The 67,446-nt window shown below is 39.1% G+C and overlaps 1 protein-coding gene across 1 annotated transcript; it reads right to left on the reverse strand.

Annotated features, from left to right (window-relative positions):
- Positions 1-2,407: 2,407 nt before the first annotated feature.
- Positions 2,408-35,913, reverse strand: EHF (ETS homologous factor). The gene is made up of 9 exons (XM_008919946.2): positions 35,802-35,913; positions 17,760-17,859; positions 15,040-15,285; positions 14,660-14,719; positions 12,257-12,325; positions 12,102-12,170; positions 9,205-9,264; positions 6,631-6,826; positions 2,408-5,777 (listed from the first exon to the last, which is right to left on the reverse strand). Exons 2-9 carry the CDS (start codon positions 17,854-17,856, stop codon positions 5,678-5,680), a joined length of 897 nt encoding a protein of 298 aa, XP_008918194.1. The 5' UTR covers positions 17,857-17,859; positions 35,802-35,913; the 3' UTR covers positions 2,408-5,677.
- Between the last annotated feature and the right edge of the window lie 31,533 nt (positions 35,914-67,446).

Genomic DNA, 67,446 nt, shown 5'->3' on the forward strand with positions numbered 1-67,446 from the left:
CACTGACACTGAAATTTATCCCCAGCTTCACACCTTGTTCCTAGGGACAGTAAAAATGCTAAAATAAGGAACCAAAAAGCTTAGGAAGAAGAAGCTACAGTTTGCCTATTTGTTTTGCGATACCTGCTTCAACATTACAGGTCATCCATTTCCCTCTTCATTCCCTGTGTTGAGACTGAATCTTTTTTTTGAATTTCAAACCAAGATGAAAGCAAAGAGAATATCACACCATATTGAATACAGAGGGAGGAAATTCTTCAGCAGAAATAGTATTTCAGTCATTTTTCATAATTTTTTGAGGCACACAAGATGATACAGTGTACATAGATATATTGCTATAGTTTCTTCCTTAAGTTACAATTAGACTTGTAAACACTAATTTATGTTTAATTTTTGCAACCAGCCTCTGATGGAAAGACTAGAAATAGAGTGACTTGGATGTCATTGGCTTTTTTTGCACATACGGCCTTTGTATTTCCACACAGAACTGTTGGGTGCATTAAGACCTGGCCTTCTACTCAGTCTCTTCCTCCTACTTTATTTTTTATTTTCCCTATTGTTTTCTCTAACATTTAGGTGAACTGAAGGAGCTAAATATCTGAGGAAAGGGTAGTGGTTGAGGGAAATTCTTGGCTTGCACAAATTTTAAGACTTAGACTACACTGTGCAAAGCCCCATCAGCAAGGGAGCATATGCTGAAAATCTAGATAGCTAATCTGTCTTTCAGGTTATTATAATTAACCCACTTATACTTCTTGGAAGCTATTAGTATTGGTAACTCTTAATTGCTCATCTCTCTGCAGTACCAGATTTCACTTACCTGAATCAATTCTCACTTTTCCTTGATGCAGACCTGCACACAAATTTGTATCATGTTTAGATGTAGGTTGACTCTATTTACAGTACTCCTATTACTTATTCTCAATTTACATATGATTTGCAAACTCTGAATTTTGCCTTGAATTTTTATTTCCCATGGCCTTAGATTCCAGCTGAAAGATTAAGTTTTCCTTGATTTTAAGTGGCAACCAAAGAAGCATTTTGGTTTGCTTGGGGATTTTTGTGTTTTTTTGGTTTGTAATTTTTTGTTTGTTTGTTTTAATTTATTTATTAAGTGTGCATTTGTTTGTCTGTTTCCAAACAATATTCTCATTTGCCTCAAATATTGGCCTCAGCTTCCTTGAAGCAAAAACTCCAGTGTTTACTGGAAAAACAGCTGTGTGCTTATTCAAAACTCAGTCTGAACTTGCCTGAAATCCAGTTCCAATTCCTTTTGAAACCTGGCTTGGGACTCTGAAGTTCTCAAAATATGATCACCCTTTTAGGACATGGGCCTCATTTTGCATTTTAAACATGGGGTTTGTGCCTGTGTTTAAAATTCAAACCTATTCTTCTATTAATGTGGGCATAATGTTGGAGCCCCTTGAAATTCTGCGTTCAAACACAGGCTAATTCAATATAGACTGAACACTTTTAGAACAGCCATCCTCAAACATCCATATACATAATTCCAAATGCAGCAGAATCACTCGCTTAAAATTAAGCACATTTGCAGATTAAAGAGTACGATGGTGTGATTTGCCCCATTGCAGTGAAGCTCTTGATTTGAGGTTCAAGCCCAACTCCAGATCTGCTGGCACAGCAACAAGTACAGGTCGCTGGGGCAGGCATGCCACACTCCACCACGTCATGCTGCCAGCCCGGGATACCAAACGCAGCAACCACAGGGGCTACAGGCTGGCTCATTGCAGAACTACACTCTACACTCTCACAGCCTACTGACACAGCCACGGTCCCACACAGAGTGCAAATACAATCCGCATGGGTCTACTTTGACTTTCTTTTTATTATAAGGATTTTCACTTTTTGTACCTCAGGCTGCAGACCAAATCAGGATAGATGTTCCTTTTCTGTAGCCACCACTTAGATGGAAAAATAACATGAAGGACAGGATTTCATAGCTTTAGCTGCTTTGATTCAGTAAAGGAAATGCTTAATGTGAGTAACAGCATCCATAATCAGCCCAGCCCTTGCACTCAGTTCAAAATACCTTGAAGTAAAATCAGTGATGAAGTAAGGCCTTTGTCAAGTTTAGCAGCCAAACAAGAAAGGCAATCTAGCTGTGTTGACATAATCCATTATTTCAGTGAGGACTGTGAGACATAAAACAGGTTTGGAAATCCAGTATCTTCACAATAGATGAGCTATTCAACATATTAGTAAATTTAAGCTATTGGATTTTGTGGTAGTTACATCAGTCCTTTTGTCAATATTGAAATATTCTTCAGTACTGAAAGAATTCATTCTGGTCGCTTCCAATCTCAAGACACAAAAAAGGAAAGATAAACATTAATCAAAACATTTCTTTCATGAGTGTTTTATTTGAATTTATATAATATCCACAAAAATAGAAACAGTCTCTAGAACCATTTTGTGAATATATAATCTCCAAGCCGAGATTTACAATGGCAATAGTGAAATATCTAGCTTGGGTTTGTTGCCACACGTAGACATTGAAGATGATGCTGTGAGAAGCAAGCAGGAATTATGCAATGTGCTGCAGAAGGACGAAAATTTAACTAAACATTTTAATGTCTATGTAGTTCAACAACCTACATACAGTTTATCAGGATGTTTTTTGTGCAGAAAATATTGAGAGTGCTCATGCCAACACCTTTGACATTGTGATTTGCATGTAACTGTATAAATACAATATATTTTCCTATCTAGAGCTTTATACATATGAAAAATTATGGTACAATAAAAATCTATACACATGGTGCTACCAGTTCAGCAGCAGCTAACTTAAAGGAGACATCTGAAAATATGATTGCTCAGCCTCTGAAATATAAAATATAAGAGCAATCAGAAATGCTTTTTGTCTAAATAGCAATTTACATTAAAATTCATCTCTTCATTTTCTCCATTTGCTTAGGTCTGATAAAAAGAATCTGTTTGGCTGGTTGCATCTGTCCTTGGCAAGAACTGTAATTTTAGACAGTCCTTTGTGTTTGTCTTAGGCAAAGGCTAATATATTTGTAAAACAGAGTAAATGTTGGCTGTCTTCTATTCCAACTTTGTGCTATTGTAATGCTGAATGACAAGTACCTAGTCTGAAAAGTTCTGCAGAGTGGAAACAGAAACTTGCATGATTTCCACGTGCTGAAAGATGGGACAGTAGAAGACACATTTATACTGCACCCCAGCATAAATCACTCTCTACATTTGTACAGTATGCTTCTAAATAAAGCTTTATATTTCAAAACCTTTAAAAGCAGGTTTAGCTACAGCTCAACAACCAAATGGTGACACTCATGTATCACTGGTTCATTTTATCTCCCAAGAAATTTCATGAGAGATCAGGTAAAAAGCAGGTTTGTGAAGGTATTATAGTCAGTTGCTGTAGGATATATGTTAACCTATAAGGTACAACTATATTGCAGATCTGTGATGGTATCACTGATTTCAGATTTTAACCCAAGGTTTGGACTGGGATGTGGTGTGAAGAGCATGGAGCAAAGGGCTACAAATAATCAGGTGGGGGGAAGAAATGATCTTAGAAGCAAAGTGCTCTCCTCATCTGGAGGCCTGATTCTTGTTATATGAACTACAAAATTATGGTAAAGGAAGTGGAATGTAGCAAATTAAGCTAAAAAAGGAAATTAATTGAGTTGCGTGAAAGCAAGCAAGGCTGGCACAGTCAGTCAAAAAAAAAAATAGACTGAAAGAAAAAAACGCTTTGAAGTACACAGGCTTATTATTTGATTTGTAAATAAGATGAACCTCTCTCCACCCAGGTTATGAAAAGTAAAAATTGTCATGTATGGGTAATTGATGGTGACGGCTCTGGCATACACAGTGTAGGAGGCGGTGTTACTGTTTAACATGCCCTACATGTGTAGATAACAAGTTAGGCTCTCATGTTTGCCTACAAATTGTTGCTAAGCACATTTTATAACCTTTATATTGATACTTCTGTTGTCTCTTGGTTTCATCTCTATTTCCTTTCAAGACAAACAAAAAATGGAATATCCTGCAACCTCCAGCTGTACCCTGCTGAATTTCAAGCTAATACAGATTCAAACCCAAGGGACTCCTGAGAAAACGGATATTGGACGGATTTAATGTTCTTAATCCCAATTTTTTTTCTTTCTTTTTTTATCATGGACTTCTCAGCCCTTGTTATTGTTTTCCAAAGTCCCCATCCCTGAAAAAGTGAGTTGGTATTGATCTTGGTTTCACCTCTGTTAACATCACCAAGAAAATCCTGTTTCTCAACTCCCACATCTCATGTACTCAGTGACCTGGTGAAGAGCTGCCTCCTCTAGTTTTTATTTCCCCATGTCCTGGATGTGGTTGGTGACAGCAGGACACATTTGTGGAGAGAGAAAGAAAAAGCTGCCAATGAACATACAGTATCTGCACAGCACTGCTAGAAATGAGCCCAAAATACCGACCCAGATCTGAATGTCCCCAAAATCTCAATGTCATTAAGTTGACGGGTTTTTCTCCAACCAAGAATTCCAAACACAACTGACAAATACAAATACAATACAGAGTTAGACTTGAGAAAAGCAAAGGGAAAACTAATATTTTACACAAAGGGGTTTTTTGCATTTCTCAAAGGTTTCTTGAAAGTATCTGTCCAAGTGAGACTTTGACCTGCCAGGAGGATCATACAACTTGAAGAAACTGCAGACCACTTCCTCATGTCATGGGACTAACATATGTTCTGCTTGCCCATCTCCTCCCAGTTCTACATGGTATGGATTTGAATGCTTTAATTAGGAGTGCAAGAGCATGAGAGGACTATAAATATTCCTACTGGGAAACCAGTGCCTTTTGGTAGGTTTGCATAGTCAGAAAACAATCATCTTCCTTCAATATCTTTTGGTCCCCAAGACTGACTCCCTTCCTGCAGTCCACCTCCAAGATATTAGTTAAAACAAATAGCCCTTTTCCTGGGATGAGCTGGATGCTCTTTGGAGATTAGGATACTCTGTATCAGATAAGGTCTGGTCCTAAACTTCTGCCTGCAAAAGAAGGTCACAGTGCTGGAGGTAGTATGGGTTCTCCACATAAATGCTGACAGCCACCTTGCTGAGCCACTGCTTTCTGTGGCTGCGATAAACCAACTGAAGAGGAACCCACTGTCTAATTCAACAGGCAGCTGAAAGCCAGCAAAGCATTAAAACACTCAGAAATCAGAGAAGGGAAGGAACAAGTAGTATTGGCCAATGAAAGCTATAAACCAGCTGACTATGGAAGAAGGCTACTTGGCTCAGAGATGCTTTACTGTTTCCTCCACTTGTAGTTGCCTTCCAAAGTGGATTATCATACTCCCTAAATGCCCTAATATTTAGCTCCTTCCCTTTCTTTTCACGACTCATAAATCACATTATGCCTGTATGATTTAAAAAAAAAAGAGGAAAACTTCACAAGAAGGGAAAAATAATCATAATTCTATAATGTTAACTTATATCACAGAAAACTGTGTACATTTTTTCCCCATACAGGACTTACTTCAAATAAAATAATTTTAACACCAATAATGATAATGTTCTTTCTTCCCGACAGAAGTAGAATTGTTTTTTCACCCCAGTTTGGTACATAAATATAAGAAAATAGTCTTTGAATATTTACATCCACGTGTTTTAAATGTTATTTCTTGATATATTTAATTCTCATTTTCTCTCCAACCACGGGCATTCTTTCCAAATTTATATACTAATCTCCGACCATCCACACGCTCCAGGATTTCTCTTTTATAGTAGTATCTGTTAAAATAAAAACATACAACAAAAATTTAAGAGTAAATTCACCTATGGTGCTAAAAGGCCACTGCCAACTAGACAATTCCTCGGCTGGCTTAAGAAGTCTTTATTTTCTGTTGAGAGATATATATAATACCTAAGATCATTGTCACTGAATGACAGAGAAGGAAAAATGGAAGTCTTCTTTTTACTTTATATTGATTAGCTTCTGAGTTTGAAGTTTACTATATGTAAGGTAAAAGCATATTGCTATATTTATCACACACTCTTATTCCATGGGGATTTGTTTCCAAATAAGCCAGGATCTGAAATCAGACCAGGAAAAAACCTCAGCTTCCATTTAAAAGTACGTTTTCAACTTCCAGAGATTATGGAAAAATGCTCAAAATGTTAAATCAAACAGGAAAGAAAGTCCTAACATAGAATTTGTAAACCTATTTTAGGATAATGGGTCTGGGATATGACTAGTTTCTAAACATTGCTGAAAATAACAAGGTCTCTGGCCATTACTGGGCCATTTAAGCCTCTCCAGTTCAGTAGTAGGTGAACTTTTATCTTTCTGCAATAAAGTTTCCTTCCTACTTTTGTTGTTCGGGTGGAGAGCAATAGAATGTATATACATATATATATATATAAACAACTGTTTATGTTATATATACTATAGTATATAGAAACAGGAGAGGAAGAAAAGACAAAGAAGAATATAATCCTACAATGTCAGAATTAGTGGGAGAGATTTAGCTGTCAAAGAAAGCAACTGATGCTGTTGACAAATCACTTTTAAACGTCAAACAGATTCTCCAATCAGCTAGTGTGTTTGTGTGCTGCAGCCTTCCTCAGCAGCATTTCAGCTCACCTCATAGCCCGGCTGAGTTTCTCGTAAGTCATGCTGCTGTTGTTTTTCTTCTTTCCCCAGAGCTGAGCCACAGCTTCAGATTTTAAAAATCTGAAGACACCTTCTGACCGGTCTTCCCACTTGATTAATCCTGGGTTTTTCTCAGGATTGAGAAGAATATCTCGAATAAATTCCCAAAGATGAGTTCCTCGAGGGTCTGAAAGAGGAAAGGAGGCAGGAAGAAGGAGTGTCTCAGGAGCTTTCTGGGCTATAATTGCCATTTTTATGTCATCTGCAGAGGGTGAACACTCAGTAGGGACAGGCCATAGTTCTGGAGTGCAGGACCCCTGTCTCAGAGATATAAAGGCAAAAAGCACTGGCAGGCCTTACACTGAGGCTGGAGGTAAGTGTCAGCCTCAGGCAGTCTGAGCCCTTTGGCAGGCAGGTAGGAGCCCTGGCAAGCAGAGGAAACAGAGTCCAAACCACCCACTGCTTCCTTCTGCCTTTGGCACTCTTTCTGCCTTGAAGAGAACATGTTTAAGCCTTCCCCTCATCTCATTTACCCATTTTTCCTGATACTCTTCTACAGCACAACATCTAACCTGATATTATTGTGTGGTACATGAAACAGCCAAGCTTACTGTGAAGCAGGCACTGAACCTCTGTGCACTTAAAAGACAGACAGAAGGCACAGGAGGTAAAATGCTATTCCACAAGAATGAGTAAGTAAGAAGGTGTAGAGTGGATAGGGGGACAGTAACAAAACTGGCCAGCCAAAATTGTATGTGAAAAGCATATTAAAAAGCTTGACAACGGTATAGAAAAGGCAAAAACAGATCTGCAAGTTCAGCAGATAGACCTCCCAGTTTAAACACAAATACATCCCACAGTTACTATAGAGATGGCACCGGAAAGCCCAGGTCAAAAACAAAAAAAAAGATTAAAAAAATGCAACAATTCAGATGAAGTAGTTTATGAATGAAGAATAACAAACAAACTGACAAGGTTAGCCAGAAAGACAGCAGTCCTTTGGTCTGACTTCAAAAGTATGCAATTAGACCAAATTAAGAAGGAAAGAAGCTAGTCAAAGATGTGAAGATAACTCAAAAATGGTATACAGTGCAACATAAGTAGAAATGGATTTCAGTCAACTAATGCAATATTTTTCCTTGTTCTTGTAATTGTTTTCTAGAACCAGTAACTAGCCTATCTGGACATCAGAAACATACTTAATGGTCATGATACAGAGCAGTACTGAAGAAACTGGAAATGTAGGGGGTTAGCCCAGACTGCCAATGTAACCTGTTCTGTATGCCAAGGCTGTGATTGAGTTCTTAGAATAGTAGAATATCTCTAGTTTGAAGGCACCTATAAAGATCACTGAGTCCTACTCCCTGCTCTTCGCAGGACTTCTAAAACTGAGCCATATGACTAAGAGCATTTTCCAGATACTCCCTGAGCTCTATCAAGCTTGCTGCTGTGCCCACATCCCTGGAGAGCCTGTTCTGATGACTGACCACCCTCTGGGTGAAGAACCTTTCTTTGTTGTCTAATCTGAACTTTCCCTGTCACAGCTTCATTCCATTTCCTCATGTCCTACAGCTGGTCATCAGAGAGAAGAGATCAACCCTTTTGAGAAAGATGTAGACTATGAGGAGGGAACCCCTCAGCCCTCTCTTCTCCAAGCTGAACAAGTCAGGAGACTTCAGTTCTTCACAGGTCTGTCTTCAGATCAGTCCTATCTAATCCTTTCATTAACAACTTTATGATACACACAAATAAAGAAACGAGATATCTGTGTGCAGATATAAAGTTCTAGAGTTCTGTTTGGGCAAAATGACAGAACAGTGTAAGAAGAGGAGTCAGGAAGAGACATAATCTTGAGGCCATATCAAAACAAGATGAAACTGAATACCATGAAATGCAGTGATGGACTAATATTAAGCTTTTCTGTTATAAAGAGGGAATTACACAGGACCCATAAAAATGTCAGTAAAGTACATTAATGGAACTATGTACAGAAATCACAATTATGCTAACCTGTCTTCAGAGTCAGGTTAAATAAACACTACAGAAAACACAGGTGAGAGGAGTGGAAAGAAAGTCATATCAGAGGAGAAGAAGGTGGCAAGATTGAGGGGCAGGTGCTTGCTTGGGATGTCATGCATGAGAAGTTCCGCAAGGAGATGCTGAGCAGGGTCTGTGGTGGATGCTGCACCTGGCAGGCACGGGCACGAGCATGACAGTGTCCACACACAGACCTTCCAGATTTAATCCCAGGTCTTCCTTGTCATTCCTTTACTTCATTCCACCAGCCCAGCTCAACATAGGGCAGAGGTGGTTGGTTTCTGGTTGCTTCCCCATAAGCCCTCACTGATAAAAACAGTTTGAAAAATTTAACAATATTGAGTAACATATAATGTAAACAAACAGTACTAGACAGTCAGATCCTTGGAGAATTCAATCACAATAATAATCCAGCCAGTTTTGCTTTCAAAATGATTCCTCTTCCCTTCCAAAAAAGATTTGCTTTTCATGTGTTTCTTTTTCCTTCAATCAACTAACCAATCATTATAAACATGGATGTTGACTTACTGTGCTTCTTGGTGTGGGACTTTGGGGTATGATCTTGCAATTTTTTTGCATCTGAAGAGTCTGCAGAGAAGGAAAATGAAGTCTATTTGTAAATTTGATTAAAGGCTTTCCATTGACTAGCAGGTTGAAAGAAATAAAACCACAAAAAAGAACAAATATCTCTTTTAAAGATAATCACTTTTCGGAAGGTAATCTAAGTGAGGAGGGAGAGTTTTGTTTTCTTTACTATATGTTAATCAGCACGCTTCTCAAAGAGACCATTGATGAATAAAGAATGAATGCAGAGGTAAACATTTGGCTTTTGAAACCTAAATTTGATTAACAAATACCTCACCTCATGTTATGTGTGAGAGAGAGAAAAATAAGATGATCACATCTATAAAAGGAATCCTGAATTGTCCCATTATGTCTTAGACTTTGCAGAAGCACGTATCTTTGGGGGCTTATTTGCTTCTGAAGAGATGATCTAATGTGAAATGTATGTGCTGGTACCAATGCACAGAACACCTACCTGACTAAAACATAATGAACTGGCAAAGCATTGTTGTTTGGGGGGGCAGGGTGGGGGAAAGGGGCTGCGCTAGTAGGAGTTTTTGGCAGCTGGACGTGCATATATTTTTCTGTGGCTCAGAGCCATAGAAACAAGCCATTTCTCATCAATGGTACTTTATCACCTGCAGCCAGCCAGAGGAGGAGTAGGGTTTCTGGCACAAGTGTTTCTTCAGAAATGAAAAAAAGAGTTCCGCCTGTTCATGACTGTAACCTACCTCACAGTCTGCACGTTCAACCCTCCCGCCCTCAAACCACCACAGCCTGGCTCTGCTCTTGTTCTTAATGAATAGCTTTCATCTGATTGCTCTAAGTCTTACAAAATCTGTGGGATAGTCCTGAGAGGGAGCCCCTTCTGTGTTTGGTTTTCAGAATACTTTGTCCCTGAATCCCATAAAACAAAACTTAAGGTCCCACGCATGTTTTCCCAGCTTCTATGAATGCACAATTATCATACTTTTCATGGAAACCAGGCATTTGCATGGGAAAATGACTCACAGGAAATATTTATTTGCATAGAAACTTGTCAGATCTGCACAAGCTACTGCAATAACTGCATGTGAAAAGGTAGATGCAAAGTTATTCACACACTTGCTTTATTCATACATAACTGGAAACATCAACTGAACAAGTCCGTGGGGATAAGCCTAACCTCTGCTATTCTAAGCCTGATAAATTACTGTCCTTGACCCCCAAGCAGCAAACGTGCTCTGAGTCATTTTGCCTTTCCATTCTCAAAGAGCAGGAACTAGCCTGAACCTCACTCAGCTTGGAGGGGGGTGTGGTGTGGGGGAAGTAAAATGAAGCTTATTTCACCACCTTTCCTCAGATTATGACTCCCCTGATGTTATTAAAAGCCTGTGGGAATTCCAGGTAAGGACTGCAGAACCCAGTTCTTTATTTGCCCTCATATAAATCCTTCTCATTTTAAAATCTCACAATTCGCGTGCAAATGTTTGTTATGCTCTACTTAGCTGGAGATTTATTCTTGGAAGTTCAGTTGCCTTCTGCCTACCCCGTGATTTATTCTGGATTTCAGCTGTGTAAATAGCCTCCTGCTTTGCCACAGCTCCTACATGGAGACTGGTTTCAATCATGCCATGTTAGGAGACTGGGGCCTGACAGATGAAAAGAGTTATGATGCAGTTTCAACAAAGCTGTCTTGCAAAACTTTTGACAAAAGGTTACACATTATTTGCATATGATTCGGGAATGAGCTATTTTTTTACGGGATATACAAATTTAGTTTTTACAGGAGGCTGTGCCCTTGGCGTGCCACCCTAGCTCTAGGCTTAAGCAGTCAGCGGATAAACACACCATGCCAGGATCTGGACAAGTCCCAAGCCATGTCAGAGAGCTCTGACATCCTAGTAACCATCTTATGAGAGTGGGTGGAGACGACAGAGAAAGCAAACAGAGTGTATGGTTGGGGGTTTTTTTAAGGTTTGGTGGTTTTTTTCTTCTGGTCAAGTTTTCTCTCTTCTCTCTTTTGCTTTTCTTTCATATCCTCCTGGGACTTCTACTGCTTTCTCCCTCAGATCTCTTTGCTTAACAGCCTTCTAAGAAGAACCTGCCTTTCCCCCCCCACTTTCTTGCTCCCCTGTTATCTCTGCTCTACCCTTTTCCCACTGCCTTACACTCTCACCTCCATCCCTGGTGCCTGCCCCCAGCACAGAGCCCACAGAGTGCACCGACACCTGTGACCAGAGTGGACTTTCACCAGGCACTACAGCAAATGGGTTTGCTGTTTTTGCTCCTTAGCAAGCAGAGTGCAACTCTCCCTCACAGAAGTGAGGAGGTGTTCAGTGACCATCCTGACATCAGCTGAGACAGGCTCCAGTGGGAGGCCCTTGTGCTGGTGCAGTTGGGCAGAGGGCTTGGTGCCTGCCCTATGGCTTCCCTGGGCCAACCCAAAGCTTGGCCCCAAACCCAGCTACCTACTCAGCATGAGTCACTGGCTCACTAGAGAAACACAGCCACTTCTGGGGAGGAATACGGCCCTTGTTTGCCCGTACCCTACTATACCACGGAAAAGCGCGGTGTAGCTGGAATATCTCGTCTCTCTGACAGCAACATCTGCCCCTTTGACTCAGATACTTTAAAAGACATGTGGAGATTACAGACTATTTTATCATCTTTGTCTTGACATAGAGAAGAGAGAAACATTTCTTTAAAGCAAGCTATTGTAATAATGACAGCTAATAAATCTGTCAGAATCAGCATTGCTTGGTTTAAAATCACTGGAGGCTCAGACTCAATCCTGCAACAGAAGACCACAGAGACTCTTACATGTCGGTAGCTCTGAGACAAGTGACAAACAATTAAAAATATAATTACAAGTTCCTTACCAGAAGATTGGTGACTAGGTGTCATCATGGAAATCTGAGCACGACAGAATGTTTTACTGTCCAATAACTCTGGGAATTAAAAAGAAGACATTTAAACTAATAGCCTCAGACAACAACAAAACCATCTCAGAAACGCATGAAGTGATGTTAGTTACCTACTGTGCTACCATAGCCACTGTCATACAGATAATTCTCTTCTTTCCAGGACACCATTAATGACGGATCTGAAAGTAAAGGACCAAAAGGAAAATCAGATCACTAAAAGGACATTTTTTAACACAGAGGTAAATATTAAGCATTGAGGGAATTAGGAATTTGAAAAAAAAAAAAAAGAGCTGTCAAGGGAACCAAGAAGTGAAGGGGCTATGCACAAAATCATTTCCTTTCGCTCAAATTATGGATGGGGTTTTGCATATTTAGGCAAATGTATTTACACAAAGCACCGACTTCTAGAAATAATGTAATATCCTCTTCCTTTTCCTGACTAATTTATGCCTGGCCTTGAAGGACATTTCCTGTGCCAGATCAACTTTAATTCTACCCAATCCAGTCCTGAATTCTCAGTCCCTCATAATTATGACAGTGCGTTGGTGCCATAGAGATGAAAGTGTTCTCAAATATCTACTAAAACAGAAAGATGCTTATGATGAGCATTTATTTCTGTAATGGTAGAACTCGAAAGTCGTCTCTGAAACAGAGCTTCATGCTTAAGCACATAGTGAGAAACATCAAAGCCTCATCCTAGATGAAGGACCATTTTATTCCAGGCACATCAAGTCCCTTCCTTAACTTAAAAACCACCTTCATGATTAAAGAGGAATAGTCTTTAGTGACCTTCTGGTCATATGGATCAATATAAGCAAAAATATTGTCTTTATGATCTGTATGTTGATCTGGAAATTACTCTCTTCACAGTGCATTTTTGAGGTCAGAAGTCTTAAAAATCTCCTTTTCTTTTGAAACCAGGTCAGAAAGGATGAGATATAAAGTTCAGATCTAGGTTACACCTAATTTTTCTCATGTTCATATAAATGAAATCAAAAAAAACCAAAAATGAATTATAGCTAAATCATTGTGTTTGGCTGAGTTACCACTTATGACATAGGAATTTTGCAGGCATGCTAACTAATAGCTGCATGTTTGGGCACCCAGGGTTTGCGTTCCTACAATAGCACACACCCTTTGCTTGCTTAGACACCTGATCTGCCTAATGTTGCCTCTGAAAACAGTCCTTACCTAGCCAGAACACTGGGAGACAGCTTTCCTTCCCATTTTGGCCTCTTTCAGTGCCCATATCTTTGCAGCTGTGATGGTTTATTAGAATGAGGAAGGCTTCCCCTCAAAATCACCAGCCCTGTCCCTACTGGCTCAAAAAGAGTGTTTCCCAGCAGCCCGATCCAGAATTCCTGCTCCTCCCCATGCAGAAACTAAACCCACTCCCACCGCCTGTGATCAGCATCACCAGAGCCCCACCGTGCCACTCCTGATTCGGCATATCTAGGAGAACCATATATCTGTTAGTCCTTTCCAGGATGTGCAGCTGAGGTACTTTACCCTGCACTATGTACCTCTAGTAGTAGGAGGAAGTAATATTATAGTAAGATCTCGTAAATCAGGACTTAAAGGATTACTGGAGTTACCTCTATGGCAAGCAGCAAGGCTGCTGCATGAGCATCAGCCATACTATGCAGGCACAGGCAAGGAGTGGATTGCAGATTACAAAGCTTGCCTGCTGCAAGGAGAAGGTGAATGGTGTCCCTGGCTGGGGAGGCTGGGCTCCTACAGGTTAGTTGAATAAACTGGCTGACAGTATTTGTCGGAGACACCACGTGCAACAGATCTGTACTTGTTCTGCCAGGAGATATTAAAACGTGGCTCCTGAATGCACCCACATACAGAGAGGCTGGGACTAGAGGGATAGAGAGTGTTTGGATATGGACAGGCAAGGAAAGACAGTGCTCTGGCAAAGGAACCAGGAAAATAATCGTGCCTGAAGAGGACAGTTGAACCAAACTGAAGTTCTTTCTTCAGTGAAACAAAGTCCTGTGAGCAAAGGGATCTAGCAATGAAGATACTAGAAAAAGAGACTTCAGTTTCTTGAAATATATGAAGAAATTGAAATGTAATGGGTTTTTTTCTCTCCAAGTTGTTAGGTTGGGAAATTTCCTAGCATTTCAGACATTAAAGGAACTTAATAACAAAATATTTTTTCTCTCCTTTTTTTTTTAACTGGACATATTGTTAAAATAGTTGTCTTGGAATCTGGTGAATGAAGCATAGAATGAAGTCCTCTACAAAGCTGCATTCATTGAGCACCGCTAATGATTTCAACTCTGACCATTAGTGTAGACTGCTGATACTGCAGGAAAAGTGACCATGAGCATGTGGCGTTACCCAAAACTTCAGAAGCAGATATTGACTAACATTTGTGTTAGTTCTTTAATTCTGCATGATACACTTTCCATTTTATTTAATGCTGTTTTGATATCTCTCTCTTGGAATGAACAGTTTCCCCTTTTTGTCACCATCAAAAGACAAGTTACCCAACTGTCACTCACCTGTTTGCTCTGTCTTCACAATGACATTATGAGATTGGTACATATCACTACCACACTGGCCTGCAAGAAAGCATATGGCAGATAAAACCTATGAGAATGAGCACAGAAGAATCAAAGGTGTTAGCTACAAGCAGCAACTTCCACAACTAGCCAGAGGACTAGTTTTGGAGCAGGAAACATACCCTTTCCTCTTGGTCCACCAGAATTCTGGCTTAAGTCCTATCTTAAAATTTAACATTATAGTAAATATAGAGCTATAAGCAGAATAGCAAACACAGCAACTATGATTTGCCAGGTAGGTCTCTGGGGAATGTGAGAGGCTTCTGAAGATCTCAGAATTCAGAGCACTGTACATGTGTCTCTGTCTAATATCTATTTACCATTCCATTTTAGGTGTTGAAGGTTGCTGTAAAGCAGCTGTCCTGCTGTCCCAGCTGCCTGAGTGAATTCCTGCAGGCTCATACTACACAGATGTTCCCCGTTGATATCAAATTCCTGGAAAGGTATGCAGTTGGCATCCAGTTGGTTGGTATCAAGGAGATGCTGCAGCCACTCCCAGACTTGAAACTTAGTCCAGTACTGAGGGTGTATTTCATGCCACTGGGTTCCATAGAAGCTACTGGATACTGGAAAAGAGAATAGATATTTACAGTCTCTGTCAGCATAATAGTCACCAACAATATGTCATCAACAATAAAGATCTATGGCCAATTGCCTTGGAAGTCCGCAGATATAGACACTTTTCTCAGTCCTTAACAGCGACTCAGTAGCTACTGCTGGAGAAGATGTTGGTGGGGGGGGGGGGGCGCCTCAGTTTTCCAAATGAAAACTGATAATTATTTCATTACATATCTCTTCACTGACTTAATTTTCAGGAATGAATTTAGTAGTGTTGGCTAAATACACCAAAATTCTTTGATGGGAGACACCTTACAGAAGTACTGTTGAAAAGGGATGCATGAGGCAGTAATTTTAGTGCATGAGAAAATGATGGAAAAGCCTTGCAAAATTCTCATAATGTGACATGGAGACTTTCTCTGAATAAGAACTTTGTAGGGATTGAATACGAATTGTGGGATTCAATCAAAGAAGGTTAAAAGCTAAGGCTCTCTCATCTTGCTCCACAGTAAAAGCCTGTCATTGTGGGCCACAGCTTCATGACTGATTTGGCATTCAGATGAATGCATGTTATTGCTGTAGTAAGGTAAGGTGGTTTCTGAATGTAGTTATAAAACTCATTTTTAGTTATGGAAGCTACCTAATTTTCTTGTTATAATGAATCTTTTCTTGTTGATCTTTCAAACTGTTCTCAGTCATATGTCATTGCACGACAATAATTTACATGTGCAAGTGAAAGAAATTGTAATCGGGATAGGATAATTACGTAAGATAAGAGCAAAGGCAGGACTGCTTTGGTCTGACCTCACAGAGTTCAGTGCAATTTATTTCTTGGGAAAGGAGGGCAATGGAGTATGCCAGGCAGAGGTAATGGTGTGATAAAATGTTCACAAGTGGACAAACAGTTTAAGATTGAGGGAATGAGAGATTACAGAAGGAGGAAAGACTGCCATGGCCTAGCTCTGCAGTAGTCCCACTTCAGGATATGGCACCAGTCTTTACCAGTCTGCCCTAGAAGAAGATTAACTACACAGCTGTGAGAAATATTAACAACACTGTAGATATTGTTAGAGGACCACAAGCAACAGAGTTGGCACATTTTAGGAAATCACCTTCCCCCAGGTGCCACTAGACCACAGGTCTCTTCAGTTGAGATACAGGACACAATGCTAGTTTTCAGGTAAACACAAAAAAAGCATAGTTACTTAGGTTTCTTTATCAATATTAGCCAACAAGGCCTGTGTCAGTAACTTAGAGAATTTGCGGGACTGTTTCTCATCCTCCTGTTGAAGGCTTTGAAGAATGAGTGTGGAAATGATAAGAGCGTGGTATGTCAGAGACAGCTTTGATGAAGCTGTCAAATATCCCCTAAAAATGAGGTTGATGTGTATTCTTATCACTTCAGAAGGGTAAAGTAATTTCTGAGGCCACTAGAATCCTAATGTAAATGAAGATATTTTAATGAGAGGAAAAAGCAGCTAGGTAAAACTAAGTGAAGTCATGAATTACTGTGCAGTCTGGTCTGAGATTAGATGTCCCTGTCCCTCCAAAACTTAAGTGAATCCTGAGAAGTTTCACACTGGAAATTTGAAAATAGATCCCCACCATTTCCCCTCACAAAATCCTGTGCAAAGTGAAAGTCAGCCAGGACTTTTTTTCTGCATGACTCTGTTACAGACATATCAGCACATTTATTAAGTGCATGTTGATGTATTCCTGTGTATCTAGAAATTGCACACAAAAAAAGAATAAGACTTTAATTGAGTGGGAACTTTCATTGTAAGTTCTGTTGCAGCATTATTTGGATTAGAAGGACAACAGCATTGTGTGTTTTTCTGCTTAGATTTTAAGGTTTACCTGTCCACTGAATAATTAAAAGAATTTTGCAATTATACCAAGTACTATGCATATATAGAGAGAGAGGTTTATATATATATTTTTATATTGAGAGAATACATATGAATACATTTTTATAGACACAGACATATAATCAGAAAACAGTAAGAGGAAAAAAAATATCTCAAGTCACAAGCTATCTAGCGCTCTAATGCCAGTCTAATTAGAAAGCTATCTAGTACTTTGAGTGGAAAAAAGCAAATACAGTAAATCAGCAAAACGAATATTCTCCTGGAAAGCCAGAGAGGTGATTAGCATTGAAGAGTAATGCAGGTTCAGAGGAGGTGGAAGGGGTAAAGTAAGAGAGAAAGAATTCTGAACCGAGAAAACAGAACTTTTGGCACTTTCAACACAATTTAATTTTAAGAAAAAGAACCAGTAAGGAAATTAACAATAAACTGATCTGGTTTTCAAGTTCAGTTTTTTACTAAAAAAAATAACAAATGGAAATTTTTGTTACCAGGAGTGAAACTCCAGTGGATTAGTACTACTGAATATAGTACTTGTACATGCTTAAAGGTGTAGCAGTCCCTTTCCCCTGGCTCCCCATAAAGAACATGTCTCAGAGTGGCTGAATTGCTCCTACCATTGCATGTGGAATATCCGTCTGTCCAGGAAGGCTGCTGGTGGAGTAGATTACTGCTGGAATTGATACTCATTCTGCCAGCTCCTTCCAAAATCATGATCTGTAAGTGAACCGAACAGCTTGCTTAGTGAGCGGTGTCTAGTCCAAGAGGTAAATGGCAAACAAAAAAAAAAAATCCTCTGAAGGTGAAGTAAAGAGGCCAATTCCATTTGTAGAAGATACAACTGAAATCAAGAACATGTTGACACAACCCCTTTTCTACTGCCACAAAATCTTCTTATGATAAACATTACCATGATTAATTTGCATATGCAAGAAGCAAGTTTCTACAGCTGCCCATCCATAAATGAATAATCTGCAATCAGAAAAGAAGCCGAATGAAAAGACAAGGCTCCTGACAGAGCAATACATGAAAACTACCAAGCTTTGAGATATGAAATACCAAATTGTTTTACTTTTTTTTTCATTTTCAAAGAGAAATGTGATTTAAACATTCTTTCCTTTTTTCTTTTGTCTTTTCTTTTTTTTTTTTTTAGGAGAGGGAAAAGACTTTTCAATAACTTCAAATTCCTACAGTCAACTACAAGCCATGCTCAGAAAATCCTTCACACAGAAGGATGCACATAATAATGCTATAGGGAGGTAGCATTATAGGGAATATCTTGTCAGTTTCTTATCTGGTCTGTGTCAGCAGAGTCTATAACACTTCTTCGTAACAAATATTCCAGATCATACATTTCAGATCACCAAAAAAAATTAGACAGTCAGAGCTCTTAGAAAAGAGACAACCATTGTTATAACAGAATTGATATTTTGGAGTGACACCACCCCCGAGATATCATTCCTTCTTTTAAGAGACACAAACTGTCTTTACCATGTATCTTAGCATTAGCACCATGAGAAAAATTGTCCTTTATTTTTTTATACTTGAAAACCCCCTACTTGTATGATATTTCAGAAAATGTCATGTACTTATCACATGCTTAATCATTTCGGTGAAAGTATACAAAATTCCCCAATAACGGGTATTTTATGTGATCTTTCAGTGGTTTAAAGTTGCAAATTTTAAAAATATACATTATAACCATAGACATTATTTGAGATGGATATAGTAATTTGTTAAAGATTATAAAGGCTTTAGATTGTTATTGTTATATAAATAAAAACACTCGCACACACACGAACAACAAAACCAAACCATTGTTCAAAAATATTCTAGGTCGAAAGCCACAAAGTCCATAAAAACAAAACATTAGACATCAGGATGGCATGTGCACGCAACTAGATTTCACCTTGGAATTAAAAAGATTATGAAATACAAAATGGACTTGTGAAGGTTAAAGTCACTAGTCATGGCTGTTTATCCACTGAGGCTAATGAAAAAGCTTCCACTGAGAGCGCAGCCTGACCCCCTGCGAGATCATGCCAGCTTTTTGGTAGAAGAAAAGGAGACAATAAAAACACTTACAGCCTTGGTTTTAAGGGAATAGCCTGAAAACAACCTGGGTTGGTATTTTGCTCTGTCATTTAAAATAAATCGTGCAACTTAAAAGTTACAAGTATCTCTTTCTTCCCTCCCATTTCTCTACCCCTCTATATATTTAGAACAGGAGAGGGAGAGAGAGAGGTTACTGACAACTGCTTAAAAAGCGAAAGCCTTAGGAAGTTTATCACAGGGAATGGTGCTTTACAGTATAAACTATTTCAGGGGCTTTTTTTTTTTTTTTGGTAGCTAAGCAGAATGGCAAGATCAAACCTGGGGTGATTTAACAGTTGTTTTCCACTTTTTATTCTAGCCAATGTGTAATTCAGTGATCACTAGCAAGGAGAATTTAATTTCTCATGGTACGTATACGAGGTTATAAAATATTAACTGTTTAGATATGTATGATACATATTGTCCCACTGTGGCCAAATAAAAGATGACTATCATATCAGTCAGTACATTTACGCAAATTAGAAGAGAAGACATTTTTTAGCCCTGTGTAAAGACCTCACTTAGTTTGTGAAGAAGAAGGTGTAAGGAAGGATTTTAATTTAATATAGCAATTACAAAGATGTTCAGCATAAAACATGTATATAAATTATATACTTGATGTGTAAGAACTTTTAGGAAATAATGCATGTTTGACAGCCAATACATACACTTCTGAGGTTGTACAGATTGATGATGTATCAAGTTATTTCTTTAACTTTGGTTTTAATCATTAAAGATTACTAGGTATGAATGAATGAAATATTAATGAACAAGACCTTATTACAGTATCAAATAGAGGTTAGCTAAAATACCAGCTATTCTGGGAAAACTATAAAACTTGAAGATTAGCAAAACACACTTAGGAACCCAGTTTGGTAAATTCCTTTCTTTTTAAAAAATTATAATTTGCACTTAATGTTCAGTTTAAATCTATTAATCCGAAGTCATATTTACAGAAGCCATCTCAGAATTTCAAGTATTGTGTTATGTGGTTTTGTATTCTGCGACTTCTGCGGTTTCTGGAATTCTACACAGTTTTCATAAGTGTTACTTTTGCAAACACAAATGTGTCTGGGAAAATGTGTGCATATGAAATGAAGTTATCTCTGTGTTCAAGTTCCTGTGCAATTTTGCCCTGAAAATTCAGTTCAGGTAAACTCTTATTTTTCCTTCTTCATAATTAATCAGGTGAATTTCCAAACCAAAAGATCCTATGACAGTTTGACTTGGCAACTGAAGCTATGGATAGTTAAATAAATTAAATCATGTGTCTTGCATAGTTTTTTCACCACAGCAGTAACTAAAAACAATGCACATTAGAGATCTGAATAGAATCACTCTGATAGCTTTTCTCCTAGATTTGTGTTTCAGTTATTTTTCTTTAAAAAGTTGTCTCCCTGTCACAGTCTAGCAGACAGTTGCTTTTCACAGTATCATAAACATCATTAGTAGTATTATCAGATAATGTGTATGGAACTTTCCCTAAAATTTAATCAATCAACACATCCCATCTTTGGAAGCTGTATTAGTTATCTCAATCAGAAAAACTTTCAGTATCACCTGTAGGAACAATTATGTATGAGAGAGAGAATTTGGAATATGACATTAATCATAGAAACAGGACTGGATTTAGCTTTAACCCAAACTTTACTTTGTTCTGTGTATTACTCAAGGAACAGGTGTTTTAGCGTCTTGAAAACTGTCAAGTCACCTCCTTTATCTTAATGCAAGGGTGTTGCTTATTTGGAAGTCATTCTAGCACTTTGTTCAGGAGGTGTATAAAGTCCTACTAATATAACTTCCACGCCTTTCCTTGGAACCATACAGCATTATGCTCAAAAATATGTATCAAAACTAAACTGTGATTTTCTTCATGTCATCCTGTATATGACTTTATTTGCTAAAAGTTCATGGAAGATTTCTGCTTATATCAGTGTCACATCCCATACTTGGAAAGATTTTGAGTCAGGATGTTGGAAGCAGTGTGTTCTTCATTACTTTAGGGCCAAATGCTCAATTCTCCCTGGTGTACAGACAAACCTGGTTAAAGGGTGTGAAACCTCAAGGGGAAGGACATATAAGATGTTCAGTTTTCTTTTAATTATATTCCATGTATCAAAGTGAATGGTGGAACTAATGAAGCCTTGTTTCCTATGAATGTGTATCTTGTGGTTGGAGTCTCTAGTGTCTAGTAAGATGTGAGTGCTGATTGAAGTTTTTCCCACGGTTGGGGCATTCATAATATCTCATTGTCTCAAAGGAGTGAGCTCCAGCGTCACTCTTTCTTTCAAATCAAGTATTAGTGGATTTTCCTTCTGTACTTGGCAGCCAGTTTTCATTAATCCTGTAAAAACTTCGTATCTCTGGGACTTCTACCCCCATATCAAATTTAATTAAAATTGGCAATGAAACTCAAAGATTGTTACAGGCCAAATACAAAAGCCAAAACACAGACCAAATAACCACAAAAGCCTCATTTCCTCAGGAAACCATGCTAAAAAGGGGTTCTAGCTGAGCTGAGATTTTGGAAAACAATATGAAGATCTTGAGGTATGTCCCTCTGCTAAGACATGGTACATTATAAATGAAAGCACATGTATATACATGTATATACTCACATGTATTTTTATACACATACATACACACATACTCCTCTATGTCTGTGCATTTCAGGTGACTGTACACACCTCTCCATTCTACTTCACTGAAGAGGAGCTGTCTCTGGAGTATAATCTTACAATGCCACTAGAAACACTGCACAGATACGAGAGGAAGCAAATAACACTTTACTCAACCAGCACAGTTAAATATAGTTCTGCATTGACTTTCAGCAAAATTCTTTCTAGAGTCATTCCTATTTGAAGGGATGAATCCATTTCAAAAAAATAATCTTTCACCTGTATTCAATATATCAGGTGATACTCAAAGGCTAAACCCTGAAGGCTTCTCTTAGTGAAAGCTCTCACTGGAGTCTGAAGAAGTGTTGGCCAAGTCACAACCAGCAACTTGGCAGTAACAGGAGGTCATTTGCTCTGCTCTTCTTGCCTTTCTTTACCACCTGACCACTCTGAGTAAATAGCAGTAATGGAAAGAGCAAGGAGCCATGGTCTGCCCATGGAGCAAATCCAGCATTGCAGAAAAACATATTTACAGATCCTTGAACCTTGAACACTGTATAGTGTGCTCTATGCAAATTATTTTATTGCACTACAGGTGTGCTCTGAAAATAAGTGACTCTAATAGCCATTTCCACATTCAACCCAATAAGTCTTAACATCCATATAATGGGTTTCTCCTTTCTTTGAACCAGAATCTATCAAGAACAGCTCCTATTAAATGACAGGAAAATTCTGAACACAGAATGAAAAGCAAATAAGCAGTACAGAGAAAGTGAATTAATCCTAAAGTAGTAAAACCAGAGTGATTGTTCTAATATCGATTTGTGTAGTTGCTTATGTCATGACTCTGAAATGAATTAAGGGAGCGAGGAGGGGGGAGCCCGTAGAGGAAGTGGCCTGAAGTCGTCTCATTTCTAAAGCCATGCACTCTATGCAAAACATAAAAATTATGTCTAGGGCAAAATTGACTGAAACTGCTAAGCCATGACTCCACCTGTAAGCTATGCAAAGTCTGAGAGGGACTTCTAGCTGAGACAAGCTCAGTGCAGCTCCTCCTGGCATGTCCAAAAGGGTGGATCTCTTTTGGCGTATTTACCAATGGGATTCTTCCCCATTTTTACCCTTTTACCATCATGGCTGAACTTCAAATGTAGATTTCACCTGGGCCTGTTTTCTTTGAAGTGTGTTATGTACACAGTGAAGACACAATCCCTGCTTTTCAGGGTTTGGAGTTTATGGAACAAGTATCTACAGAGTATGTTAAATATTTTAGATCATTACTACACCTTGGATTACAGTCAAAGACTTAAACAGTAATCTAAAATAAATAATACCAAGTGATAATTGCAACTGCAGAGTAACAAAATCTGGATTTTTAATACTTCTCTTGAAAAATGAAAAGATAACTAAGTGGGCAGAATTTTCAAGACATCGGAAACAAAGGACGTGTAAAACACAGCACGTGGACTTGTTTTACACATGCGGCTACTTTGGAAACATAAATGCATTGTACTTTTAACGTATATGATCAATTAGCTGCTTTGCATTCCAACCACCTATTTTACATCTCTGGTGGTGGTAAGGGCAAAATGAATATATGAATGTTGAAAGCCTGTTTGCATTTTAGTGTGAGCTTCTGTAGTGGGTCTTCTGTTATCTACTGTTATGGGTTTTCTTTTTCCCTTTCACTTAATGTGTATTACTGCCAAGGCTTCAAGGCCTTAGTCTGAGTCAGTGTACCTATACATACAGTTATGGCTGACCCAAAAAATTGCCCTATGACCTTTATCTGTCTGATTTGCAAAGGTCTCAGGTTCATCCTTGGTGTCTGTGCCAAACTCCCAGATAAGATATCATCCTTGCCACAGCTCAGTTTCAGATATGAAACTTTTCTGCAATGTGTTAGCATCTCTTCTGGCCACATAGATCCACATGTAGCCATTACATACTGCTTTGTTTCCATACCTTTGGTTTAGTGGCTATAAGGCAGAGAGAAGCTCAAAAGAAACAATTTATCTGCAGGCGGATTACTCGCAGGGATTCGCTTCACAACAAAAAGCTCAACTTTGAACCACTTTGCTATGACCTTCAAAGTACCATTCAGATGACAGCACATACAGTTTGCCCTATTTGATGATAACCTCAAGACTCACCACTAATAGAATTGCAAAAGCTTAGAGAGCTTTGAAGAAAGTTCATACAAAGAAACCCTCTGATCACATTCAATATTTGTTGTAAAACATGCCAAGCATTTGATGCATTTCATTTTTAGTCCATCACATGTACCTTTGGGCCATAGTACTGAAATGTGTTTACTGAATCCCACTATGAGTGTGAAATTCAAGGAATTATAAGAAAATTTTCTAAATAATCTCCAATATTGTTTTTATTCAGGATTCCGTTTTGGGGCTTTGGGGGCCAATCTTTTTCACTTCTACACCTCTCTGAAGTGTACATTCCTATGCTTCTGTATTTTTGGTGTATACAACTGTGGTTCATATGCATAAACCCACCTCTGCATGTGCAAAACTGACTCTTGGTGAGCTTTCAGAGACTACATTGAGACCTAGATCATTTAGTGTTGTGGGCTTTTGGAAAGGAAGAGTTTGGTTTATTCTTTTGTTTTCTTTGAACCTTGTATATTAAATGTATACATGAAGGTAAACTGAAAGACCAGAAAAAGGAAGATGAATAGAAAAGGAGTGTTTAACATTTACCTACATTACAGATAGGATCATGATAAACAAAATCAAATAAAGCTTGATTGGAATATTTTATTACTGAAGATATTATTTTCATGATGCACTACAAGGCAACTGTTGTAAGAGATATGTGGTGGTTGTTTTAACATGTTCATATGGAAGCTTCAAAATCTTGCATATATATTTTAACTAAAGAGAACCTTGGGTAGAAAAGTTAGGATCTAGATCTGTATCTGAGCTATCCCTCTGCTCCAGGGTTTGGGTTTGGTTCTTATCTCTCTTTTAACGATGTAATTTAAAGACAAAACCGTAGTTCAGCTTCCTTTTTGAGAGAGAACAAAGTTCACTTTATGAGTGCAAAAAAAAAAAATTACTTGATGATATACAAAGTCTCATAGGTTGTTTTTTTCTCTGACCCTTTTTTCCCCAATAATCTTCATATGAACTGACTTCAATTTTCAAGGCATTCATTAGTCAAATGAAAATAAAAGGGAGACTTTTAAAAGAGAGGGGGTTTGTTTGTTTGTTTTTCTAAACCAAAAGCAAACAGACTGGAGGCATAGATGTGTCTGACAGTGCTAACTACCAAAGGTTTGTACTTTTGCAAATTTTACCCATAGTCATGTTACCTTGGCACAGAAAACAGTGAAATGGAACCTGTCACATAACAAGGATCCAGTGTTGCAGATCCATGCTTTCTCGTCACACCACAGGCTAGATGTGTGTCTTCTTGCCATGTCACTAGTTTTTGAATATGAAAAAAGCAGGATCATAATTTATTTTACTGTCAAAAACCTCATTCTCCTTTTGCAGCAGTTCTGTGCACAGATCTGTACAATATTAATAAAATTGCTAGCCATAGAGCTAGGGCAAAAGTGTGTCAAGAAAAGGTTTTATTTCTTGTGATAGATGTTTGGTCATATTTGCAATAATGTATTATCAGAATTTTTGGAACAAGTAGATAGATTCACTAAAAACTGGCCGAAAAAAAGCAGGCTGTTTTCTTTTTTTATTTTTCAGAGTTGGCACTGCTTTCATTACTGCCTGTACCATCTCAGCAAGTTCATGATAATTTGGGTCAACCATTTTTTCCTGAATATTTAGAAGTCATTTGTCATAGATTCATCAGGCTAGCCTCAGGCGTACAGAGTCTTGGAAACACAATAATGGGAAAAGCTCCCTTTGCTCTTTATTCTTCTTTCAGCACTTAACACCACACCTCATGGAACAACTCCACACCTCCTTTCATGTCCTTCCTATCTCTCTGGTACATCCTTCCTCTAAGCAGGAGCCAGCTCATCTCCCTAATCTCCTTTTGCTAAACATCTCTCTTTTGCTTATAATACACTAAATATACAAATGGCCAAAAAGCACTCTAGATGGCCCTTTAACTTGACGAGCCACACGTCTATAATTACGCATGAACCTCATCAGCTAACAAAATATTACCATCATGTTCTAACACCTTCTCCTTTTCCCTTGGCTCTGGTTCCCCCACCACTTCCCTCTACCTTCCAAGACAGCTTCTCTTTGCATTGCTTTAAAGACTAACAGCATATTGAGGGAAATGTTTTCCATACTGCTAATATAGCCTGTGTGACTGTTCAGTTGTTAGTGAATAATGACAATAATAACAATAATAATTGCGCTTGTATTCATGTTTGGCTCTCATTAGATGCTGAATCGTTGCTGACATAACAGCTGCTCAGATACGTGCTGCTGCAGCAGCCAGTATTTCATGTGGAGGTTTATTTTAACCACTATCACCACTAGCACTTCCCTTTTGTTATGGGGCTGGTCTGGTTTTCAACAGTAACAACCACTAATTTACCACTTTAAAAATAAAAAAAGGGTTGTTTTTTTTTTTCTCTTTTACTTTTTGTAAACTCTGTTTCATATATGTTGTTTTAATAAAGGGCATTTGCCTGGAAACTGCAGAGTTCCTTTTTGGGGCTGGTTTCTGAGTGAGAACATAGGATGGAGACCCAAAATAGGGAAGTGTCTTGGGGAATGTGCAAATTTTCCCATTGGAATTACCACTTTTTACATGAATTGATTCATTCAATCAACAAACCAATTGTGTTTTTTATTAACATGAGGGTCACAGCACAAATTAACTGGGACAGAGAAGCTGGAAATTAAGCATAAAGCATTTTATCCTAAATTAGGTAGCTTCCCGGGAATCTAACCCAGTCAATAGCAGTGTTTATATCTTATTACAACCCAGGGACTGACTAACCACAATCTGATCACATTCTTTTGCTGACAAGATAGCAAAAACATATTTCAAAGAGGAGATGTAGCACAGTGCTCCATCCAGGATGCTTGCTTGCCCTGCATTCCTCTCCAAACTACCAAATTCCAAGGTGGGTATCTGCTTCCAAAGGAAGGTGTCCCTAGGAAAGCTGTTAGTGAAATAGCTCAATGGAGCTCACTGAGCCTGCTTCAGAAAGCTGCTGTGAGACCATTACTTCGACTGCCATTCACCTTTGCGTGTTTGTGTGGTGTTAGTAAACATTTACTTGGAGCCCAGCTGTATCCATGTGGTTTCTTTATATTGTGTCTGTTATGAAAAGAATAAGAGCTGTCTGCTTTACTGCTGGATGTAGCAGCAGGCTCACTTGCCCTGCATGCACAGGACTTTTGAGGAAGCCCCGTACCTCCCAGAGCCACATGGCACTGAGGCAGTACTTAATATATATGCTGTGGCTCATTTATGCTCCCTGACTTCAACCAGAAAATGGAGGAATGAATTTTCCTTGCTCTGCAGCCACCTTCTACAGGTAAGTCAAGAAGTTATGGGAAATGATGTCTCCCCACTTCTGTAAAAGCCAAGAATACCTTCCTTGTCTCCCTCTGGCCTGTGGTTAGAGGAGCAACACTTCCGTGGTGTTGCTCCTTCTCACCTGGCACAGCAAGAGCTGCCCATCCTGTTTCCATTGATTTCTCCAGTGGTTGCATTAAACAACACAATGGAGTATTTATGTGTCAGTGTTAGGAGCAGGTTATTAAGTAAAACCCACCGTAAATAGAGCCGTTAATTCAGTTGCTGGCATGGCTCTCTGTTATCTTCTCAATACCTCCCAGAGGGTATTAGTCTTACCCTTTCGTTTGAGTTGGCAGCAGAGTTATTTTTTTGCACCTGCTGCTCTACTCTGATAACAACACAGGTCAGCTTTGATTTGTTGGAATATAAACAAAAAAAGCAAAGCCTGGCATCTGCCTCAACAGCCGGGGCCGGTTTGACGATAGAGCTTTTCCCATTGGGTTTTGCACAAATGTGCTCTTTCAATTCTTATGTGAACTCTCTCCTGCTTCGTAAATAGTCCTTTGCTACAGGATAGCCTGATGTCAGAAAAGAGCTCAGCTTTGCCATCAACAGAAACCTCAACCGGTCAAAGTAACACGCTGTTCTAAGACTGAAGTCAGAAAAGTTATACAAAACACATAAAGAAAAATCAGACACAGTGGTTCCAAAATTACCGGGAAAAAGCTGCAAATTAAGTGTAAATCATAAAGGAACTTTCTTGAGAGAGAAAAAAAACCTGAAGGATTGGGAAGGTTTGCTTTCCCGTATGGGAAATCACTCCAACTCTCACTCTACTATTTTACGAGAAAAAAAAATTGAGTCTGTGAGAAGTGCGTACTCAGCTGGGAACTGAGCTACTTTTAAGTTCTTCTGAAACTGCTGTAAGAGCACCTATGGTGATGGACAAACCCCTAAAATACTGACAGCCATAGAGCAGAGAAGGAAGAGTCCACATAGACAGAAAAGGCAGTAAATAGCACAAAGCATAGAAATTAAGGAAATATGTCCATATTACAAATAGTAAAATTGAGGCACAGAGCTGAAATTATTCACTTAAGTCATATAACAAGTCAACAGAAAAGTCAGTCCAACTCATATCTTCCAGCTCAAGCTCCATTGCTATCCATTGCATCATGTTTCCAGCAAATCTTTCAACATGCAGATGAGTTAGGTTGAATGTGGTTTTTTTGAGGACAGGTAGAAGGTATTAAGTAAGGGAAAGAATTCTCTACAAAAAAAGAGACCTGTTCAGACTGAAACCAAGATTCTTCTATGCATCATGTCTATTATGTGACTAGTAGAGATTTGAATGATAAGTTAGCCATACAATTAAATCTGCACTTGAAGTATGAAATCAAAAAAGCTGCCCTTGACCTATGTATGACCCTGAAAATGAGCTAGAAACTCCTAAGTAGAGCTGGCTGAAATTCAAAATGTCTGTTCTGTGGAACTGTAGGTATTCCAAGAGGTTTTTCCTTCCTTTTTTTTTTTTCTTCTCTTTTAATCACAACGAAAGGAATTTTAAAAAGAAAGTTCCCCCACAACTGGGAATCAACTGACATGTAAAAACCTATATTCAAAGTGTCCAAGAATCAAAAGTGCAGCTCAGCCTGTTATGTAGAGTTAGTTATTCGTAAAAGACAGAAAATGTGAAACATCAAGCTACAGTGTTGCTGCAAAAAGGCAGTAATGTTACCACAGAGCAGCTGCGTTGGAAGCCATAAACTTGCCTAACATGGCTGTTGTGTACCAGGGTCACCAGGGAACCCTCTGTAGAGCCCAGCCATGGTAATCCTGAAATGCAGGCAGGCTTTGCAGACTACCAGGTCTGACTGCCTCAAACACCTTGGATGTGAAGTTGGCGATCCTGTTGCTCCTCTTTCACTGAACACTTGTATTCCTTTTCTTCCCCCTTATTTCTTTTATTTCTCCTTTTTAAATTATTTTTCCTTTTTTTTCTCTCTCTTTTGTTTTTGCCTTTTATTTAGTCAGACTGGCTGACCTGGACAAAGAAGTTTCTCTCAATACAATCACAAGCCTGTAATCAGTAAAACAGACAAAAATATCATCTCCAATTATCTATCTTCGGCACAGGAGTGCCAGGTCTTACAGAAACTGCAGAGTTTGTGACTGATCTCCAGGATGGGGGCTGGAGTAGTCAGAAATAGGAAAAAAACCCTTGCTTCCTTCAGTTTTATTCTTCAATTCCCCTGTACAGGTATGTATTCAGTTTTTAAAATAACTGGAACAGATTTCAAGAACGAAACTAATAAAAATGGTTTGGGACTATTTCAAGCAGCTATTTTCCTCAAAAAGAGATATATTACCATGGAATTATACCTATTTTAACAATGTTCTCAGAAGGGAGTGTTAGCAAAGACCCTTATAACAACTATTTTCAGGTGCTGGGGATTTTTTTTCTTCTTTTCTTTTTGCCTTTAATGATTAAATCTTCATTAGATTTTTAATATTGAACACGTGTCTTAGCATAAGGAAGGCTGACGCCTTGGTCCTGCTCCTTATAGTCCGGGGTTTGGGGAAGGGCAGCCCAGGCACACCAGCTCTCAGGCCATGCACATGTTCCTGCCAAAGGAAACCTGCTGTGGCACGAGGCAAAAGCTGCAGGCATGGAAGTCGCAGGCAGCTCAGTGTAGGACTCTTGCCATGAACAGCCCCTCACTCAATGCAAGACAACCATAGTCACTCATTCATACCTACTGACAAAATACACATAGATGCCAAATTCCATTAGCTTTGCATTTTAAATGCAGGAGCTACGCAGATTAGCAAACAAAATTGGCTGAAACTGGAGAAAATATTTGAACTCCTATTTTAAAAAGTATGGTAAGAAAGCCTGTACAGGAGATAAGGTATGTGCAAGTCTTATGAGGAGCATCTGAGGAAATTGGGGTTGTTTAGGTGGGAGAAAAGGAGGCTTATGGGAGACCTTATCACTCTCTACAACTCCATTAAAGGAAGCTGCAGCAAGGCAGGGGTCACTCTCTTTTCTCAGGTGGCAAGTGACAGGATGAGAGGAAATGGCCTCAAATTGCACCAGGAAGGTTTAAATTGGATATTAGGAAATAGGCTGACGAGAGAAGTGGCAGGGTCTCCATGCCTGGAGGTATTTAAAAGACATGTAGATATGGCACTTAAGGACTTGGTTTAGTGTTGGACTCAGCAGTGCTGGGCTAATGGCTGGAACTCAATGATCTTAGTGATCTTTCCCAGCCTAAATGATTCTATGATTCTACTTGGTGGAGGCTGCTTGTGTGAGTGTTGCATATTGGAGTCGGCTACGGGCAGATTAAGAAAATTTACTGGATTGACTCTTATCCAAAAATATTTAATCATTTGAGATTTTAAAGAAGGCAAAGAAGTTTCTACCTGTTGTTTCAAAGGATTACAGCTCCATCGTTAAAAGTCTTAGAGAAGGTAAGGATATGTCACTAAATGGAGGAAAAACTATATCTTTTTCATTTTGTTCATTCCACTTTTGATAAGTCTTACTCATCACCTATTAATTCAGTCTTCTAGAACTTTTTCATCTTCCTCTATCAGGGCAGGTGCCTGGGAATATTAAGAGTCTTTTATGTAAGTACTATGTTAGATCTCACTGGAAAAGGGATGAGAACGGCATCCTGACTGTGTCAGAATTTGACTCCTTGATAAAGCCCCTCCAATCTATGAGACAATTGCTTAACCAAACATACTTTAAAAGTACATCATCAAGATGCAGGCTTCTAAACTGTTGTGTAATAATAATTATATGTTACAGTAAAAATCATTAAGAAAGTTTGGGGGTAATCATCATATCACAAACTTAGTCTGATTCCTGACCATAACATCTTGGGCAATTTTACACAGATTCTTTAATTATATAGCAATAAAAATTAGTTCTCTTCTCACTGCTAAATGAAAGAAATCCCAGAACAGTTTTAAAAAAACCAAAACCAATTCTTCTTATGATGGCACCAGTAATTTGGAAAATAGAACATATTTTTACACATAGTTGCTTAATCCTTACAGACTTGTAGGGGTTCTGGCTACATCTAATTGTGAGCTGAGAAAATACTTCAAACGTTTATGTCTGTATCCTTCCTCCCTAATAGGCAGGAACCTTTATTCTATGTGTTTAAGTAGAATTACTTTCTTTGCACCGCCACAAAGCAATTCTCTTTTATTACCCCATCTTATTGATATATAACCAGTGATTACTCAGCTCCAACTAGCTGTTTTGTCAACTAGTTCCCATACTCTTTCCTGTGAAGCACATTTCACAAGATCAGCAGAGGAATAGGTAATGATAACCATGTGCAATGTCAGCTTTTGGAAAGGGAGCCTTTGAGGGTTCTTCGTCAGAGGGAGACATGCAAAATGCCAAGTGGCAGTTGATTGCTCCACTGGCTACATGACTCCATGTTTACTCATTCTTGCCCATCTGTCCCAAGTATTTTAGGCATTCTGTGAGGGATTTGGTGCAAACTACATCCCCAGTAGAGCTTAAAGGAGCTCTCATACTAAGACTGCTGATGACTTCCACAGAAACAAAATTAATTCTTACTTTTTCATATAACAGCTGTGAGAACAAATCCTTTGCTTAGCCTTTTGATCAGGAGCGTTACTCATTAATTTCACCATTGCCAAGTTTGCAATGTTACCTTTTCTTGAAAACTTGCTGAAATACTTCCTTGGTTCATCAGGGGCCAAAATACATGTAAAGCTGCAAGTGTGCTGAAGGCAGGGACAGAGAGAGAGAAGTAGACATTTGTGGTTCAAGATCTGGAAGCGCCCTTGAACACTGGGCTGGCTGAGCAGCTGAAGCCAGAGCACTTTTCTGAAAATGGTGTTAAGCTTCACCAATGTTCACAAGGCGCTTATTAGGAAGAAAAATTCATGAGTTTATGGTTGAAATTCAATAGTAATGAAGCTGTGAGATTGGACAGAGACTTCACTAAACATCACTAATTAGGCAAGCAACAAAAATAGTGTTTCTGTTCATTTCCTCATGTACAGCAAAGCCTTTATATTTGGTTCTACCACATCCTAACATTGTGTATCATTAGCAATGACAAATGACAACTAAGCTTATGACCCTTTTCTTTTTACATGTTGTTTGCTGCAGGAATGCCCAGACCTCAACCAGAATACCTACTTTACAACTTACGAAGAAACTGATGAGAAAGAGAGCCCTGAAATACCACAGAAAACCCTATAAAGAATGGGCACATTGCCCTCAGAATAAGAAGGGGGTATTCCTCTGTATCTGTATCTTGTTCTCAGCACACTGACCAATTTTTAAGTCAGACAGGTATGTCCTGTAGCACCCACTTTCCAACCTATCTCTCCGTACACTAGGTCACATCTCCGGTTCATGGAGATGGTGTTCATAGTATTGCAGAAAGAGCTCGGGCACTTTTGTGGGGATTGAATCTGCACAAGTAAATAGCAATAGAAAGCATGTGATTGTAGACTCCACAGAATAGATCCAGGCTACGTTGCAGTCAGTGAAAAGTTTCCATATTTATAAAGACCGTGTAAGGGGTGAACAAGGAAGGAAAGGTAAGCACTCATTCTGGAAAGGTGTCATGGCTCATGGGCAGTTCTCTGAGTTCACTGAATCAATAAAATCTTTAATCCTCTTCTGTGGGAATTGTACATAAATACACACTTCTTCAGCAGGTGTAGAATTCCAACCTCAAAGGGGGTTTTGGTGCAAATTGCTGTGGGACAAGCAACCTGCTAGCATGTCCCTCCTGTCTGAACATAGACGCACCTACAGAAATCCTTCCTTTTTTCCTCTCTAATCTCTCTTCATCTATGTTTCTGGATGATTTTTCTTTTTTAGTTTGATCTCTCTCCATTGCAATTTGCTACCTTGCACCTCCCAGACAGAACAAGTACAGATGTTAATGAAATACACCAGGAATGACAAAAAATTGAGGAAGCTCAATGGGAGCCAAATTAATTTTTTCTTTATCCAACTTTCCTATTGTCTGTTTCCACCACTGCTGAAAATCCACAACACCCTGAGTAATATGAAATTACTATGGCAATACCACAGCATATTCTCTCAGGTGACAGGAGTGTAATAATAACCCACGTTAAACAGACCACATTCTATTACCTGATCTTGCCACAACTGGGGTAATATACACTGCTGTGAAAGGCTACCCAGTTTGTGCCGGGGCAAACAAAGCATTATTCTCCTCTGATACGAGAGCATTTAGTAGTATGACTTGGGAAAAATATACTTTTTTACCATCCTTTACAAATTACATTTTGAGCGGAAAAGAATGGAAAAACTACTTACAAGGAAACATCAACTCCATTAATGATAACCTCACCTCTGCATGTAGGACCAATGCTCGAAGAGGAGAAGGGTGTTTGGAGGATTGTGGCTCTAATAAAGCCTTGAGCACACTTCATAAACCCCTGAACTGGAATTCCCAGTATATTGATTCATAATATCTCTGTTTAACACTGCTGTTCCTACAGACTCTGTCCAGTCCTGACATCCAAATTTCACAGATGTTGAAAAACTAGAGGAGAACATCAAAGTGATTAAAGGATGGAAAAGCTTACAATGAACCAGGTTGAGATCCTAGAGGGTTTTACCGTTCTGTAAGTTTCACATGAGAGAAGCCTTTGGAGCTTAGGCTACCACAGCTATCAAAGGACTAGGCTAAGAAAGGACTTGTCCCCAGCTATCTATACAAGGAACAGAAATTTGTCAGCCAGGGGCATTTCACACTAACCATGAAAAGACAACAAAATCAGATGGCTGAATGTTAAAGCTAGCCCATGTCAGACTGAAAATGAGGTAAAATATTTTTAGAGGAATCGTATTTAATTTCCAGGACACTTAAAAAAGTTCTGGTGAATTTCCCACCATTGGACTTCTACTTTTTTTTTTCAAGATTGGAAGTTTTCTACAAGATAAGCTCTACTTCAAGTCATGTAATTATCTCTGAAAAAATCTGGCAAGTTCAATGTTGTTATTGCAACAATCACTTGGTTTTGAAAATTGCAAGGGCCAAGAATTAAACTGTCATTGGGATATTTACAAGAGAAACACCTTAATCCTGTTGTTTTTCGAGTTTTGATTGCAATGTTTTCTTTAGTTTCTGCATTTGCACTAACTATAAAACTGCTATATTTTCCAGTTCTGGTATTTGCTACAGTGAAAAATAGATGTCAGGAAACTGGCTTAAACTGCTACCTACAAATTTGTTATCAAAACAAAACTTAAAGGAGTGCATTTTTTTAATTTCACTGTAATTTTCACAAATTACAGGAAACACTGGTGCAAGTTAGATATGTTTAACAAAGTGTCAGGTGAGAGAAGTACAAATAAAACCACTAAATGAAACTTTTACTTCAAGGTTCATTTCTGTCATTATGAACTTGTTTAATTGTCTAAAGAATAGGAAAGATAGGAAAGACAGGATAGTTGGATGTACTTTAGAGGTAAATATGACATATATTTTTAGATGAAGTAATCCAAAAGCACATTACTGAAATAATTCAATAACTTTATAATCATATACACAAGAGTTATGTGCTTAAAATGTCTCATGTGGTGAAATGCAAACATTCATCACTAAGTCCATCATATATATTTTACAAAATCAACATACATTTGCAGTAGCTTTTCCTTTACATTCACTTCTACAATTACTTAAACAACTGTGTCTATACCTTAAGGGGCCAGTTCTGGTTCTATTAAAATAAAATTACCATTGGAACAGAAACAAATTAAACAAGCAAAGACACTGCGGGCCTCACACTATATTTACCTATCCAATGCCTGAGCCGGGTTCTTTGTGGTGCTTTATCTTACTTAGAAGGGAATAAGCTCAGTAGAACCCCCCTCACCACAGAACTGCCAAGAAACTGCCTTGAGGCTGAAAGCAAGCCAAATTATAAATGTACTTTAGGATTTTTTGTTACGAACACAGTCACCATCAACATCCTCATCACCAAAAGCAACAAAAATACCGTAGTTGTAAAGCGTCTCCCACTTCTGCAACACAAGTACTTTCAACAGGATTGAAATAGTCCACTTTTTTGCCCCTTGTCTTACTCAACAGATGATCACTGTTGACAAAAGTAGCAGATTCAGGACCTGAAATATTATTAGCTACATTATAATAGAAAAGATCCTCAGTATCTAGCCCCACTCAAACATAAGCATAATAGAAATATTTAAACAGAAATTACAATTTCTGACTAAGAAACCAGAAAACTTTATTGTAATGTTAAAAAGCCTTTTGATCAAATGAGCTTAGCTGCTCTTCCCAAGTGGAAAGGGAGAGGCTCAGTATGGTGGCCATGAGTCTAGCAGACAGCTCTTCTCTTTTTTTTTTTTTCATTTTCACTGGCATTATTTTAAAGGAAGTAAATTTAAAAAAAAAAATACCTCAAACACCTTACCTCATTTAGCTGCAGATTCTGGACTGGAAATCCTTAACTGAGGCAATGGGAAAACTGTCTACAGAACAGTAGGTTGGGTAAGCACAGGTACTAGGTTATGTCAACTAAAGACTCCCAGGAGTGAAGATAAATGGATGTGATACTAATTTTAAAACATTTTGCTGAACACTCAGGCAGCCAATAGGGGAATTCCTTAGGTCACTTCCTGTTCATTTGATTGGAGCTGCAACGACAACAACCAAGATGAGGTTGAGAGCGTTTGCATAAGGCCAGCTCAGTCCTAGGCATTCAAAGAGAACAGGTCTAACCGGGTTACACGCGTGGCTCCAGAACAAAAGAAAAACCTGGTAATGGATGAGAGATTGATTTCTTTGTAGTTGTTTTTTTAAGACCATCCCTTTTTTTTTTTTTTTTTTTTTTTTGTAATGGAGGTTATTTCAGGTAGATAGGGAGATCATAATTAGGATGGGGAGAAACGAAAAGCAGGAATGTCCTAAATTAAAATTAGTCTGGAAATAACATTAGGAGATGCATGGCATGGAATAACCGTGTGCTGGCAGGGAGGTGGACTAAGTGAGCCTGTATGATGGCCTCAATTCTTTCTTTTATACCTTGAGAATTCTGCAAAACGCGTGACTGCAGAGGGGAGAGTTTATTGGTCTTTCAGCTTCCCTGGGTATTTGAGAGAAAGTAAAAAACAAAAGATGAAAAAATCATGAGCGTGTGTATATGGGGTTGAGTACAAAAATTCATCTACATGCAGGTTAGCAGGGCAGAGAATCAGCAGATGTGCGCAGTCCAAACTTTCCTTGACCACATGTGACTTATCCCACCATACTGTAACCATGAACTTGAGCAGAAAATGAGGAAAAATGAAAAAATGAAGCCTCATCTCTTTCTCATTGTTTCACTGGTCAGAAAAGGCACCTAACATAGAAACAGTTAAAAATGCAGTAACATAGGAAGGTTCTGAGGTTCCATTAACTTGTATGCATAAAACACAAGAAGTGTAAAATATTATTATACAGTGACTGTTCAGTGGTCTGTGTGAAGTGAATTTTTTAGTCTTTGCTCAGTTTTGGTCCCAAGTTTCATCATAAATCTACCCCCTGACAGATGCTGACAAGTGTTCTCAGTCCTAGATTTACCAAGCACAGGGAATGAATTGTCCTTCAACATCCAGAGATACTATTAATTATTAATCAAGGCTCACTGTTGATGTAGGGGAAATATTCCACAAATATTATTTATGCTGAACCTGATTTCAAGATAAATAATGGATCTCAGACTCGAGGAATGTCACCTTTGTTCCTATCATCCACACTAACACCAATTAAAAACTAAGTTGCTTGTGTTCACATAGATAAGGTGCACCTGTGCACAAATGTTGCTTGGGAAGATTCACTTATTTTTCACCCAGGCTAAAGTCAAGTTCCATAGCTTCTCACATTGATTCCTACCTATCAAAAAAAGTTGTAAGATGTAAATGTACATCTTGGAGAGCAGTATTCTCTTGTAGGGTTAAGGTTGTCACTGCAAACACCTCTGTGGTGTTTTGATAAGTAGGTCTAGCACCTATAAGATCTCTCTAAGCATTCATGTCACTGAGTCTAAGTGTTTGCATACTAGTTCATGTCTTGGCGAGTATTTATACTAAAGCTTTTATCATCAAAATAATGTCTTAGCATCATATCACTATAAATGATTAGTCCAGAGCAGAACAGGAAAAAGCTAAGAAGTAAGCAAAGAACTAGAAAGCAATGAAGAGCCCTTCCCTTCCCTTCCCAGTAAGGATATCTTTAACAAGAAACCCACATCTTACATTCTCCGACTGAGCAAAACATGGGGAATTAACAAGTCACATTGAAATGAATCTTGTTCATATGCTGCAGAAGTGCCACAGGAAGATGTGACCACTGGACCCCAGCATAGACAGGGAAATCAGAATTTTCCTACTGCTAAAAAGGACGTTAGCAAAAGCAGAAGAAAAACGGTTCAAATATGGTACTGAGACTGGTATGTTACTTTCTGTTTGTGTGACTGTTGGGCCCTTTCTGTTTCAGCTCCTAAGGGCAGAGACAGCTCTGGTTGCTAAGACGCAGGATACTCCCAGACAGACAAAAAAGCACATTGTACCAACAGGTTTGGACAAGGTGAAGCTAGCTTGGTCGGCACACCAGCATGCATTATTTATTACTGTGCTACTTTCAAAGGCAGGGTGCCACACAGGGTGGTGGCTCCCTAAATTTACTGTCCTACCTGGCCAACTATGCTGCCCCCATGCTCCCAAGTATGCTTATTGATACTTACATGTGGTTCAGCACAGAGAGGATTACAGATGGCTTCTGGAGACAGGGAGACCTTTCCCTCTGCATATCCTTCTTCAGCACTGCAGCCACAAAATTAACATGAATTTAGCCCCCACACAATTCCAGGTGGCAGAGAAAACATTAAAAACTTTGTAACTAGGAACTAGAAGGCCACATTCACAGTATGGCAGAAGAGTCGGTACAGATTCCCAGAATTAATTTAATTATAGCCATGAAGCATCAAGGAAATTACCAAAATCTGTCTAGATTCTTAAATTGGCGTCTGTTACTATAATGTCTTACAGCTGATGAAAACAGAGAACAAATGTATGGTAATTTCTACTTTTTCATTAATATTAATCTCTGTTTCATTTGTTAAATTCCAGTGGAATACCAAAAGGTGACTATAAGAAGCTGATATGTAGTTAGACATGTCAAGCAATTTGAGAATTCAGGGTATGATATTCCTGCCTTCATTCTGCAGCAAAATCAGATGTGATTCATAAACTTTGATGTAAAATAGTACACTTTCTGTAAACTGGAGAAGCCAGAAGGAGTAGGACAGATGCTATTCCCAATCTGTTTTCTGTGTTATAGGCAAGCACCACCTATTACTAAGGTTGCCCCTTACAAAGGCTTGCAGAACCTTGTAATTTTTTCTTCACAGTTTGCTGTATTTTTGCCCTTAGCTGTTGGGCCAAATTAAAGTTTTCCATCATGAACATTTGCTTTGCAACAAAATTTTGAATAATTGTCTTCCATAATAGCATAAGTTTTTCCAATAAATTCAAAAATACAAGGACAAAATGTTGTTCCTTGTATTCATAGTAAGAAATGTTACTGCCTATTTTTGGAAAGCTCAGGAAGACCTATTTTAAAGAAGGACTGATTACAATGGGCTGTCAAGTTAAGGGTGTACTACGTACTATTACAAATAAAATCCAGCCAAAATTAACCAGTTTAAAGCTCATTTGCAAACCACAGAATCACAGAATCAGTCAGGTTGGAAGGGACCACAGTGGGTCATCTGGTTCAACCTCTCTGCTCAAACAGGGTCATCCTTGAGCACATTGCACAAGATTGTGTCATGACAGTTCTTGAATAACTCCAGTAAATGAGACTCCACGACCTCTCTGGCCAATCTGTTCCAGTGCTCGGTCACCCCCACAGTAAAGAAGTTCTTCCTCATGTTCAGGTGGAACTTCCTGTGTATCAGTTTCTGCCCTTTGCCTCTTAACCCTCTTACTTGGTACCACTGAGAAGAAACTGCCTCCATCCCCTTGACACCCTTCCTTCAGATACTTACAGACATTGATAAGATCCCCTCTCAGTCTCTTCTTCAGGTTGAACAGGCCCAACTCCCTCAGCCTTTCCTCATAAGAGAGATGCTCCAATCCCCCAATCATCTTTGTATCCATACGTGGGACTCGCTCCAGGAGCTCCATGTCTCTCTTGTGCTGAGGAGCCCAGAACTGGACACAACAATCCAGGCTGAGTAGAGGGGTAGGATTGTCTCTTTTGACCTGCTGCCAATGCTATTCCTAATGCACTCCAGGATCCCATTGGCCTTCTTGGCCACAAGGGCATCCTCCTGTCTCATGGACAGCTTCTCTTCCACCAGGACCCCCAGGTCCTTCTCCACAGAACTACCTTTCAGAAGGTCAGCCTCCAGCTTGTACTGGTACATGGGATTATTCCTCCCCACGTGAAGGACCCTGCATTTGCCCTTGTTGAATTTCAGTTCTCAGCCCATCTCTCCAGCCTGTCAAGGTCCTCCTGAAGGACTGCACAGAACTCTGGGGTATCAGCCACTCCTCACAGCTTTGTGTCATCAGTGAATTTGCTGAAGAGGCACCTGGCCCTTCATCTAAATCAATGATGAATAAGATAAACAATGCTGGGCCCAGTATTGAACCCTGGGGGACACCACTAGTGACAGGCCTCCAACTAGACCCTGTGTCACTGATCACAACCCTCTGGGACCTGCCATTCATCCAGTTCTCAATCCCCTTCACTGTCCACTCTCCCAGTCTGCACTTCCTGAATTGGTCTATGAGGATATCATGAGAGATGGTGTTGAAAGCCTTGCTGAAGTCCAGGTAGACGATATCCACTGTTCTCCCATCAAATCATAGTCCACATAATGGATTCCATGATGAAGAGCTTTCTTATGCAGTGAGTGACCTCCATTTCCTGGCTTCACATGATTTTCCTAGCAGCTAACAAAGGCTATTCCCGTGCCTTCACCAGCCTGAAGAAGCAAAGTTTTAAGTGAGTTCCCTACTTGGTCTAGCAGCTACTCTCAGTACAACTGGCAGAGGTCTGCAGAGGTTTTGTTCTGGCTCACCCCACAGGATACCAAATGCTGAAACACCTACCTTTGAACATCATTCATTCAAAACTTCAAAACTGTACACAGAAAACAGAACTAAAAGAACATTATTAACATTGTGACAGGTTAGGAGGTACAGTACTTAAGACACAGACAGGAGGGTACTCATTCAAAGAGAAGCTAGCCAGTACTATGCATACTGGGAGTGGCCCTGAGCTGTATTTGCTGCACATGAATCAAACTTGAGCTGAAAACTTCTGTTCATTTCCTCATGAGTTTTCTTATGGTATTCATCCTCATGGCATTTAAGGTATTATAGTAACACATGTATTTATAATGTAAATAAACATTTAATATATGTACATTAGTGCGTTACATTATAGTAATGCATTAGCACTAATATTACAGCATTAGCACAAAAGCATTTATTGATCTTTATGCTTCCCTAGTGGGGTAAGAAGGTAATAATTTATTGTCCCTCTTTTAATGGGGAATCCTAAAAAGATCAAGACAAATATGTTTATTAATTCAAGGTATCTATTCTGAGATGCCTAAACACCACGTATTTAGAGCACTTAGTATTCTATAGTTATGTAAAGTACTGAAAGCACAGCTATCATTCGTTCTCATTTCAGATCCTAGCACTTAGCAGTTCTGTAAGTCAGACTCCTTTTCTCCCAGAAAAGAAGGAAAAAGTTGATTATTTTTATAAAACATGAACAAATGGTGGTATTAGTCTAGAAAACAGCATAAACATTTTGTCTGCATTTTTCCAAACATACTCAATCTCAAGCAAAAGTCCATTATAGTTCTGCTGATCACCATCTGGACAAATTATAAGTAAAGATAGTAATAATGAGGAGCTTGGCAATGGTCACAGGAGGATATGAGCTTTGCAGATAATCTATGAAGATTCCATTTTTAAACCAATACAGCTATGTATGTTAGCATTTCTTCACACACATCCCAGTCATCAAACAGACCCTATCTTCCTGTAAATTGGATCCAATAAACTGAAACTAGTTGAATAACAAAGTTCTTTGGTTCTTCATGCTCTCCTTAGGAAAGCGAGATGTCCTGAAAATCCAGATATTCCTCAAAAGATGTATTGGACAACCTGATGAACAAAGGAATAAAAGCAAACTCCCTCAAATTCCTTTCCCAGAAAGCCATCTGCCAACCAGAAAGTAGCAGTAGTAGAAGTGGTAAACACCACTTCTGTTCCTGGAGAGGAGCCCTCCATCTTGACCCTTTGGTCTCCTTTCCACACATCTCAGCTCAAGAGTGGGATGTTTTCTTGAAAATATTGCAGTGGGTTCCCTCATCATGGCAGTATAAAGGTAAAGAAAAGGCAAAATCAAGTGCGAATATGTTAATTTAAGGATTTGTAAGGAAAAAAAATTATGTAAGAATCTTTGGAGGGATCACTGCAAAACTGTCTCTCTCCCGAGAGAGATTCATGGGAAAAAAAATCCCATAGATGTTTGCACTAGGAAGTAGAGTGGGGATAGGGCAGAAAGCAAAAAAAAGAAAAAAAATAGCATGTTAAGTTTTCCATGGAAAAGATAAGGGCAACAAATGGCTAAAATAAACTGGCAGGGCAAATATGAATTGCTTACACAAACACTGAAAGAAAGAAGTGCAAATCCTAGAGACAATAGAGGCTTATAATTAATTATTTATTTGTTTTAATCTCCTCAGTGTGTAGGTCAAACGAACTCAATGTAACAGTGTTGCACAAACTGGTGGGAATAAACTTGTCTGAGAAATGGGGAGAGAAAGATTAATAGTAATAAATAATGTCTGTGGCAAATAAGAAGATATGGAGCAATAAGAAGACCATTAAATCCAGTACAGCTTCAGTCATGTTTTGCTTCTCATTTGAAGGAAAAATGTTAAAAAGTTCGTAAATAGTCAACACTACCAGTGGGCAAGAAACTATTTATAAGACTATTTTTTGTGCATGTGAACTGAGAGTTCCATGGATTTCTGTGAGGTTTTGACAATGTTTATCTAGTAGCATTTTTTAATATATTTGTGTATATTGTCTTTTCAGGACTCCATAAAGTTTAATTTATTATGGGACTGTACTGACTGTGCAATGATCTCTCAGAGGAAAAGCTTCACAACTATGCAATAATGGGTGTTAAGCAGCAAACAGGGTAAAATGACCTAATGGGTCTTTTCTATCTGTTGTGGTTTGAATCTCTTAGCACTTTGATCCTGCCAGAACCAAAGCAAAATCATGAAAACATAATGAATGCGAACACAAAGTAATGTGCAAAAATGAAAAAGAGGAGCACAGATATGGTGAGATAAAATTTTAGTGGGGCTCAAATACTTTTCCTGTTACATTCATAAACCAGGACATGATAAAACCATAAGAGCCAAGAGAGGCACAACCACTGCTGAGTGTTGCACTTCCCACTCCCCAGATTTGATGAATATAGAAATAGGTTTGTGCTAGGACCACAGAGACAGGAACTGGAGCACAGCTATAGGACATAGAAGAGGTCTTGTGTCATGTGGATATCTTATTGTTGTACTACAAATATAAGAAAAGTGGGGATAAGCACTACAAATTGGTTGGACAAGAGTTCAAATTCATTCCTGTTCTTAGGTCCTTACTAGTGACTGTATTTCCCTATTGCATTTGGTACACAGCACATATGAAACATTTTAGGAAACCTACATATGTGTAAATGGCTCCCAGGTGCTGAATGCTGATTTTTATGAAGCAATGTGTCTTACCAAATTAAACTTTTTCCAGTTTAAGGGTGTTGGATTCCCAGAGAGCCCTCTGGGGTCTTTGTAAATCTAAATGGTTTGAAATGGTTTTTAAATTCCCAAATTTAAAGGCCGTTCAAAGAAGAGAATTTGGATTGAACTAATCTTCAGAAGAGACTTACAAGGAGCATGCATAGTTTCTGTTATCTGATGGGAAAGCAGAAAATTAAAAAGTAAGGACAACAGGACACTAAAAGAAGAGATTGAGGAGCCAATAAAATTGGAATGAAAAGGAATGGCAGGGCCAGTTATGTGAAAAAATGGAAATCACACACATTGTAATCAGCTACTTTCAAGGCAGTCACCCTTGTAATCTATACAGGATGGGAAAATGAAATAGACATGAGGAGTCAAGGGCAACCTTGGACACAAATACCCATGTCCAGATTCAGATCAAAAGCAGGTGAAGGGCAGGATGGCACAACATACGTCCTAACTGAGAATACAGAGACAGACAAGTTAAGGTGCAGAGTGTCTGACTGAGAGATTATGGATTTGATTAGTTATGAGGAATCTATGGTAGCAGTGCTACTGCCCTGGATTGCTCAAGTAAGAATACACCCAACAGAAACACAGGGCAGCACAGATAAGTGGGTGACCAAGATCTTCAGTGTGAGCTCGCCCTCCACGACATTGAAGAGTAGTAAAATTCTGTATGAGTGCAGTTTCATGCATGTCTGTGTGCATGTGGGTAACTATTGCAGGACTGAATGACTGGAGAGGGGATAAACTGAGAAACTTCTTATGCATACATATGTCTTGCTGCATAAATGTGAGCCAAGTGCATTCAAAAGAGTATATTCATATATTTGGCAAAGGTTATTAAAGAAGACTCCAAGATTTCAGCATTTAGAGTCAAGGAATGGAGACATCTGCCATAAGGAAGAGTTGGAATAGCTTCACAAAAATGAAGGAAGGGAGGTCTAAGAACTGCATAGGTACAAAGGACAATAAAAACCCAACCCCTGATGGTTTGAGTTTGCCTTAGGAATCATACCAGAACTGATTTTTTTAAGGGCATCTCGAAGCAAGCAGCTACCTGCAAGATAGCATGAGGTGTGAACAATTCATAGGCTAACTTCCAATCTTTGTGATTATGAGAGGATTTCCTTTGCCAACATCTGAGTAGGGGAGTGAGGGTTAACCCTTGAACATAGCTATAGCAGGCAAATCCTTCCAAACCAGTTTATCCCAGATCCAGTAACTACACAATGTTCAGTGCCTGTGAGATGCAAATATCAAGTTTATGATTAACTGTGTTAAAATTCCATGGAACTGCAAACACTTTTATTTGTTTGTATAATGAAATTGAAACAACGCACCCTTTCCTTACTATACTTTCACTTTGCTAGCAGTTAAAAGGAAATCTTTCAGTAGATATATGTCCCATATCCTTATATGTCCCAAGAGTTTTCCCACATCCCTTACTGGGACATACCAGTACACCATCTGCCAGGGAATATGCATATTCCATGCATGCATGACCAGGGGAAATATTGTTCTAAAGGAGACAGGGGATAGACTCAACAAGTATTTAACACTGACCTCAGAGAAAGCCAGCTGGTTCCCACTACAAATCTTGCACCACGGAGCAGAGACTTTTGCTAAGCAGGACAGAAATAAGACAGTGGCCTGGGTTATTCCTCTGGGTTCTGTCACATTCTTTCAGCAATTTGCCTCTTGAGGTCTTTCTAGTCTATGATGATAATGAGGCTGCTCTTCTTGAAACATATAACACTACAAAGATGAATGCATTCCTGTTTGTGAGACATTTCAAGTTTCAATGGATATGTCTAGATATGAGGACTCTACAGAGTTAACTAGGGACCTCATAAAGGAAGGTCTTGGATATACCAGACTATTGTACTAACACTTACAATGCTAATTGAACTTGAGGGGAACAAAAATTCAGTCTTTGTCCTCAGAGCTCTGCTGCGTTAGTCTTTGAGAGGGGCTGTCCCATCTGATAGCCACAATATTATCCAGATACCTTTTACTCTGCAGAGGTTTCATTTTTCTAATCCTTTTATCTGGCATGTTGTTCCCAGATTAAATTATGTATACATCATTTTTGCCAGGACAAGGGGACAATTTAATTCAGTTCTGTGGCCGTTTGTGCAGAGGAGTTGCATCTGCCTCTTACAAAACAGGCTGCAAAATCATGGAAAGGTACCATATGAACATCACAGGCAGTGCAGTGAGGCACACTGGCATGAAGCTGGCACTTCATCACCCCTGTACAGGGTTACTATGCAACATTGCATTAGTCAGAATTAATTACTTGATTTATTTAGAAAGAAAAACCTTCTCCCAAGTTTCTCCCATGTGCTTTTTGAAATGGCTTTTAGGAAACTGGCATGGTGCATCTGTGGGAGGAAAGAATGAGAAGAATTGTAGTGACTTTACTAGGATTTATTCTGTGGCTTGCAAACTGGGCTCAGTGACCCACAGCAACACAGCCCTGAATTTCAAAGGAGTGAGTCTCTCCTTGAACCGCTCCCTAACACAGCGAAAGCCTTGGAGCTGGAGTAGTGATCTTCAGGAAACTTCACCACTGGTCTCATGGCCTGCAGGAAATATTTTCTATTACATGCAGACATATTAACAGGCAGCAATGCCTGTTGCAATCATCCTTCTGGTGGGAATGAGCCCCCCAAATAGTTAAGTAAACCACTGATTAAGAAGACAGATGGCTTTACCATGCACCTCCACACACATATGCACATTGCAGAAATGTCCCTCAAGTGCATACCTGAAAGAAACATCTACGGAGCTGCCAAATCTGGAGGAAAGAATGGACACAGCCTCTAAGTCAATGTCGGTACTAGGAGATTGCACCACTGCTACCAAAGTGAATTGGATATTCTGTCATTACTGCCAGTTACACAGTTTAGTTACAGGTCTTGACAATCTAATCTAAATGGTGACAGGCACGAGATGTGTAGATCTGATCATTCTTGTGGATGGACAGAAAGTGAACAAAAGCATGGTCTTGGACTCCAAGACAGATACACAGGAAAGTGTGTTAATATGGCCAGAACTTACAAAATAAGAAAAGGAGAGGAGAAGAAAAGGAAAGGGGGAGACAAAGGAAAAGCAAGGAGATGGAGGAGTTTCAATTTCTGGACTGTATAGGAAATGGTAAAGTCACTTTCTGTATTTTTTTTCTTCACCATACACTCGGATGTATTTATCTGATTTTTATATTCATATATGACCTCCAGTGGTCCTTTCAGACCTTAACCATTCTGTAATTTCATAGGACAGTTCAGGGTAGAAGAGACCTCACCAGGTGTCTAGTTCAACCTCCTGTTAGAACCACAGCCAGGTAAGTGATCAGACCAGGCTGCTACAGGCTTTAGGGCTTTTTGGTCCCCCCAAATCAGTTCCTTGATCAATTAGGTGAACTGAAACTATTATAACTACCATTATAACTGGTCTATCATCTAGACTAGTTTTAAGTGTTACTCAGAATGGTACTTGTACCTCTTCCTTCACAAGACTATTCAGTGATATATGACATTCCGGCAAGAAGCTTATCCTAGTCATCTGGCTCAGTTTTACCCTGCTCATGTTCAGCCATATACTCCAGTTATAATCCACTGTCATATTCCTCTCACCGTGTCACTTCATCTTCTAAACTGTACATCATATCTCATTTCCACATCTCCAATAATGCTGTAGGGAGGGGCACTGAGGCACCATGAAATGCATTGTCCATAAGGGTACAAGTAAAAAGAAAGCAGCCACCTGCTTATGTACGATTGTGTGTAGTAAAAAAATAACAGAAGCAAATTCCCCTGAAAATGATGGTTAATTATATGTGAGTCCAACAATTGTTAAATATTACCTTCAGCATTTTTCTCTGCATAGCACAGTTGCATAAAACAAACTCCATTCCCAGCATCAGGTCTAATCTCTGGAAAATCAATAGTAGTCAAGGCAGGTAAGCCATAATACATTCTTACATAGATTCATCACTCGTTGCAAGGTACAACGAGAAAGAAATTACATTAGAACTTGCAGACATATCAGCAGTCTTACCATTCCAAACATTCGTCGTACTAACACTGTAACATGTGAACTTCATGTGAATTTCTACTGACATAATTCTTAAAAAATGTGTTTTGTTTACAGTAAAGAAACACAGGATATGTGTGTTGGTATCCTATCCTAAGATATTTTCATGTGCAAGTTTTAAGTCAGGAACATAATCTTCCTATGCACTGTTATTTGTTATTATTAAAATAATGAAAAAATGAGGTAAGGGAAGAGAGACTGGTAATGATTTACTAAGCACACTTCGGTAACTGTTAATATGGTTTGGGATGCAAGGTGAAAACCATGATCTGTGTATAAAATAAAGACCATGTTTTAAAATCACCATCCAGATCAGATTTCCTTCCCTTAGAATTGAGAATTAATATTATATATATAATTTTGACTGACATTTGTCGGAATAGAAGGGGCCATTTTCAATATTTGGAGGTGAATGAAAGCTATAAATTATACCATGTTCTTGAGTAGAGAGCATAGAGCTGATAGGAAGCTTTAAAATTGTACCAAGTTTTTCTAGTGGGAAATATTTGCTGTTCACTTCTGACAGAGTGCTCTCTAATATCCAGGCAAGCAGATTCAAGAATTCACCTTCACTGGATTTTTTAAATGCCCTGTTAACATCGACTCTCACTCACAGTCATGGGTTTCACAGCCTGATGGACTGGGAGCGGAGGAAAAAGCCCAAAGAGTAAAGTAATGCTCTGGTGATACTCAGTTCGGCCCTGCGGCAGCTGAACTTTTAAGGGTTTCATGTGCCTATTTAAAGTCAGCTCCTCTTAACTAATATCCAATGGTGTCAGTGCAAATAGCTACATCACCAGGCATTTTTCAAATTGTTTCAATTGCAAATTTTATAGACAGATGAGTCCCTTGCAGAGAGCTATGAAAATAACAAATGTCTTATACTAAAGGACAATGGCTCAGGTGACTCACTCCCTGCATAGAGGATGGAAAATGAAAGGGTAAGCCCTTGAATAAGAACTGACTGAGACCTGAGTGAGACCAGTTACGGGGATAATTAGCTAAAGTCTTTTCATTTATACATTAATGAACCAGAAGATCAAAGACTTTGGCTAGGCGTATAACCACGACTGCAACATTGTCTTGCTATGCAATAATGAACTCATTATTTGCTGCTTTCATAAATTACATGTGGTAGACTATTTTATTTTTAATACTGTATATAAAGCACAAAAACAACTACAATATTATTTTAGAAAATTTTAATTGCTAAGCATGCACTTTCATGTAATAAGCACATTCTTACTTTCAGCTGATTGCTGCTACCAATTCTATCCTTCCACTGGAAATTTACTGACAGGTGGCAAACCTTTTCTTATTTTGTGGAAGAGAGGGGAAAAAAGTGACCGAATGACCAAAGTGGACTTGAAGTATGTTCCATCACTTAAGAAAAATCTGAAAAATCTACCTCACAGGTAGGAAAAACAGATCAACACGCTAAGATTACGTAAGATTGAGAAAAATAAATATTCTAGCACTCAACCTCCCACCATCTTTTTTGTGCCAATGTGTTTCTGTCCCTTATCATATTAGGGACAGATATGCCTGGATCCATGATCGCAGAGTTGATGTTTAGCTTGGACTATTATGTATTTAGGGGTTGATCTTAAGAAATCTGGAATGTATTTCTCTTACTACTGTAGACTTTCTGCAACACCATAGGCAGGTTATATGATATTTATCTTTCAGGTCCAGAGCTATGAAGCATTGTATCACTTTACACAGCTGCTGGAAGAATAAATGTATAAAGCTTCACAGTCTATAGTCAGAGAAACTTACAAATACACATCTGATTGAAACTTCCAGATAAAATCGCAGCAGTTCATGAAGGAAGTTGTTGACTGTTACTGTTGGCAGTAAAACATGATATAGAGAAAAGCCTTGTCACAAATGGACAAGTTATTATGTGGGCATGTTAGTATATGCTCTTTTAAAATGGTATAAGAAAGAAAGGTATTTTATCTGTTGGCAAATTTTCTCATGCAAAAAAGATATATTCACTTTTATTTATGACCCACTAAGAAGATCTGACACTGCTGGGGAGAAGTTTAAGCTTAGGCACTAAGTCATCCAGTTGCTACAGCAACAGAAAGCAATTATTCACTGCTCTGGGACATAGGGTAAACCTGACACATTGATTGCCATCCATCTCCCCCTCCCACCCCCTAAATTTTTTTACTTAATGATTTACCTTCAAGATGATGTCTAGATGATTCACAACTCAGATGAAAATAAGGGTGAGTGAAATCCCAACATCGAACAGTTTATTCAAAAGCTCTTTTTACCTGGAAATTATCCACAAGGTAACATTTTTCCATGTGCTTCATTAATTTGAATTGCTCTGCAAACTTTTGTCAACCCCCACAGTTCTCACCAAGTATTCACCAAAGCTTTTGTTTCCAGTATGACTATTCATAATGTCTTATTCATCCTGTGACCTCAGTAACGTGTTATGGTTGTTTTTCTCCCTAACTGGATGACTTGAGAACCCACAAAGAACTAAGAAGGCTGCAGGAACACTTCCACTGAAAATCCTTGTGCATGTCAGAGCATGTCATTGCAGAGGTGCAGCTATATAGTTGTTTATGGTTTGTCCCTATTTCACAAACACTATAGTAAACAAAATGGCAAGCCAAATGCAAAGGCCAGCAAGTACAGTCTCAGGTTGTTATTAAAATATACATTCCCAAAGCTCTTTGAATGACTTCAAAGTTCCCTTGAGAAAGACATGGAGAAACTCATCATTGCTTCGCTAATATGCAGGATCTATACAGTACGGTTTTGCTGGCTCTTCTTATGTCCTAGAGAGAAAAAGGGATATGGCCAAGAGACCTTCAGCTAGATGTGCTTCCCCAGGAAATGCTCACAGCCTCTGAAAAGGATACGTCAGCCATAGGAGCTACAACGTTGCAGTGGGTGCCAAGGGGCACTGCCATTGCCAGTGCTGCAGAGCGCCTCATAATCTGTCTCTAAAAGTCTTTCAAGAGGATTTTAGAGGTGAATGAGACCTTGGTCTAGACATTGAGTTCCCTTTTGGTAAACAAACAGTGTTTACTATAGTATCTATGAAGGAAAAAAGAAAAGGGGGAGCGAAAAAGGAGCCTTCTGACACCGAACATCCAAATCTAAATGCAGGGGGCAAAGTCAGAAGACTTGTGCCATCGGCTTCAAGGACACCAGATAGTGCTAGCCCAGCAATCGATACCACCCACGGCTCCATGCCAGGAGCAGTACCCATCTGACCTGCATAGCTGCAGGCTTTCTGGAAAGCGCATTCTTCTTTTGTCATTTCAGCTCTGATAAACTCTGAATCATCATTTCCTTGGTAAACTTTGGGAGGCAGAGTCCTCTCCTTCCTCACTCCAGCTTTTGTAGCCTGCTAATTTCAGAATTGAGACAGAACTAAAATGTTAGATTAACTTACTGTGTCAGTGTGAGACTACCTTCACTATATTATATGAGTCTATGAAACACCAAAAGCGGTTTCTCTCCTTAACTTTTAGCCCTTTAGCTAGTGCTACTAGTTAAATCACTAGTGCTACTGCTGAACATCATGAGTCCAATTACTCCAGCCCAGTAATGGAGCTATGCTTCCACTGCCCCCAGTTGGCTCGTGTAGGGAGGAGGCAGGATCTCTAGACCTGTCCCAAATCTTAACATTACCTTTTCTTCTGCCTGCCTGTGCCTGAGACTGGTAATGAGAAAGATATTCATTCCTTTGGTCTCAATACAAAGCTAGCTGTCACTTTGAGTGCTAGTTTATCTCTCTCCAGCTGTAATTAAAATGTCTAAGGAAGGGCAGCATATTCTTAAACTGCATACCTGTCTTGAGACAAAAACACTTTTTGTTGGATTAACTCTTCTGCATGCATACTGTGTGATTTGCATTCTTTTATCACAAACAACTATTTCCTGCAGCCCTATTGTCCCATCAGAATTGTGACTGTTTCTAAATCAATGTTCACAATGACCAGTCAATATCAGCTTGTCCTCTGACAAAAATCATTCCCAGAGACATGCGAATCAAGCAGCTTTAGATGGGGAAGAAGAAATACATTTAGCCACAAATATTATGAAGTTTTTTTCTTTTGGGTAGTGGATCAGATGAGAGCTTAAATTCTTCTAATAATTTTCCTTCTCCTGTAAATGCATCCTACTATTATGGTAGCTGGAGAGTGAAGATGAGACAAAGAATCCTATGAATTGTTTCTAAAATGAGGGCAAACTTCTAGGTAGAAAAAGACCAAACTAAAGTAGGCTTTCCAATCCATACTAACAAACAGATCTTGAACCATAACATTTACTGTAATTAATCCTTGAAGTATTTGGCACAAACACATGCAATGGCTCTACCACTATAATCACAACTGTGGGAGTATATTTTTTCCCCTTTTTGCTTTAAGAGTGGATCTGTCTGTGAAGGTTATAGCATTTAGGCATTTGAAAAAACAGGGCACATAGACGTTACAACAGATCACATGATCCAATGCATCACTAAAATGTCAAGGAAAATTAAGCTCAGGATGAGTCTGTGCAATTGGTCACCATTCCTGCACATGGACAGTCTGTGAAGAGGCTATTTCTAGGATTGAGCTGCTTGACAGTGAGCAAAGTATAATGTTTTTTGATATTAAAATTAAATATCTGCACTTGCACATAAATAAGGCACACAGGTAATGGAAAAGCATGTAATTTAAAAAAAAAAAAAAAGGAAATTAAAATTATTCACAGTTCAAAATTTTATTCTTCCATGAAAAGGTGAGGAAAAAGGGAAGGAAGCAGAAAGGAATTTTAGTTCACCTTTCTAGCAGAAGTCCTAACTGTTTTTAAGATGATTCTTGCTCTGTGAATGGAAGGAGGTACGTGAATTAGCAACCTTCAACAGGAGAGAATAGAACTCAACAGTTACAACTCTTAGGTTTGTTATAGTCTCACCAGGGTTTTCTTTAATCTTTTTAATTCACTTTTGAATCTTCCGTTGTTACAGAGTCTGCAAAATGCATTATAGAGTTGCAAGATAAAGCCCAGGCATACCTATTCAACAGTGACTCACTGTGCAGCTTGAGCAAGCGTCTGTCTCATTTTGTGAAGAGGTGAATGGGGGAGTGATAGTTCTCAGTCTCGTAAAACCCTTCAAGAACTTCCTATGAAAACGACATAGCTCTGCCACTACAATCTGTTACCTGCCTCCTTCCTAGCCCATAGTAACATAGTAACAGCAAAGCACAAAAGTCCTGCAGAAAAACAACTCCTACTACTCACCATGTATTTATATCAGGTGTCGGAACCCCCACCCATCTCTTCCCGACACTGATTTAATTATTGAGATATCTAGTAAGTGTATCTCATCTACAAGACCAGTAATGCACCATCACTGTGGAGTGGGAGGTAGGGTGGGGACCGACAGCAAGCTAAATATATGGAGAGGGAAAAAGAAATAAAAGGAAAACCTTACAGCAAAATATATGCTCAATTATTCAGGAGTTTTTAATAGGAGATCCATGAAAAAGGCAGAGGTGAGGGCTGCGGAGGGCTGTGAGCAGGTGGAGAATTCTGATGGCTGAAGGATAGGACTGAAGCTGGATCTGTGGTGTCCACTAAGTATCCAGTGGCTGGATGCTTTTAAGGTCCCAGTAACATTATTTGTGGGTCAGGGCCTTTACTATTCTGTGGAGTATCACTCCATACATCTAAAATGACAGAGATAAGGTCGTGGGACATTGTGTTAACTTTTTATACTTTTCAGAGTTTTTAGAAGAGATAAGGATGCCTTTACAATATCCTTTCCTGCTGTCTTCCTGCTACTAGATAAAGTGGAAGTAAAAAGAGCTCTTTGGTGGCCTGCCCTGGGTGACCCAAACTGCCTTGGCTCTGCCTGATGCAAGATCAGCCCACAGCAGGGAACGAATGACCCAGTGTCAAGGTAAGTGCAGCAAGTGTTCTTGAAAACATGAGATGTAGACAGTGTAAAAGCAGTGTTGTTTCCTGCTTGACTCACCCTTTGTTTTTAATTTGATATGTCATCCACTTGTTTACAGTGACACAGACCTAGTCTGGAGAAACCAATACGTGATTTCCAAAGAGCTAACACATTCCATCACAGGTCATAATCCCACGCTTGATGGATACATCATGGCCTCTAAGAGTCATGCTGGTGTGTGGAATTGCACAGAGGATAACTAATTTCTTGATTGGCCTGTCTCAGGCGGTGCCATAAAGGTGGATATGTGTAATGGTAACAAAGCGCTGGGCTGTACTGACACATTGTGATTGGACTCAGCTGCAATATCACAGTTTCATAACACATAAGGTTTTGAAGAATCAAACAGACTCCAAACATCCTATAAAGCAGCCACACACAACCACAGGTCAGACCTGCAAAAGCAGCGCTGGCCAGAGGCTGTGACCCAGTGCAAAGCATCCAGGTGCACAGTGTGGGTAGAGACAGAAAAAGAGAGGCAGAGGGCTGGGTATAGAGATACGGCCAGGTATTACCTGATAGGAAAAACCTCAGGACAAGGGAAGGAGCACCATCTGGTGGAAAACAGGTCAAAATTAAAAGCAGTGATTCTCCTGATCTTTTCTTTATCATCAGCTGGCAAAGAATAAATCCCATATGGGCTGTGCCTCAGAAATTCCCATAGCAGCACTGTTAACTATAGATATATCTTGTCTGGATTCTCTCCTGTCTAGTGGGTGTTGCAACACAGATGTTGCCTTTTAGTGACAAACCTGAAGGCTCTCCTCCTATTCCTCATTTTGCCATTTCCATTGAACCTGTGGTGTCCTTGGGACTCATAGTCATGTGTTAGATAGAGTTAAAACTGGCCAATAGCTGAAAAATATCCAAGGAGATAGACAGGAAAGATGCACAGGAACTTACACACACAAAATTTCTTAGGAAACAAGACTGCAAAGATAAGAAGGCAAATGTGAGCCATTAACCAGTCTGATTGTTTTGCAATGAATGGATCTCAGACTAATGATTGCAGAGTACTTCTGCAAGAGTATTCAACGCAGCTGTGGAAAGATGTGGTAAACAATTCAGAAGAATTAAGAGCAACATTCAGCAGAATTAAGCTGATGAGTTAGAATTCAGGTCAATTCCAATGATTCTGTAATTTGGAAAAGAGGAAACATCTAGCAGGAGTTTCAGGTTCTAATATTGAATCAGCAAACACCATTTAATATTTTTACAGTAGGGAAGATCCAAGGGACACCTGAAAAGAAACTCCAAAATCAGCAGCTTTTCAAATTACATTAGAAGCGGACTATCAAGTCTTTTAAATTGTGTCCTTGAATGGGGTTTCTTTTCCCTACTTTGATTTTAACAGCATTTACCTGTCTTGTACTCTGTCTAGCCCCTTGCTTACTCCCCCTCACTGGGAAAAATGACAAAACTCATCAGTAAAATTGAATGGCACACGGACAATGTTTAGTCAAATACAGAGTTTATTAAGATTGTCTTTGATAAAAGGACTGATGGTTCTACACACTATTGGATTTGCTCATAAATGTTAATGATATCCAACACTGCATGTACAACATCAAATCTATTTGTAGCTACAGTCACCCAAATGGCACTGACAAATAAATACATGTTTCTCCATGCTATCTATCTCACCCTCTCACCTTTGTTGTATACCATGCTGGGAACCACTTACACAATAGTAGCAATTGCACAAGGAAACAAGCATCTCTGTGTTTTCACAGTTCTGACAACAGACATCTGCAATCTTTTAAAATCCACCCTCTACTTTTAGAGATGTTTCTTTTGCACTTGTGTGTTCCTTTACTAACAAATAAAGACCTCTGATGGTTTTTGGTTGGTTGTTCTTTTTTAATGGTATATCACAGTTCAGTGGATGGAGTATTCTCTTGGCTGGATTATAATCTCGGACATCTTTTGCTCTAAGAAACTATGTATCCATCCTACCATTGCCACATAGCTTCACATATTTGAACCAGGTAGAATTTGCCACTATGTGATTTGGCCAATAATGCCATTTCATATAATATTCTTTTGAAAATGATATATTTTCACAAAACAATTCAATTTTCGGCAACAGGGAATTTTCTGGTGGAAAAAAAATGCTGCCCTGGCAGATTCCTCACCAGCACTGCATTCAAGTACTTATGAAAAAATGCAATGACTATACTGAAAAAAGTCCTAACTTCTGCCTAGGAACTTGGATCTTGTGTCTCAACAAGGAGTCATAAAGAGGGCAGTTAAGCCATGAGCTGCATTCCTCACTGACAGCTCTGACCCACTTGGGAAGGCAGTATACATGGCCTCTACACTTAACCATGTAGCTTACACTACATCTGCCAAGCAGTAACTGCATATTCCAAGGAGAAATTTCCAGAGGTAATACTGAATTTAGACCTGGAGCCAATGCTAAGAGAAAAAAGAATTTGACTCACTTATTGAATCTATCTCATCAGTCCAACCTGCTCCTTGTTTCAGCCTTGGACCCATGCCTACTTGAGTACATTTAATGTACTAGTCTTGCTCCTATGCATATAATTATCAGTTTCAGACATATATGTGATCTCACAGAGTAATTCTCTCTTTTTTTATTATTTTAATTTGTTTTAATGTAAATAGAATTTAAACAGTCACCTTTTTCCACTCTGCAGTCAAGCAAAAAGGCTTCATAAATAAATTCCTTTTTGGTTTAAAACTACAAAGACTGTGAGATCTTTATGTAATGATGTTATGGTCTAGATGAATATATGCTACTTGCTAATTACGTTCTTTATTGAAATTCTCTGCCTGAAGTGAGTTTGAGGCTTCTCGATGCCACAAGATATATAATGCCTTCTTTGACCACTTTCTTTTTCTTCTGCTTGTTGTTTGGGATTTTTTTATTCCTTAATGGGCAAATAAGAGGGCTGGTTACAAAATGAGTCTACATATTTCATGTAAGGCTGCTGCAGACAGTCAGTTGATGCTTTTTGTAGCTAACTGAATAAGATGCACTGCAAATTTCAGATCAAAGTTCCATTTTGGGAAGTACTTACACACATCAACAGATAGATAGAAAGATAGATAGAAAGATAGATAGATAGATAGATAGATAGATAGATAGATAGATAGATAGATAGATAGATAGATAAATTGTAGATAGCATTTTAATGGAAGTATATGCAAACTCTTGGAGCTCTAAAACATTAACAACATCCAGAATGACCAGAAAGGAGCCCTTGCCATTGATAATTCTTCTCCATATTTTATCCTTGTTCTACAGGTGATTCTATACAGCACTTTTGAGCAAACTGAACTATCCAAACCTGCTTTCTGTTGAGATTTACGAACATACTCTCTTCTGAAAATTTTAGGTTACGGATGGTTATTGTATTCCTTTCAAGAGTAATATTGCAATGTCAGATGAACCACTTAGATGATACCTACCTTCCTATACTTAATCATGCATGTATCTTAAAGGAGTTATTTATCTTAATTGGAATCACACTCTAAAATTTACTCCATCATGTGCCTAGGTGAAGGCGGACTACGGCCAGACTAGGCACTAAAGTCTTGTTCTAGGCACAGTTTACAAATAAACGGATTGTTCCTGTTTCAAAATTGTAATGTCTATTAAAAATTCATAAAATGCTGGAGATACCTTCCAAAAGGTAATGTTTACAGATTTATATGAAAAAAAAAAAGAGACAGCACAAAGAATAATATTGACTACTGACTAAAAAATGAAGCATGAGTGGTCTGTGTGACTGTAAACCTTACATTACTGATCATTGCAAAAGCACTACCTGTTAACAACTGTATCCCACTCTCATATGCTGTGTCTAATCTGTAGGACAGCTGATGCTGTAGCAATACAGACTCTTGGTTAATCCAAAGCATAAATTGAAGATTTGAAAACACCATTCCAGACCCCAACAGTAAAAGTGTACAAACACACTTTCCTTATTTTCTGGGTGTTTGGCACACATGCTGGATGGCAGCTCCCCATTGTTTCCTGCCTCTACCCTCACAAGGCACCTCCCTGGCAGCTCTTCCCTTACAGAAATGTACAGACACATATTAGAGCAAATGTTCTCAAAGCATGACAACTGATTACTATCTAACTTGGCCTTGGTACAGCCTGAGCATGTTAAGACCTGACAGTACTTCAGAGTTGTAAAAGGAATTTGATGTTCAGTGAGGACATGCCTTCTAAACTTCACTAAAAGTTGGTTTGGGAGAGAGCTGCAAGCCAGTATAACAGAAAATTAATTGATGGTAATAGGAGGAGTACAGGATGTCACAATCCTAGCTGAGTACATATAAAAAGAGAAACATAGCAATTTTAGCACAAACTAACATTGTACTTGTTAGCTCCTAGTTCAGCTTCCTGTCTCCCTGGCTGACCTTTGACTGTCATTTGTCTATTCAGGAAAGTGGCCGTGAATTAGTTGTCTACGAGGTGGATATGTATATCCTAAAGCATGTTAGACCTCCAATTCAGTGCTCTCATGTAGCCTTAAATCACTATAGCCTAATCCTCAAGAATAAAATTATGATATGTAGCTTTCTTTTAGCAAGGATAATTTATCCTAGCCTAGCTTTCATTCTATCTTCTATCAGATTTTTGCAGAGCTCTAGTCACATACTCTTGTTTTCTGATCCTTTCAGAATGTGAGAGGAATAAGGAAGTTCAAATGTGACTCCTTTGTAATGACAACAAGGAAAGCCAAATGCTCTTTCCTCAGTACCTCTTCATGTGAAGACCATGTGCTATTCTTTTGGGATATGTGAAGGGTTAAGGCTTGCTCTGCATGCACAACAATCAGCCATTTATCTGCTAATCCTTTGTGCTTAACTCCTGAAATGTCAAAAGCATTGTTTGAGCCAACAACATTGGCAGCATTAAGCTTTCTGTACTGCCCAACATTCCTCAGAAATAGGAGACACAGAAATTTCAATTTCTTTCTGGAAGCTGTCTAGTTAAGGTTTAATTTCAGCTGGCTGCTGCACTGATACCTTACAAGGTCGTTTGAGGGAGAAATTAAACAAAATGAAACACTAGAAGAGCCTTAAATGACCTTTCCAAATAGTAATGGACACCCACTGTGCTTCTGTACAGCACGAATTATGTTACCCCTATGTTCAGGTTTAAAGTAAAACAAAAGGTCAAATGTGTGCATTTGTACAAAGAAATGCATGGCAAGACAAGAAGTCAAGTGCAGGTGTCCTTGTTGCTAGCTGCTCTTTGCGGTCCACAGGCTGTACTTTGAGCTGTTCTTCACTGTGTTACAAAGGAAATACATAGCCCAGTGAGCTTCCTGACCATAGTTTGAAAGGACTTCTGCAGCAATACTTTCTGCCAAGAATGAGTGTGTAATATTAATGGTATACTGGTTTAGAAAGAGGAAAGTCTTCCAGTGGAAAGAGGCTTACCTATTTGACCTACCATCTAGACAGCCTAATTTGGGCACAACCATTGCTCTTTTCCTCTTGTATCTTCCAGCTGAATTTCAATCAGGATCAGTGAACATTTGGCCCTTCTATGTTATACCAGGGCAGGTGACAAAAAACTTTGCAGAAATCCAAGTAGTTACTTGGTTAGTCCCATTCATTTGCAAGTCTCCAGGAGAGCATGGAGTCTTGCAGGATTTAATGATTCTCATAATTAAGTTTTTCAACTAAGGCTGTAATGAGTATTTCCACTCTGTTTCTTATGCCTCAAGTCATGAACATGTCATGAGGTTTGATGAGTTTTAAGAGAAAAACACAAGAGAAACTTTGTACTTGAAGGAGAGAACTTGTGTTTCTCATACATGGACACAAAGGGAAAAGTTTATTTAACTTGAACTATGTAGAGGTCTGTGGTTGAGAGATGTTTTCCTTTCTGGTCACTAAAACATGAGCTACCTTTGCAGGCAGTAGCAAAGGCATGCAAAGGTGTGTAGCAACTAAGAGGTTACTTTTCTCTGCCTTTGAGTTTCAAGGATTTTGAAACAGGCTCAAACACTTTCTGAAGTTTCATGTTTCATTGAATCCCTTAATCCCTCCAATCTTGGCACCATTTCTCACTCATGCTTATATTTTAATCTCAAGTTTCTTACTTGAGAACTATATGGACCTATTGTTTAAACCTGAGGCTGTGAATGACGGTGCATCTGGGAGTTTTGTTAGAGATTTTCCAGCTGCTTCTCATGATTTGGGGGGTGTGGATGTCTGAGGGGGGGAGTGGTGGTGCTTGTTCAGGTGGGCTGCACATGAACGCTGCATGAGGCTGATCACATCCATAGGAGCTCATTTTATCTTTGCATGTTTTGCCACTTTTGTCACTGGATGCTCGTAAACTAACATAAAAATAGTCATAGAAAGCAAAGTATCTGATGCTAAAGGATCAATGCCTGAGCAAATGTCATCAGTCCCTGTGGATTAGATGATACATTTCAGGTAGATACTACTCAGGCCAGCAGGCAAATTCCCTCTCAGCCTGCCTCCCCTTCCCAGGTATCCTCATATGGTAGGTATGAAGCACTGGAACTTCAGGGCCAGGCAAATGACACTAGAGGTCTTTTACAACCTAAATAATTCTATGATCTCCTATGTAGACAGACCTCTTCATGAATATTGGTCATCTAAACTTCTGAGAGAAATAGGCACTTTTATTTTGCCTTTTTTATGGGCCTTGTAAATTCGGAGATGAAAGGTATTTTTAAGCTGTGATAATTTTTATAGCACTCAATTGATTTCTTCTGCTGTTTTCTAACCCTTAAAATGTCTCAGACTAACCCTTTTGTTTCCTAACTCCTCTGAGGTTAGTCTGTAGGGGAATTCTCATCAAATTTCAAAGACACACCCTTGATTATTCTTCCCTTTAAAAAAAATAACAGAAGGTTGTGTAAAGCATTTTGACCCTCATTTCTGGTGACATAAGGAAAAATAGTTCTCACTCTGTCTGAAACTGGGAGGTAGCTACTGTAGTTAGAAGAGGAACAGGATCCAAAAGCAGAACCATTTCACCATCTTGGTAATCTGAATTTCTGGTTAAGAGATCAATGCCTGTGGGAAGTCTATGGCCCTGCTTCCTTTCTGTCAAGTAGAAGACAGAAGAGAAAACAAGTTCTACCAAAATGTAGTAAATCCGATTTCTTGAGTTAAAAAGTGCACAAAGGCTTTTTAGTGCCAAAGTGAATCCAGCAATGCAGCCTTATCTATAGAGAAGGCAAAAGCATGCTGTTGGGCTGACTGGCAAACCAATGTTTCCTTTCCAATCCGTCTCCTGCTACAAATGTAAGGTGCTGTTGCCACACAAACTCAAAAACTCGAGCTCTGCCTATTCTTCACCACCAAGGCACTAGTCAGGCTTTGTTTTTTCTCGGTATTTCTGTCACCATTTTTAATTCTAATACTAATAACATTCAACACTGGCTTCTCACAAAAGTTTTTTAGAGAGAAAATGTGCAGCCTGTGAATCTTTAACATACAGTGACCATCCCACATAAAACCAAGGATGTCAGTGGTTCCATCATTCTCAAACCCCACCCTGTCTGGTAGAGACAGTCTTTAGGATACAAGGGAATGGTATCTCAGAAGAGATGCTGGGAACTCATGCTATGCTGCAGTCTTGTTTATACATGTTCCTACACTTGTCTTCACTAATAGACTCTTCTGTCTTTAGTCAGTATAGCACTATCTCTACATGGAATTACACGCACAAAAAAGACCCCCGAAACATGGAAAATCTGTACCTTTTCAGGAGACTGAGAAAACCTGTGGGAGTAGATGCTACAAAACTCAGCAGAGTCCTGGATAACTAACTGTACCTGCTGCTGGTAAATGCTGAGCACCAGGGCACTGTGAGAAATGTGATATTTTAGTCATGTTTACTATGGTTTGGTCTGATTACATTCAGGTCGCAGTGCTGCAGAAGGTAAGCACAGTGAATTACTGCCAGGATCACTGATCAGCAGATCATTGCAGGAAGATATTGAGGCTTTTTATGCGTGCAGCAATGTCAACAACATCTTAAATTCTGGGGTTTCCATTGGTCAGATCCACAGGGTTTAGCTCCTTGGGGAACCGTGTAAAGAATCTGTGTAAGCTACTCTCTTTGTACAGGACAATTTGATCTGTGGCCCCAAGGTTCATGCCATCTTGACCCAAGGTCCCACTAGCTGGAAACTCTGGTTATTGCTCTGAATTGCAGGGACAGACTCTGGTTATTGCTCTGAATTGCACTGCCCACTGGCTGCCATGGAACAAGTTCACAGGTATACATGAACATCTGTGCCAATCCATTTGCCCGAGGAATATAAAACAAAATCATATCACAGTAGTATTTCATTCTACTTAGCCATTCAGATTTTTGCAGCATTGTAACTTATCCTCAGTGCAAATGTCAGGGTGAGACTTCTGACAGTGACCCATGAGGTGACACACACTGAGGGAGCAATGGAGTATTTAACATGTTTCATGCATGCCACTAAACCTTCAGATTTCTGGTTTTCATACAATTTTTCAGATATATGTCAGGATTTGTAGGGAACATTTCTGCAAAAGAAAAATAGGGTTAATTAGTTCAGTTGGTCCATCATTTGGTTGAGTAGGATGTCTTTTGCCAATAAATACATTTCCAGGTAGATCTCCCAGACATTTCTGCTATTCTGTGGAGAGTGGCATGATTCCAATTTAGAGGATTTACATGTCCAGGGGTGAAGACGTGATACAGTGTGTTCATAACATCCTCTGCTACAATAGGAGAGTTGACCTTGAGTTTTTTGTTATCTGTCAGTTCTGGATGGAGGAAACACAGTTAATCAGGTTTCTCTGCTTCTGTAGTTGAAAGGAAAAAAAACTGGATTAATATTTATGGTATTATGATCCCCACACTTTCCACATCATATAAGTCAAAGTCTCTTTTAGGTCACTCTGATGATAGCGATAAAAAATAATAACAGGTTATAAAGTGAGGAAATATCAGATGAAGCCAGTTTAATAGACTGTGAACAAAGTCCATTTTAGCCAGTCAAAATCGGTGATGTATTTGGATCAGAAACATCTCATTGCGGAAGTTTTCAGTGTCCATTTGCACTCATCAGCAGCACTTCTCCAATAAGTCTGAAAAGTTCTGTGATTGGCAATTTTATTAAAAACTGTGAAAGATAGTGTCATGGACTAATCCAATGATAACTTCTTCCTGTTAATCTCAAGAGCTCAGTCAATTTTATTTAAACTGCAGGCATTTGTTCATGAGCTGAGCACCAGTGCTCAGGTACTTCTGTGTAAATCAAGGTGCACAGCATGGACTGGTGCTGACTTGTGAATTCATACGTGCAGAAGCATGTCTACAAGACTGTATCAAAAGAAAAGACTTTTCCCAGATCCTTGAGAAATGAGAATTTTCCTTAAATATCTTGATTAAGTGGCAGAGAAAGAAGAGGAAATGTCTTTTTTTTTTTTTTTTTTTTTTTTTTTTTTTTTTGTGGTGCAATTCTTAGGGTTATACCTATTACTTCATGTTCATGCAGCCTTTGAGATCCATTCTGTACAGTGCAGTAACTGCTACTCCTTATTTATACAGTTACTGATGTTTACAAGGTTACCAACAATTTCCTGTCTGGATTATCCCACAGTTTATATGCCGCTTTATCACTGCAAAAGCCACATTGCAGGAAATCACACTGTTGCTTTGGAGAACATGATAAGCTGTTGCACAAACTTACTTGTTTGGTCTCATGCACTATGGACTGGGTTTCTGAAAAGATCTGCCTGCAACAGGACTGCCACAGCATAAACACATTTTCCCCATTGATAGAAGTAATTCTATCATTCCATCATTCTACCGTTTTGAAATTTGAAGAGAGAAAGATAGAAGAAAGGTAAAAAGAGAAGGAAATTAAAAAAAAAAAAAAGAAAAAGAAAAAAGAAACAAAGGGTAGAGAGATAATTTAGTTAGCTAAAGGAGAGCAAGGAGAGTGCAGTGGGCAGAAGGAAGGAGATGTCCTCTATGGCTAACACTTTGCTAAATGGGAGCCTGCAGGCTAAGCCTCAGTCAGGTTTGTCAGCCACCATCTCGTGTAACAGAAGGTGATTCTCCTGGTGAAATATGCTCTGAAATGGCCAGCTGGGACACTGCACCTGGGTGGCCCTCTACCAGCTCCATTAGCAGCGTTTCTTGGCATGGCCCTATTGCGCTGGGGAGATGAAACGTGGCACTCCCTCTGAATCACTTCTTGTATTCACACCATGCAACATTACCTTGCATCAGAGTTGCTTCTCCCCACAGTCATGCCTCACCACTAGCGTGAGATGCACATGACAGCAGCAGGGCGAAGCTTATGAGACACCTGTCAGCACAGTCATGGAGAAATAAATGCCTTTGCTTGAAGTGAGAGCACAAAAGAAAAGCAGAAAAGTAAACCAAAGGGAATCTGCAAGCTCCTACCTCTCTTATTTGTCTCATTTAATCACTCCTCCCTTCCCCATTCCCCTGTTCCAAGAAAATTCTAGTTCACAAATTTCTGCAAATAAGCAAATCTTTGTTGAAAGCCCACCTAAAATGTATAAAAGACAACATATTTTCAGTACTAGAAATAGTACGTCTCAGAAGAATTGAGGTGTCATATGTGCCTAAATTTTAAACTCTCGCTGTTTGTGCAGCCACCCTCAAGAGACTCCTGTTTACGATGGAGCTCTGGGGCACAAAAATATTTTGATCTAGTTGACCAAAACTATTCTTAATTTATATATTAAAGAAGTATCATATTATGTTAGATGTGCCCATTTCATTCTTCAATTCATTCTTACTACCTCTGGTATCTCTGGTCTGCTGCTCCTAATCATACCAAGCATCCTATCCATGAACATTCAGATATCTTCATGATCATTTCAGACCTTAAGGCAGCCGCATCTGGCCTAGAACGCAGCAGGTTTTTGTGGGTCTCAGAGGCACAATGCTCAGCCCTACAGAGATTTCACCTGATGTTTCTCTAACACCCACAGTAGTTTGCTGCATGACTTTAAGCCAGTCACTTTTCTACATCCTGGTCTTTGCCAGATGTAAAAGGTGAGAATACCAATTCCTCAGCTTTGAGGGCTCTGAACAAAATTTGATAGCTCCTCATACATGCTCAGGTTACAAAAGAAGGAGTGAGACTCGCCTTAGTTCAAGTGCTTACATGTACCAGGTGTGCTTAGGTGGTCTGTAAGTCATGCTTGCATAAATCAACGCTTTTAGAGAAAGAGACAAAAAACAATATTGCCACGGTCCGGTGGGTAGGGGAACAGGACCGCAACACTGCACAAAGGAGTCCGACAAGGTAGAAGATCGGGGTGCAATGGCTCTTTATTGAGGTAGAGCAGGGACTTATATAGGGTCTGCTTCAGAAAGGCTTGGTAACAGGGGAGGAGCATGGGATTGACATCTCAGGGCACAACAGGGTAGGAGAACTCAGGAAAGGAGGAGGAACTTGGGAGGAGTCAGGCATTAGGGACCAGTGGGGACTCATCCCGCACCGCGGCACTCCTCAGCCAACCAGCGCAGCATGAGTGGGAAAATGAGGGAGTAAACAACTTCTGGCGGGAAAACAGCTCTGGGCAAGCCCGGGCAAGTCCTGGGCTATGCAAGCAAATGGGGTTAATACAGCCATGTGGAGAAAACACATCAAACAATGTTTAAAACAGGGTATGAATGAGCAAGTCCATAAAATGGAATCCCTTCACACATTGAAAAGGTCCCTCCATGCTTTAAAGCATTCCCATTCGGACACAGGCTCCTCAGCACAATATGGGATAAAGGTAAACCTTCTGTACTTGAGAATGTTTCTCCCCTGGTCCTGGGCTACGTTGTACTATATATTATCACTGTCATCAGAAAGGGTGTGTATAAGAACTTGAAAAACCAAACCAACCTGTCTCCAAGGTGTTCCATATATCACAGTCCTGCAGGTGGCTTTATTTCTAAATTTCTGGACTGTGCTGCTGTTGAAGCCTCCTGCTCCCCCTTGCTCCCAAGACCTACTTCTGGACTTAACTGCTGCATAAGGAGTAATCACCTACCTAAAAGTAAGCTCCATTTCTTTACTGAAGTCATTGTTTATAAAAGAGCTATAGGCTGCCAAAATGGTTTTGCTGTGACGATTTTGTCAGACACTCAACTGATGCACTGCCTGCCATTCTCATTTGCGCATCACCAGTTTTCTCCATGATAAACAGTTGACTTTGGTTTAATGAATTAATGGTGGAGACAAGCATGGACCTCAGCATCTTTTAATATGTTAACAATTTAAGCGTGTCTCACTAAATCAAAAGAGATTGTTTGTAATGTAAGAACTAATTTCTAGATTCGGTGAACCCAGCACCAGCTGGAGTAAAACTAAGAGCTGTAAAGCTCTCCTGTTGTTTGAGAAAACCTGATTGACTCTTCCAATTTCTATGTCCCCCAAGTGTATTCAAGCAGATATGCGCATACATAAGCAGCACCTGCTAATGGTAAGATAATATTCAATATGGCCCAAACCAATATCCTGTTTGCATAAAATACATGAAAATATATTATCTTTTTCAATGATATTAATAATTAACATTTTTTCTGGAACATCCAGAGCTCTATATGGGAGCAGCAGTGTAAACTGCATATGAGTAAAACAGGATTTTTCCTTCCCAAATAGTTTTCGTTGCCTGTAAGGCATGTGGTCAAACCTGTTGGTAGGATTTGAAGCTGGCAGCTTTGCCCCACACCTGCAAGCCCATATGTAGTCCTCAGCAGAGACTGAGGCTGCCATTCCACTTCTTAGTTTCTCATTCTCTAATTTTTTTTTAAATCCAGTGGCCTTGGATGTTTTTCATACCCCTCTTTGCTTGTAACAGTTCATCCATCTTCCCGGATATTATTTCTCCTTGAGCAAATCTACTTTCCTTGTTTCATGGATTCTGAATTTCATTCCAGACATTTCTTTGTGGAAAATCTTACATGTGGGGAGGGAGGTATAGAGTGGGGGAGATACTTTGAATAGGTTATCGTTGCAATCGTTCTTAAATCATGTCTCTCCAATGATCTGCAGAGAGATTCTATTCTCTTCAAGATAGCAATTGGCCTTTAGCTGTTTATTTCTGCCCACTGACTTGGCACCAGGGTATACTCACAGTAGGCTGCTCATTGCACTGGGGGGGGATGATAGTGACAGGAACTCTTTTACATAGATGATAAACATGAGTAATTCTCTAATTTGTTGGTTTTCAGAAATACTTGGGTCAATACACTTGGAATGTAGTAAATATTGGTTGACTTCTTTCTGCCTGGTCCTGTGAACTTCAGAATTCTATTCATAGTAAGCCTGTATCATCTCATTAAAGTACTGGAATTAAACAGTAAAGCAATTTCAGAAAGAAATTAAATATTTTATAGTTGTACTCAATAAATTTTTTATTATATCCTGCAGCAACTTGGAACTGATTCAAATGTCACTGTTTTGACTTCATAAATTGTTTGCAAATAGATATCTTCCCCTGTGTGGGCCACTCAGTCAGAGGAATGAAAAAAAAGAAGACTGGGACCATCATGAACTTAAATTCTGGTGATTTTTTTATGTCTGAGACCTTGCAGTTTCATATACATCCCTTTGTATGAATTCTGTAAAATTCTGCATTGCTCACTGAATATGCAGTGTTCATCCAAATGCACAGTTACACACATATGTATGTATGAGGTATTCTACATTAAATACTTTGGCAGAAATGCATAGAGAATGAAGGTTTTTACCAGACTGACAAAATCTGTAAATATTGCCTCCCATATTCCATCCATAATAATATGACTAGGTGAAAATGTGGTGTCCTGAAGTATTACCTTGCCACATATATGAATTCTAGTGTATCAAAGCATTTCAGGGGACTCCCAAATGTTTCCATGTTCCATATCTCATCATTGCTTAATTTAGACTAAGATCAGCTTTTTCTTTCAACTCTGGAGACCATGAAAACTTCTGAATGCTTCCCATTTCTTCAGTATACACAGCTATTTGGACATTTTTTGACTTTGCAGTAGTTTTAAATTACACATTGATCTTCAAGACCAGACCATGTTACTCTAGTAAACATTTCAGGTGTCTTTCTTCTACAGATTACCCAAGATAAAATTAGTTATGAAACACAGAAGCAGTTTAGGTCTGGAAAAAA

Source organism: Manacus vitellinus, unplaced genomic scaffold, assembly GCF_001715985.3.
Source record: "Manacus vitellinus isolate BGI_N305 unplaced genomic scaffold, ASM171598v3 scaffold_59_pilon, whole genome shotgun sequence".
NCBI lineage: Eukaryota > Metazoa > Chordata > Aves > Passeriformes > Pipridae > Manacus > Manacus vitellinus.

Bases quoted from the DNA above. Each gene is read 5' to 3' on its own strand.
- EHF (XM_008919946.2), bottom strand. From the start codon at position 17,856: ATGATTTTGGAAGGAGCTGGCAGAATGAGTATCAATTCCAGCAGTAAT. The intron at 12,171-12,256 runs GTAACTAACATC...TTTAATTCCCAG, and splicing joins TGGCTATGGTAGCACAGTAG to AGTTATTGGACAGTAAAACA. The intron at 6,827-9,204 runs GTAAGTCAACAT...TTCCTCTTTCAG, and splicing joins GTCCCACACCAAGAAGCACA to ACCCTCGAGGAACTCATCTT.